Below are 72,089 nucleotides of genomic sequence, written 5' to 3' on the forward strand. Positions count from 1 at the left end.
TACAGCTACAAACGCCCCTTGAAGCAGTGGCGGTTCGAGCTGTTCTTCTAAACAAACTCATCACAATTTGCTCACTTTACGTACCCACACACCACAAATTAAACAAATTTCAGTCATTTATAGACGAATTGCCAGAACCTTTTGTTGGCGATTTCAATGCGCACAGCTCCCTGTGGGGCGACTCTCGTATTGATGCGCGAGGTCGTTTTGTTGAAAAGTTCCTTTTTACTTGTGGTGGGTGCCTTCTGAACAAGAAGGAACCCACATATTACTCTAGCAAACAGAACCTTTTCTTCAATCGATCTCAGCATAGTTTCTCCTTCTATTCTGCCTGAACTTGAATGGGAAGTTACAAAGAACCCTTACGGAAGCGATCACTTCCCCATACTACTACGAGCACCTAAAGAAAACGAATATGCACCACAGGCACCTCGGTGGAAGATTGAGACAGCTGATTGGGACAAATTTCGAACTCTTACTGGCATCTCATGGCATGACATCTCGTTAGAAATTGATGCTGCTGTGGAGTATTTTACAGCCTTTATAATGGATGCCGCATCTAAATGCATATTACAAGTAAATGGCCTGTCGTGCTAGCGGCGTGTCCCGTGGTGGACCGACGATTGTAGGATCGCACGTAAAAAACAGAACAAAGCGTGGGGTTTGCTACGCGCTTCTCGCACTGCAGAAAATCTTATCAACTTTAAAAAAGTAAAATCCGAAGGCAGGCGAACCCGCCGACAGGCCAGAAGAGAAAGCTGGCAGATGTTTTTATCGGGCATCAACTCGTACACAGATGAGGCCAAAGTCTGGAACAGGGTTATTAGGATAATAGGGCGACAAGCACAATCACTCCCTCTGGTAAACACAAGGCGATACCCTGCAAGAATCAGGCGGACTCACTTGGGGAGCACTTTGAGATCGTCTCGAGCTCAACCCATTATTCTCAGTCCTTTCTCAAAATATAAACAAACAGAAGAATGTGAGCCAATAATTACAAAATCCAGACAGAATGAACCCTATAACCGGCCTTTCAGTATTGCCGAGTTGAGAGCTGCCTTGAATACATGCAAAAGCACTGCACCGGGACCTGACAGAGTCATGTATGACATGATCAGAAATTTACATACTGACACGCAATTTACACTACTTACACTTTTCAACACTGTGGGCTGCGGGATACCTCCCATCTACATGGAAAGAGGCGATTGTGGTTCCTGTCCTGAAGCAGGGAAAAGACCCCTCCTTGGCAGCAAGTTATCGTCCGATAGCTCTTACCAATTGTCTGTGTAAGCTCTTTGAAAAAATGATTAATCGCAGACTCGTACATTTCCTTGAACTCAACAATATACTCGATCCCTATCAGTGTGGCTTCAGACAAGGGCGGTCAACAACCGATCACCTTGTGCGCATTGAAGGAAATATCCGCGATGCATTTATACATAAACAGTATTTCCTATCGATATTCCTTGACATAGAAAAAGCTTATGACACGGCATGGCGTTACGGGATTTTGCGAGACCTATCGGAAATGGGCATCCGTGGAAATATGCTGAACATAATCGAAAGCTATCTGTCAAATCGTACCTTCCGTGTAAAAGTCGGTAATGCACTGTCACGTCCTTTTACGCAGGAAACTGGTGTACCCCAGGGAGGCGTGCTTAGCTGCACTCTCTTTATCGTTAAGATGAATACACTTCGTTCTTCACTGCCCCCAGCCATTTTTTATTCCGTCTACGTAGACAATATACAGATAGGCTTCAAATCCTGCAACCTTACAGTATGTGAAAGACTGGTACAGCAGGGCTTAAACAAAGTGTCCAAATGGGCAGACCAAAACGGATTTAAGGTCAACCCCCACAAAAGTTCTTGTGTTATCTTCACAAGAAAGAGGCCTGGTACCTGATCCCTGTGTAGAACTGGGTGGACAACAAATTCCTGTTAACAAAGAACACAAATTTCTAGGTGTTATCCTTGACTCCAGGCTTACGTTCATTTCACACATAAGATGTCTTAAAGCAAAATGTCTAAAAACCATGAACTTACCTAAAGTTCTATCCCACACTACATGGGGTAGCGACAGGAGGTGCCTGTTGAATCTTTACAGGAGCCTGGTTAGATCACGGTTAGATTATGGTGCCGTAGTATATCACTCTGCTGCACCGAGTGCGCTAAAAATGTTAGACCCCGTTCACCATCAGGATATCCGCCTCGCCACTGGCGCATTTAGAACAAGCCCCGTCGAAAGTCTACATGCAGAGTCACACAAGTGCTCACTACATATTCAGAGAACATATATCAGCTTCACCTACTTTCTTAAAGTGCGCTCTAATAAGGAACATCCGTGTTTCACGACAATAGACGACTTAACGTGTGAAACACTTTTCCGTAACAGACCCTCCATGAGACTTTCTTTGTCGCTGCGTGTAAGAGAACTTAGTGAAGAAATGGATGTCGCAATCCACGAACATCGCCTAATGGCTCCTGCTAATCTATTACCGCCCTGGGAGTGGAAGGTGATAGAATGTGACACATCCTTTGTAGAGGTCTCGAAGCACGCTCCTGAGCTTGAAAATGCTAGCATTTCCGAGAGCTTCAATCGAAGTACTCCTGCTACGAATTTTACACAGACGCGTCCAAATCCCATGCTGGCGTATCCTACGCTGCTGTTGGTCACTCTCTTTCTGAATCTGACGTGTTGAACCCCCTAACAAGTATCTTCACTGCAGAAGCCTATGCAGTACTGTCTGCATTAAAACATATAAAGACACTGAAACTTGACAGAGCGATAATATTCACAGACTCGTTAGGTCTTATAAACGCACTCATTTCTTTACGAAAGCATGCAAATCCTGTCTTCAATGAACTCTACACACACTTATGTAACATCTACTCATCACACAGACATGTTGTAATATGCTGGGTTCCTGGCCATAGAGGAATCCAGGGAAATGTGCCTGCTGACGAGATGGCCAAATCAATGGCATCGCAGGGTACTCGTTCTGCTGCAGTCCCTGCCACAGACATGCAGCCTTTCCTCAGAAACAAACTGCGAAGCCACTGGCAAGGCTTGTGGGACGCAAAACGAGCAATAAGCTTCACGTAATTAAGCCTAAGTTAGGTCTCTGGCAGCCAACAACGAAAACACGAAGAACAGACGTCCTATTCACTAGACTGAGAATAGGACACACATTTGGCACTCATAATTTTCTCTTGACCGGTAACGAGCCTCCAACCTGTGGTAGATGTGGCGACCGGCTGACCGTCCTCCATGTCTTCGTGGAGTGCCGGGAAGCCGAAAAAGACCGGAGAAAACATTTTCCGTTTGCATACAGCCATCACGTCCCTCTGCATCCTGCCATGTTTCTTGGTGTAGAACCGCTTTTTGATACCAAAGCAGTCCTCGCTTTCTTGAAAGATGTTGTACTACATGTTACAAGCCCATTCATTTCTTAGCGCATCCTCTTTCCAGAGGATATCGCTAGGATAGATTCTCTGTATAGCACATGCCTCTAGGCCCTTGCGTTTCAAGGGCCCCGGTGAGGCAGTAGTGCTCTAGACAATATTATACATCTAGACAATCACATATTTTATATATTGCATCATCCTTTCTCAATCCATTTTTATGTTCATAGTACACGCCAATAGTCATTCCCATAATTTTATTACTCGTACATTTTATGGAATTTGCATCAACTCTTTTAGGCCCCTTTACAGCCACGGCGCATTAAGACCAGAAACCCATCAGGCACTGCGAACCCATTAATCATTAGCATGGCGCTCTGTGGCCACATCTGGCCCTTGCGCCATTAAACATCAAATATTAATTCATTCATTTTATCTAGATCGGTAAACGCTGGATTGGCTGCCTTGTTACAGGGAAGATAGGTCATCGTACGTGCGTCGATTGACAATACTAATGGCGTGGAGAGGAATATCAGCCTTATGTAGAAGGCTTCTGGATAAAGTGATTTGAATATTTAAGAGCTTCAAGCATGTGCTTCGCGATGTTCCGTGTCCTAAGGCGCCAGGAATTATATTTACTCGAATAATAGCGCACTTAAGCCCGTGGTGAAGAAGACATGATCGAAAGATAGGACATATACACAGCGCCTGTACACATTATTGATTCGGGGTAGGTTGAACGAAACACAAGACAAAGAAAATAACACTAAGTGCACATAATTGCCCAGTTGTGATGTCACGAGAATTTAATGCACGGCCCAAAAATCGTTCCTAAGCAGATCGCAGTGCTAGCTCAGCAATGTTCGAAACTCGACCACATTACTCGCACCTGCTTGTCATAAAAAGCACACGTTAATATAGTTCATGTGAGATATTCTTTTCTGGTTCATCACAAGATGATTCCACGCACTTTCATGGAGAAAGTGGTTGGTGATTAAAGTGTGGCACGGCGCTTCGTGTACTGACACACAACAAATGCACTACAATGTTAATACTTTTTTCGACAGGGGCTTTTTCTCAAGAAACTTGACAGCATTCGTGTCGTTTTTGCTTGCGCATAGTTTGCAAAAAGTGGTTTAATGAGCTTTCTTCCGATGAGTTCCCCCCGCAGGGGCGTCTGCGTGAGCAGGCGTTTCGTGTGTTGCGACACCACGGACCCGAGCACATGAGGGTCGGACCCTCCCGCGTGTAGCCGTGCGCGGCTTAGCCGTGTCCGGGGAAAAGGGGATCCTGGGGGTTGAGCCAATGCCGGGTGTTTGGACCTTTACGGCCCCTCGGCGGCGGCAACACACCCCTTTGGCCTCGGCTTCACGTAGACGGCACCCCCGGACTGACCCACCCGGGGAAATCGGTAGTTGCCTTTTCCTGTCTCTCTCTTCCTCTAATCTTCGTCTTTCTCTCACTTTTTATCTTTCCTGTCTTCTCCTAGCTTCCACTTACTTCCAATTTTTCCAGGCAGCAAGGGTTAACCTTGTGTGAATAGCCAACCTAGGTTATTTCGTATCTGGTTATAGTGGTAACGTACTGCTGGCGTTTGCAGGCCGTGTTTTACGGATCCTGCAGCGTCCCCTTGTAGGACTCCACGGTGGGTGGCTGGCGTTACTGCCGAAATTATAATCTCTTATGGCTTCTTCTTTCCCCCCATTACCTGATCGCTCCCTCAAGAGGGGGCGCACCGATGATGTCTTTGAATTTTTTGTCCGCCAAAAAGAAACCTTTCCTCGTTTCCATGTAGTGCACTCTGAAACACCAGGCAAACCCGTGCGAACAATCTCTCCATTCCTCGTGTCCAAGTCTCTTACCCAAGTTTTTGGTACAGGTTATAAAGCGTCCAGGATGGCAAGCGGCGATCTCCTCTTGGAGCTCCGCAACCAGAAACAATATGAAAATCTACCCCATCTAGTTTCATTTGGTGACGCCAAAGTAACAGTAACTCCTCATCGTACCATGAATACCACCCGTGGCGTAGTCTCCGATGATGATTTATTGGAGCTGACTGAGGCTGAGCTCTTGGAGGGCTTCAGCGAACAGAATGTCATAAATGTCAGAAGAATCAAGATGAGGCGAGACGGAAAAGAAATTGCGACCGAACACCTAATACTCACCTTTAACTCCAGTGTCCTGCCCGAGTCAATCGAGGCCGGGTACATCAAGCTTCGTATAAGACCGTATGTGCCGAATCCCTTGAGATGTTTCAAATGCCAACGTTTTGGCCACAGCTCGCAGAGCTGCCGAGGCCGCCAAACATGCGCCAAATGCAGTGCCCTTGAACACGCCACTGAAGCATGTAAGAACTCTCTACACTGTGTAAACTGTGACGGGGACCACGCCGCGTACTCGCGGTCGTGCCCCTCCTGGAAGAAGGAAAAAGAAATTGTGACTATAAAAGTAAAAGAGAATATATCGTTCAAAGAGGCACGAAGGCGGGTAGCATACCTGCCAAAGAAAACCTTTGCCGATGTGGCGCGTCAGGGGGCAGCGTCAACACGGCCTCCGGCGGCTGTCCGACCCACAGTCAGTGAGTCGGCAGTCACGCCATCTGCCCCCCGGTGGTTGCAGCTAGCGCTGCTCCGCCAACCGAGCAGACGGAGCCATCGACCCCGAAGGTGGGCGCAGCCGAGGCTGCCCCAACCTCCGAGGCCCCCTCCAGCGCTGGCAACGGCCAGCGCAGCCAAATCCCTCAGGGAGCCCCATCGACCTCCGGGCTGGTGGGCGCAGGGGTCTTGCCCTCCAAGGCAGGACTCTCTCTTGTGACTTCTCGCTCGCAAGAGCACGTGTCCGGCGCCTCACAAGAGGCAATGGACACTACTCCGGTCCTCAAGGCGCACCAAACGCCTAAGGAGCGGCGAGGCTCCCTCGAACGCTCCAGAAAGGCCAGAACCCCCGTTACAGGGCCTCGAAAGAGCTCTGTAACCTAAATCATCACCTCCCTTTCCGTACACACAGCACTTATTTACTTTCAACATGGATACACAAATCATTCAATGGAATGTCAGAGGTCTTCTTAGGAACCTTGATGATGTGCAAGAGATTATACACAAACACAATCCAAAAGTGCTGTGTCTACAGGAAACACACCTAAAAACACAACACACAAACTTTCTCCGACAGCATGTTACTTTTCGCAAAGATCGCGATGACGCAATCGCATCATCGGGAGGTGTTGCAATTGTAATCCAAAAGAGCATAGCATGTCAACATTTACAGCTACGAACGGCCCTTGAAGCAGTGGCGGTTCGAATAGTTTTGCTAAACAAACTTATCACTATTTGCTCGATTTATATACCCCCACACTACAAACTAAGCAAACATGAATTTCAGTCATTAATAGATGAATTGCCAGAACCCTATGCTGTTCTTGGCGATTTCAATGCACACAGCACCTTGTGGGGAGACTCTCGTATCGATGCGCGAGGGCGTCTCGTTGAACAGTTCCTTTACTCTTCTGGAGCGTGCCTTCTAAATAAGAAAGAACCCACATATTACTCTCTTGCGAACAGAACCTTTTCGTCAATAGATCTTAGTATAGTTTCCGCCTCTCTACTGCTCGAACTCGAATGGGAAGTTACGAGCAATCCTTACGGGAGCGATCACTTCCCCGTATTGCTAAGAACATCTAAAGAAAATGAATTTCCCCCGCAAGCTCCTAGGTGGAAGATTGATACAGCAGACTGGGAGAAATTCCGAACTCTCAGTAATATTTCATGGGATGAGATGTCCTCGTTAGGAATTGATGCTGCCGTGGAATACTTTACAGCCTTCATAATAGATGCCGCAACTAAATGTATATCACAAGTAAATGGCTTGGCATGCAAACGGCGTGTCCCGTGGTGGAACGAGGACTGTAGGATCGCTCGTAAGAAACAGAACAAAGCGTGGGGGTTGCTACGCGCCTCTCCCACTGCGGAGAATCTGTTTAACTTTAAGAAAGTGAAATCGCAAGGCAGGCGAACACGCCGACAGGCTAGAACAGAGAGTTGGCAGACGTTTTTATCCGGTATCAACTCGTATACAGATGAGGCCAAAGTCTGGAACCGGGTTAATAGGATAAAAGGGCGACAAACATATTCACTTCCTTTGGTAAACATACAAGGTGAAACACTAAAAGATCAGGCAGATTCACTTGGGGAACACTTCGAGAGCGTGTCGAGTTCAAACCATTATTCGCAAACATTTTTGAAATACAAACAAATAGAAGAATGTAAGCCCATAATACGAAAATCCAGGCAGAATGAACCTTATAACCGGCCTTTTAATATTGCTGAGTTGAGAGCTGCCTTGACCACATGCACGGGCTCTGCGCCGGGGCCTGATAGGGTCATGTACGAAATGATCAGAAACTTACACGCTGACACCAAACTTACACTACTCACGCTTTTCAACGCTATTTGGGCTGCGGGAAACCTCCCATCCACATGGAAAGAAGCGATTGTGGTCCCTGTTCTTAAACAGGGCAAGGACCCTTCCTTGGCGGCAAGTTACCGTCCGATAGCTCTTACAAATTGTCTTTGTAAGCTTTTTGAAAAAATGGTTAACCGCAGACTTGTACATTACCTTGAACTCAACAATATCCTCGATCCCTTTCAGTGTGGCTTCAGAGAAGGGCGGTCCACAACCGATCACCTTGTGCGCATTGAGGGAAACATTCGCGACGCCTTTCTACATAAACAATATTTCCTATCCGTATTCCTCGATATGGAGAAGGCGTACGACACTACGTGGCGCTATGGAATATTGAGAGACTTGTCGGGAATTGGCATCCGTGGCAATATGCTCGTGCTAATAGAAAGCTATTTGTCCAACCGTACATTTCGCGTGAAAGTCGGCAATGTATTGTCGCGACCTTTTATACAGGAAACTGGTGTACCTCAAGGAGGTGTACTTAGCTGCACGCTCTTCATCGTGAAAATGAACACCCTTCGTGCCTCGTTACCGCCAGCCATTTTTTATTCTGTTTACGTAGACGACATACAGATAGGATTCAAATCCTGCAACCTTACAGTATGTGAGAGGCAAGTTCAACAGGGCTTGAACAAAGTGTCCAAATGGGCAGAAGAAAACGGATTTAAAGTCAACCCCAACAAAAGTTCTTGTGTGCTTTTCACAAGAAAGAGAGGGCTCATTGCAGAACCCAGTATCGAAATGTATGGTCAGCGAATTCCTATAAACAAAGAACACAAGTTCTTAGGCATCATACTTGATTCGAAATTAACTTTCATTCCACACATAAAGTACCTCAAGGTCAAATGCTTAAGAACAATGAACTTACTTAAAGTGTTATCCTACACAGCATGGGGCAGCGACAGGAAATGTTTAATGAATCTGTACAAGAGCCTCATCCGATCGCGGTTGGACTACGGTGCCGTGATCTATCATTCTGCAGCCCCGAGCGCGCTAAAGATGCTAGATCCGGTCCACCATCTAGGAATCCGACTGGCCACTGGAGCTTTCAGAACAAGTCCCATAGAAAGTTTATATGCAGAATCAAATGAGTGGTCACTACATCTGCAGAGAATATACATCAGCCAAACATATTTCCTGAAAGTCCACTCTAATCCTCAACATCCATGTTTTAATACCATTAACGATATGACATATGCTACGCTCTTTCATAATCGTCCTTCCGTAAGACGGCCTTTTTCGATGCGTGTGAGGGAGCTTAGTGAGGAAATGCATGTCCCACTCCTCGAGCTCCGCCTAATGCAGCCAGCCAAGCTGCTACCTCCTTGGGAGTGGCAGCACATAGAATGCGACATATCTTTCATGCAAGTTACAAAACACGCTCCAGAGATTGAAATACAAATGCATTTCCGGGAACTCCAATACAAACACTCCTGCACGGAGTTCTACACAGACGCATCGAAGTCACGCGAGGGGGTGTCCTATGCAGCCGTCGGTCCATCCTTCTTGGAATCCGACGTACTGCATCCGGAAACTAGTATCTTTACGGCTGAGGCCTACGCACTATTGTCGGCTGTGAAGCATATCAGGAAATCAAAACTCCAGAAAGCAGTCATATATACGGATTCCCTTAGTGTTGTGAAGGCCTTGATGGCATTCTCTAACCACAAAAATCCGGTAATTAACGAACTCTATTCTGCTCTCTGTAAAGCGTATGTAAGTAATCAGCATGTCATCATATGCTGGGTGCCAGGTCATAGGGGCATCGAAGGTAACGTTCTGGCGGACCAGATGGCCACGTCAGTTGCATCATTTTCTGCTAATCCCACCGCTGCAGTTCCTGTCACAGACCTGAAGCCCTTCTTACGGAGGATACTACGGAACCAGTGGCAACGCCTATGGGACGCGGAAACAAATAATAAGCTCCACGTGATAAAGCCACAGTTAGGATTCTGGCCTTCCGTAACAAAATCACGCCGGACAGATGTCCTATTCTGTCGTCTAAGAATAGGACACACATTTGGCACACACAACTATTTACTCACCGGAAACGAGCCTCCAACCTGCGGTAGATGCGGAGAGAGGCTCACCGTCCTCCACGTCCTTCTGGAGTGTCGGGCAGCCGAATCTGAAAGAAAGAAACATTTTCCCTTAGCATACCGCCAGCACATCCCCCTTCATCCAGTAATGTTACTCGGCCCAGAACCGCTGTTTGACTCCAGCGCAGTCCTGGGCTTCCTGAAAGATGTTGTCTTGCATGTTCTTAGCCCCACATGTTCGTAGCGGGTCCTCTCTTCAGAGGATACCGCTGTGATAGCTCTTTCGTGTAGCACGCGCCTCTAGGCCCTTGTGTTTCAAGGGCTCTGGCGAGGCAGCAGTGCTCCAAGTAATTTTACTATCTTATACATTTTCCATTTTGCATCATTCTCCTACGATGGATTTTAATGGTCATAGTTTTCTTCATTAATCATCGCCGTAATTTTATAGCACGTAGATTTTACGCACTTTACAGCGACTATTTTTAGGCCACTTTACAGCTAAGTCACATCTTCCATAGTACATCAACATTAACACTTGTCATGGCGCTCTTTGGCCAAACCTGGCCCTTGCGCCACTAAACACAACACATCATCATCATCATCATCCGATGAGTTCCAACAGGCCCTTGCGGTGGTCTGAATCGGTGTTTGCCGCAGGTCAAGACGGGCAGACTCATGAGCTCTTGCACTGTCCTCTGCACGCATACTTGGAGAGGCTTCTCGACTGACCGTCGCTGAGACAGTATGCAGCCAGCAAATCTGCGAAGACCTATAAGAACTTTGACGAGCTCCTCCGTCGGGTAGAAAAGGCCGCCGCGGTCCTAGTGAGTGATGAGGCCATGAGCGGGAGCACTGCTCTTTGGTGCCTGAAGCATTGCAACGCAGTCAGCACAGGGAATGCGCTCGCTTACAGCTCGAACAATGAACCCTCCCATCATGGCCACGCTGGCAATGTCGGGGTTCGAGATAAGTGGTCTGTCTGACAAACAGTGCTCTCTTAGACTCATTGCTGCTATGTTCAACATGCGCTCGGCTGTGCCTGCGGTCGTATGGCGCTCGTGCTGAATTGAAAGAAGCTGCTTTGATGTGAAACTTGCCGAACTCTGCACATTGCTGCCACTGGAACCGGCTATGATGCCTGTTTTCAACATGTTTTCGAGACCGCATATTGTGCTCCGGACGTCTAGGGCATCATCACATCCAGCACTACGCCGCAAGAATCCAAACATTGCCTCGATAGGATCACTCGACATTTTGCGGGTAAGAACAAAGCTAAATTGCTTCTTAGTCAGCAGATGGCGGATGCAAGCAACATTTGATTGCGTTGTGAATATCACAGCATGACACGTCTCCTTGCTGAAAAAGTTCAGTCTTGCTGGCATCCCTCAGATCTTCGATGTACGCGACGAAAGCCTGTTCCAGCCAGTCGAGCCTCGGATCATCCACATCACTGAATGGACGGCAATCATCGTTCTTACAAATGTACTGCTGGCAATTGCTTATGTCCATTAGAGTAAACCATTTCTGCATCGCTTCCAGAAAGTGGATTGTAGGCCCTGCCGATGCAAACTCAATGTCCGCAGTGTGCCCTGCTTGGTCTTTCAAATATTTGATGGCCCCAATTACTGCGGTCGACAGCAACTGCACGGCCAGTTTCACGCTCATCTTTTCAATATTGGACGGGTAGAGGTGCTTTCGCGTGAGGAACCTGATTGGCTTTACTGTTAAGTTCTTCTGCATTTTGTGCACCATCTTTAGGTACTTCGATGATATCTCTTTTTCTCCGCCGATGTCTTTCGCCAGAAATTGCGATCTCATTTTTAATTATATGGCTCTGATCAAAAGCCAGAAAGATATGCTTAGTGAGATCTGCAGGGTGCGGAGCGCGTATACGCAGGACTCCATCACACAAACTTTGCATGGCTGTCGCATTTATCTTGTGATTTTCTGTGACAACGCGGACGACATCGAAGCCGATCTCCGACGTTTTCTCGATAACATGGCGCACGACTTCTGCTAGTTGCTCCCCTGTGCACCCTTTTGTGAAGAAATACCCGACAGGTATTTTGTATCGACCGTGGAGCCCGCAGAGCAAAAAGCAGAGGACAGAGTTTGCCAGGCACTCATTCTGAGAGTTTGGGACAAGGTGTTGCAGCTCCGTGCCCATGTTGACGTCGCCAATGAACGCGTCCCTTTGTTTGTGATATTGTAGTTTCTGGCGAATTCTCATTTCGTCTATGATAAGTGAACAAACTTTTGACTGTGGCGTTTCAAGCGCTAATATTTCTGTTTCCAGGCGGCAACGAACTAGCTGAGTAAAGCCAACTTCTCCGGAAACCGCGCCGATGTATTTTTGGAGGGTCTTGTTGCAAGTCAACCTCAGCAGGTCTTCGGAGCGCAAGTACTCGTACGCCTTCGCTGACAAATTTCGGGGTACGATGCTATGTCACAGCGTTGTTCCTGACCATTGCGGTTTTTTCTTTCTGTAGTTCTTTACCTGGTCAACGATTAGGAGTGCCTTTAAATTTCCTTTATCGGCATCGGACGTCACTTCTAGGAATGTACTAACGTGCGCTGCTTCTTTCAGCTTGAGTAGTTCCTGTTTGTACGATTCTAAAGTCCTACTCAGCCTCTCATTTTTCGCTTTGTGCGCTCGTTCTTTCTCGCGCCACCGCTTGCGCTGGACAAAATACGTCGAGGAATACAACTTCAATGGTGTCTGTGTCTTGTACGAGCGTTTAGCATGCACCATCCCTGTACGTGGCGCATTCAAGCTACCGGAATTCTCGGCTGTTAGATCATTCATCGTGGTTTCCTCTCGCTGAAGTTAAATGGCATGGCGCGTTGGCTCGGTTCCTTCAGTGTTGCTCTCGTTACTTTCGTGCCCTGGAGGCGCGGCTGGTCCTTGATTTCCTTCATTTGCGCATCCCGGTGGTTCGCAAGGCAACGAAGCACTCGAAGGGGCACGCTTACGTTTTCGCGTCCTGCCTTGAGGTTCCGTCCCGCTCTCGCTTTGTGCGAGGCACCGTGTCCGTTCGCCGAACACACCGGACACTGTCGTGCTCTGTTTGTGCAAGGCACGGTGTCCGTTCAGCGAACACACCGGGTTTCAGAAGTCGCTTCGTGAAGTTCTCCTTGAAATCCGTAGGACGGAAGTGGAGGCTACACACAACAGAAGCAGTCCGAGATAGTAATGATCGGCAAAGCGTCTCTTGATATAGCTCTCAGCCACTCTGTACGCAAAGCGTTTTCCGCTGGCACCTCGTGGAAGGACACCCCCGGTTGCGTCCGTCCCCAACTTGACGGGCAGCCTGGTACGCAACAGCAACGCATCGTTGCGCGTGTAAATCACTAAAAGTTAGTAAGGCGGACACACACATACAGTAAACACCCACCGGCTCTGTAACATAATTTTAGGCCCTGGTGGTACTGAAATAAAAATACCGGCTCTGCAGTAACAGACGGCGAGCAAGCATCACGCGAACGAAGGCAAAGCTGACAGGCTTAGCAGACGAACTTACCACCATTAGCCTGTGGCTCAGTTTCCAATAAAAAAAAGAGTTTCAAGAAAGTAAAGTTTACTTTATTCAGCAATTTTTCATCTCGTCGCAGCGATAAAAAACGTCACATGTGTGTCGTCGTATGCATGCAGCAACGGTGAAAACGCACGATGTCGTGTGCTCACGACGCGCCAGCCGCTTGGCTGCCGACGTCGCTCCCGGTAGCCGCGCCACCGGCGTGTTTACAAGGGCTGGCCGCGAGAGGCGCTCGCCACCGTGCGAAAAGGAGGAGAGTACAGGCGAGGGAAGGGCAGCGCGTTTGCGGCTCACGTTCCAGGCATAGTATATTATAGGAGGCGTTGGTGAAACTTACGCCGGTTTCCCGACAATCTGTGCTCAATCTTGCGCTCGCAACGGATTAAAGCGGGAAGGAAGCGCGCCGTCCTCCGTCCTGTGCGGGGCGCCGAGGGGGTGCGTTCTACTCCGTGGCTGCAGCGTACGGCGCGGCTCGCTGGCGCCCTATCTTTCGTTAAGAAAATGTGAGACGAGTTTCACATGAAAGTCTCATGAATTTTGACATCCCAGCCATTTGACTTTCTCATGTTTCTTTGCAATTTTCTAATGTATTCGTAATGTCATTGTAAAACATATTGCCGCCGTCGTGCTGATGCATACTTGAGTGTTCTTCTTAGAAGCGTGAAATGTCTTCCTGATGTGTGCTCCAGAGTGGCTTTCTTATGACAGTAATAGCTTCATAATGAACCTCTAATGAACGTATGCACTGGATTGCTGACATTCATAACATTCCTATAAAAAATTAGGCACCACGTGTGGTAACGTTTTCTGATGTATCCCGATGCAATCAGGTATTACTTAAAGATTTTAACTGTGCCTGAGTGCCTTTGGTGATTGATATATGCAGCATATGTATATATATGAGCGAAGGGGCAGTACATCATATAGCATGTACACCCGTGAGCAAAAGTATACGGACAGGGGATTGCGCGATCAAATTGATTTTCTCCTTTGCCTGTGAGTGTAACTTGAAATTGAAGACTGCAATTCACACTTGGCATTGCTGATTTTCTAGTGTACTCGTCAGTTTCCGTTTATGCCTGTTAATTACGAAGAAATTCTGTTTTTTCGGTGACCCTGTCCGTATACTTTTGCTCACGGGTGTACGTGCAGATATGCTATACATCAAACAATTCTCAACGTAATGACTTTGACGAAAATATTTACTAGGCATATACTATGCTTCCTGGCATGCAGAGGGAGGTTCAATGAAAGTAAAATGTAGAATAATTCTGCTTATGGCTGATATTTTTCTTTCATTTGATCTCCCCACTAATCATCGATGAGAGGCTGTTAATGATGTGGAGTTTCGATGTGTGGAAGTGCGTGCACGTGTATCCTGCGTAACAGAAAGGAAAAAAATTAACAAAACTTTGGAATAGGCCCCAGAAACACACTGTATGTACCTAGTTCTCAGACCACAAATAGCCTGTGTGTATCGTGTAGAATACCAAATTGCCCCCACAGCTTTCGCAACAGCCCACTTTCAGAGCTAGTGTCATCATCACAAGGGGCGAGAGAACACTTTTCACTTACGGTAGCGATACTAATGTGCCGGATCTAGCTACTAACGCAAATTCAAAAATATTTTATGTGCTAAGTTATAGCAGCAGCTACACCAGAAGACCAACTGGTCAAGTAATTAGTTGACGCATGCGTAATCATCCTGCTCATGGCTTTCACAGTCCATTATCAAATGCAATGGAATCCATGGGAGCAGTATGCTGCGGTACACAGAAAGCGATAAAAAGGTGCCTGATAGTGTGTGAATAAATTTCCATCCTGTGACAGTATAATTCGCATTTTTCGATTGTAAAATGCGATTCTTGCACTTAAATTCTGTCGGCATTATGGTGGCTTTTGCCACGCCATAGGCTTAATTTTGATCCCCCGGGATTTTAACATGCTCTCAAAGTACGGCATATGAGTATTTTTACAGCGAAGCTGTATATGGCTAGGTTCTGGAAAAAAGTGCGTGCTTCTATCGAGCCGTGTAGATCGAGAATTTCTCCCCAGTGGGCCGACCCCGAAGATAGTGTACTACAGAGCCGACTCGAGGCGGAGGTGAAGCAGGCTCTAAGCACTCCGCCAGCTTGCAAAAATTACTTTAACATCTTAGGTTCAAATACAACCCGTATCAGATATTAAGCTAAGAGCAGATATTACACATTGACCCGTGTAGGACACGTCTACGTTCGCACCGCCCTCTCTTTGTCGGCGTTCCAAGCGCTTGCGTATCTTCGTCCCTTTCCTTCCGCTATCCCGTGGTGGCGATCCCGTAAAGGTGCATTCACACGACCGGACGGAGCAGGAATTTTCGCAGTGGATTGCGCGTCACGTGACGCGCGCGTCATCAAAATGTGCCGCCCTCGCTTTGTCCGGCCTCCTCCGCTCGCGGTCCGGATTGAAAATGCTCGCAGGTATTTCCATCCGTCCGTTTGGCAGTCGTCTGCCCCCAATTTAGCGTAGTCAGCGTCAAATCTGTCAACATTGGACGGATCGCCGTGGCTACGATGGCGGGTTGTCGGCGTGAAGCCACGTGCGTTTTTGTTGTGCAGGAGTGAGCGCATGTGCTTTTCTTGTGGTGCAGCGGGAAAGGCGAGTCGTGGTTGCGCTCGCATTTCTATTTAGACCGCGCAGCCTGTATGACCTCAACATGAGTGAGGTGCAGAAGAAAACGCTAAGCGACGAGGCAACCGTCACTTTTTTGGCCCTTGTTGAGGGATTCCCAGCCCTATGGAATATAGAGCCCGCCGATTATGCAAACGCGGAGCTGCGTAACAGGCTATGGCAAGAGATCGCTCTCGAAATGACTCAGCGGCATGCAGAATCAGCGCCTTACTCTGTCGGTATGTATAACTTGCTAGCACTTCATTTTGGGGATAATGACGTGCTGTGCAACTAAAGAATAAAGAGAGGGCAGGGCGATTTGTCCTTTCTGCGCTCAGCCCTGTCTCTCTCTTTTTTTTTGTGGTTAGCAGCATGTCACTAGTTCAATATGAACCATGTAGCCGAAACTTTTGCTTCATTTTTGGGAATGCTCTTGTAGATTTGACCCATTATGTTCATCTGATTGAACTTTTGCAGAGTTCCGAAAAGCGGTGTTGGCGAACAAACGCCGCACCTTCAGGAGGGAAAAAAAGAACAAAGACAACTAAAAGTGGCCAAGGCACCGAGGAGGTCTATGCTGGGAAGTGGCGCTTCTACTCGTGCCTCACTTTTCTTGACACTAAAAAGTGACGACGCAAGACTCGTCACCGAGGAGTTTGTGGAAAAGCAAAGTGTGAATCGCATTTGTGTCAATCACATTCTTTCTGCTACGGTCCACTTTACTGGTGTTGTTAGACATTTTAGGGGCTCATTTTATGGCTGGAAATAATTTAAGAATTATAATAGGGTATTGTTGGTCAAGTCACATTGACACGTATACTTGCGTATCTTTCACCGATGACCGCTTTTCCCCGGCTAACAAATGTTAAACGTTATCGCTCGGCGCAGGACGCGCCTGCACGTATCGGCAGTTTCTCGAACGTCATCGATGCTTCTATCTGCTGTCACCGGCGCTTATGTATGCTGATTGTATGAGCGACGAGAATTGTCTAGTACTTTGGGTGCGATCGCGCAAACAGCTCGCTTTTCCGTTCTCTCGCTTGCCCTCTCGTGATTCGTTGGCGCCCGCGCGTTTCGTCACGGCGGCCATTGCGCCGGGGCGGGACCACAAAATGCGCTTACGTCACACTCCTGTCAATCATTCCAAAAGCGAGGGGAAACGGCCGCTTTCGTGGAACGGTCGACAAGGGCATTCGTTTCGAAGAATGAATGGCTGTTGCCATAGCAGCGCTAGTAGCAGACGATGCGCCTGTCGTCTGCTCATAATGTCGTCGCTCGCCGAACGTGGCTGGCCCTGACGGGGGTCGAGTTTTTCGAGATTAAAACGCGATCCGCCATCGCCGAACGTTAGCGATGTTAATTATTGAAAACAACTGTGATCACAGTGAAATTAAATGTTGCGCCTGCGCTGTGATAAATATAAATAGTGCTGTTTTAATTTTGATTGATCCGAGTGCATTTGTCGAGAATGCTCGCCGTTTCACGTTGTGCTCAGTGAATCGCGTTCATTGTTCGGCGGTTTGTTTGGCGCTCACGAGTCGCGATGGCCGCTCCTATCGTCGCGCTTTTGGAGTCTCTCGGGCAGCCTCGGCAACGCATCTTTCGGGACGCATTTGACGAGCTTACCGAGGAAGAGTTCCGCGACCACTTAAGGCTCTCGAAGCGCACTGTGCGCTGGCTCTGCGAGCAACTGGAAGACGCCATCGGTGGCCTTCGGACCGGTGGCATCACGACGCAAGACAGGGTGCTTTGTGCTCTCCGTTTCTTCGCGACGGGGAGCTTCCAAAGATCCATCGGCAGCGAAGAATTCGTATCCATGGGGCAAGCTTCCGTGAGCGAAAGCATTCACGCAGTTGCGGAAGCAATAACCGTGGTGGGCCGGCAACAGGGCTGGGTGAGCTTCCCGTTGACAACGGCCGGCAAGGCTAGTGCAAAGGCGGCCTTTGCGGATCGGGGCCGCATTCCCGGTGTAGTGGCCTGTGTCGACGGGACGCTCATAGCGATCAAACAGCCCGAAGGACTCAGCCCGGGCGAGACCGCGGGCTTCATGTCAAGAAAAGGCTTCTACGCCTTGAATACCATGATCGTAAGTACTCACGATCTGACGTTTTTTTTGCACGCTGTCATCTTTTATTAAGTTATCGGTTTTATGTAATGCCGTCGTAGTGTGTACAATACGGGTACCACGTAAAGCAATATCGATCGTGATCGAGCCCGTTCGGAATTTAATTTCTCGGTCCAGATTGACTCATTTGCTTAAGCTGCGGGAGGCAGGTAATCGCGGTTGATAATTTCAAACCGAATCAAATCGATCGATAGTGCCCTTGCGGTACGGGTATAAGAGTACGCATTGAACAACCAAGGCGGCTATGATGAGCGTTAATTCACAAATGTCTCGTGAATGTAGCTTTTTGCACATTTCTTGCAATAATGAAAGAAGACTATTTCGGAGATTGCTTTTTACTAATGTGAGAAAGAATGCAGCTGTGTCTGGGAAAGAATTATGAAATCATGTTGGTGCAAAAACATTTCATTCAGACTATTTATCTGTCAGCATGACGTGAAATACGAAAATATTCCAGCTCAAATTGATTATTCTGAACCATTTTCCGCCCGTTTGTTCTGCCCTCCAGGTGTGTGATGCCCACATGCGCATCGTGGACATCGATCCCCGTTTCCCCGGATCCTGCCACGACTCCTACGTGTGGAGGCACTCACCACTGTTAGGCCGCCTCACACGTAACCTGCGACGTGGAGAATGGGTGCTCGGTGAGTGCTGCAGACATGTTGCAATCAGTGAAGTATATTACACAGTTATGTTTCCAACATGCAGGAGACTCAGGCTACCCTCTTGAGCCATGGCTGCTGACACCTGTGCCAGGCCATCCAGGCATTGACACTCCGGAGGGGCGCTACAACCAGGCCCATGCCTCCATGAGGAACGTTGTGGAGAGGGGTATTGGCGTCTTGAAGGCAAGGTTCCGGTGCCTTCAAAGGTACCGGACACTACTTTGAGCCCAAGGATGCAGCCACAATCGTAGCAGCCTGCGCCGCTCTCCACAACATTGCTTTGAAGGCAGGGGAGCCGGAGCTGCAGGACAGTGATGAGGAGGCCGATGACAACCAGCCACCGCTGCAACAGGGCTTGCCTGTGTCTGACGGGCACCACACCTGCCGTCAAGAAACGCCCAGAGAGCTGCTCATGAGGGCAAAGCAGATGAGGAGCCAGGTTGTCAACCTGTTTTCTGCGGCCCCTACCTGGCGTACCGCTCATCTGCGTGCGCTGCATCATCAGCTGAGGCAGCAACAGCAGGCTCGTCGCGCGGCTCAACCGTAAAGTCAGGTGAGTTCTCCAACATAGGCGTGAAAAGGCAAACCTCATGATGCTATTGAAAAATTGAAATGGCCACCCTTGATCAGAAGGATGCAAGGCATTTTCAAAAGTATTTGTTTTGATTAATACTGTAATCTCCATTGCGGATTTTCACAGGGTGTGTCACAGTAACAAAAGCTTTAGAAACAGTGCAAGAGAGACGTTAAAAAAGTGTTGCTGGGCAACTTGGTTCCTGATGGGAACGCAAATTCAAGAAGAATACAAAAAACGGCACAAGCACCTGAGCGGGTGTGCTGCTGCGTCTCTTTTCCGGGTTCTTTTTTCTTTTGTAATTTTATTCTTAAATAACTAGAAACACAAAATACAAAATGACACTGTTATAACAGGGAATTTTGAAAACAAAACAGACAGAGGTAGGTTTTGCACGGAGACATGTCGTGCCATTTCGACATTTTTGTCCACCCCTGTAGCCAGCTGGGTAGCTAGATTGAAACGTCACAAGAACATTTCATTTCACACTGCAACGGGCACATTGTTCATGTACTATATTCAGCCAGCATGGAGTAAAGCCAAGAAATGGTGTAGCTCAAGGAAATGGTATTTCTTTAATGTACTCCATGGTTTCAACTTTGTAAACATCCTCGTGTCACAAAAAAATACAGATAAATGTCAGCCGCTACATGTTCTGCATTCAGGTACACCCCATATAATACAACATATCTGAAGTAGTAACAGTGTCGAAATATGTCACAATGAGCTGGACTAACGTGCTGCTGTAGCAGCAAGCCTGCAGGACGTGTGTATGTCACATATCACAGCACCTTGAACTACTCTTCAGTATCAGGTACAGTAATGCACTCCATAGCTGTAGCTTAGCATATATAAAGTTACATGGAAGTAGTAGCAAAAAAATATCACAGCAGGAGCCTATGTGGCTAGCCAGAAGTGCTTCATGTAACACTTATTACCCTCTCATTATAAAAGGGGTAAGCATACAAATGAAAAGCATCATGCAAGCCTGACTAGCATTCTGTACTTCGATATAAATGGCAGGAATAACATGACCTAGTTGAAAACAATATGACTAATACTGTTTTTCTCCGTGTACAAGGCATCAGCTGTTAGCTGGAGAATCCCCATCAGGCGCCAAATCAAGAGTTAGCTTCACTATATGTAATGTGTAACACAATTCTAAAGCAGCCATCTAGTGATTTCAGGTAGACACTGGATATGGAACCTTGCAGGAAAAAAAAATTGGACCTCAGTGCAACAACACAGAGTACAGAAAGAGCAACGCTAGCATGACTGCCACCTAACTCATATGACTGAAACACCCTAAACATATTAATGATACTTGCTAAAAAATACTAAAACATACTAACGATAAAGTTAGAAAAATAGTATGCAATTTCTTGTGCACATAACGGAAATAAGGTAACTATTTAATTTCTGCTACCTCCGAGTAACATCTCAAAGTTTAGAGATCACTAAAAAAATACTTAAATGTACAAAACAAGATCAAAGTTATAATGAACGAATAATAATGAATAATAGAAAAAATACAAGTAATAAATAATAAAACTTCAAATTTTCTATTGCCTCCTTGCAGCCACTGCCTCCTGCATTAGCTGGCCCAAGAGCTGCGAAAGCTGCCCTACTGGCCGCAGTGCCTCCGCTACTTGGTCAGCCTGCCGCTCCACAGCAGCCACGACCCGCTAAGTAGCTGCAGCCAGCCGGTCTACGCCCTGGCGGATACCACGAAGGTGCTAGAAAGAAATCATTACATCAGCATCCATTCTCGCACAATCGGTCAAGCACCTCTACAGCAAAGTGACCTGCATAACGAAAGAGTAATTATGTTCGGTCGGTTCCTAGTGTGAGGCGTGCTGTGCACAATGTTTACAAAGTGAGCTGTAAAACGGATGATTTTGGTGGTCCCAAGACCTTTAGGTATAAAGGCGCTCAACTGCATGTATGCTCATTCAGATTACCATATGCTCATCAGTTATGGGGACAAGGACAAACACTTTCTATGTTGTTGTCTGTCTGCACCATTGTATCTGTTTTTTGTTGTTGCTTTTCATGTAGTTGTGCAAAGAAATATCAATACCATATGTACTTTTATGCTGTCGAGCCGCCGGAAAGTTAACAGATGGCATAGCAATAAGTTTGGGATTGCAAATGAGCAAGCGACCATGACATGTATCACTGAAGCAAAGAATGCTAGGCCCTATGTTGCATTTTGTTGCAAAAGCATGTATTGGACCCTGTATATAAATTGTTATTCAAGCATTGCAAGCTGTCGCACTGCCATTATATGTGATGTTTCCAGCCTTCCAGAACAAGTTAGCAACTTCAAACTTTGTGGAAATAGCCACAGTTCTGAGTGTATTGTGAGGCAAAGTTTTCCTCTTACTGCCTTAATTACAACCATTGCAACTCATTAATCAACAGTGTTCTCCTTTTTTATGTTTCAATAGTTTATTGAGGTTTGTGTTCTCCATCGTCGTCAATGAACTATGCAAGCTGTAGTGTTTCTAAGTGCGGCAAAATAAAGGAAACTTTACGGCGATGTGCAGGCTAAATTTGAACTGTGAGTTAGCTACCGCCTTTGCAAATAATTATGAAGATGAAGGGCCCAGAGCATTTTAGGTCTTTTGCATATGCCACTCAATTTACCCCGCTGCCTTGGGAAAAATGTTTCAGACATGAATATTTTTGTGTGATGGGGGAGAACTATCACAATCAGCATGCGCAATCCGATGTGTGTGGTGCAATTACAGCATATGCGGAAAAATTCATTAGCTAATACTTGAAAGTGGGCGGCCAAGGTTTGAAACGAGTAAGTCATATGAGGCAGTGTTTTAAAACGAGTGATTTAATTACAGGCAACTTGCCATGTTTAGGAAACTGCTCAAAAGAAAGAGCTTTAGTGGAAATAGGAATGTATGAAGCTGTTATTTTGTGATTGATCGCAAGTGTCCCTGTTGTCTAGTCCACCCAGTTATTGCCTGTTGCAGAAATGCTAATGGCAGTGATTACTGTGTTTGAAGCTGTTACATTGTGTTAATGATTGCAAGTGACCGTGTTTATGACCATGTACGTAATGTATGATGATGTTCTCGTCCGTCTCCCTTAGTCTTTTTTTTTTTCAGTTCAGCTATTAAAACACGTGTTAGCCATGTATGTGAGTTAGTGACCTGTGCAGCTCATCAAATTGCTAAAAAAATGTTACACCTGTCTACTGTCATTCTATTACACTCCACCATATAAAGCAGGCAAGGGCACACGCACTTCGTTTGTCTCGTCGTTCTGTGCGACGGTTCTGGCGTAGTCGTCCGCGAGCCGTTCAACCAAGGCCTCCCGGTGGGATACCCGACGAGGGCCTCGAGACCGGCGCTGCACCCGGGGTTGGTAGCCTGGAAAAAGTACCACTTTTTAATGAACTAAACGCACACCTACGTTACGTCCAGTGCATTCAAGCTGTGACATTGCAGGATATTTCCTTTTCACTTACTGGTTCTCACTCCGCCAGGGCCAGCTGCAGGCTGTGCAGTGGCTGGAGGGCTTCGGGGCAGTGGCTCAACAGGGACCACTCCTGGCTGCTGCAGTGCTCCTATATTGGTTATAGAGGGTACATTCACTCAACGGTTAGAGTAGAAATAGTTTGCGTTCCTTATATACGAAACAGATTCCACAAACGGGAAGGCAACAGGGAAGAGCAAAAGCTTACCTTCACGTGAAAGGCCGCTTGTTCCAGCGGTGGTGCCCACAGATTGCGTTTTCACGGTCACCTCCATGGCGGGCTGCATTATGTATAAGATGCGAAGAAGCAGTTTTGTCAAGTTTGCGTAATCTGCTCCTCCCAATATGCAACTAACGTAGGGTTATTACAGCAGAAAAAAATCTCTTGAAATCCCAGTAGTAAACCATCTTGTGCATGCCAGCAGCAAACACATGCCCATAAAGGAAGAAAAACTATCTGTTATACCAGTGTAACGCAGGCACTTTTGATCTGAATCGATCCCGATCGGGGCAAAATTTCTCTATTTCTATTGCCTCCCTTCGCGGAATGAAGAAAGGAGCCAGTGGCTGTCGAGAAATTCTATCTAAACTGGGCGCGATCGCGAATGAAGCGGCCTGCGTGACTGGGGTATAACGCTGCTTACGCGATGCAGTATACACGGCGCAACTACTGTAAATTACTGCCGCGTCCTCCCGTTGTTTGGTGCGTTTGTCAATGGCTTACCTCGTCGAGCGGTTGGTAGAAGGGCTCGCACACTCCGGTCACCGTGGAGGTGCCCACTAAGGCGATGACACGGCCACGAAGGCCGGGCAGACGGCCTCCACCCGTGCCGCTGCAATTACGGACACCATTGTAAATATCGCGAGCAACAGAACCGCTCCTCGCACTCACCTTTGACTTGCGGAAGCTGCGGCGGCATCTCGGCGGGAAAGAAATACTTCCTTCCGCCAAAACACTTGCCACTGTTCGGCTGTCTTGGCGGCCGGGCCCTGTGTTCAGCAGGGCGGCGAGCTCACTCCAAAGCTGCCACCTCCGCTCCACCGTGCACTCCTGTGTGAGTGCGCAAGATGTCCGCACAAGGTACGGATGGCCCTCCATGAACGCCACCAACAGTTCACGTTGGTGTGGCGACACGTGAGGGCCAAGCCTGACGTTCTTGTGAGACGACATTTTGCAACCGACGAAGAGCGATTTTGCAATTGAACTGCGCGCTCCCGCCAATTTGTTTTGGCGTGCGCGATACCACCTAGCGGACTAAACCAAAATATATGCCGCTTAAATTAGTTTTCTGCTCTCGCATGAGATTTCCGAGGCAGATTATATGTTGCAACAGTAAGAATTTTTTTCTTATATTACGCGTTTAATTATTAAAGCATCACAAACATTCTGCACTTAATGTATCGTCCCCGATCGAAGCTCAAACTGGTGACGCAAACTTCCGGGGCTGGGCTCGCTCGTTTATTGGCTGTGCTCTCCCTCCCGTTCTCACAAATCTTGCGGACGGCCTACTTTGTGACGTCGCAGCCAGACCGAACGAACGGAAAAGCGAGCTGTTTGCGCGATCGCACCCCTGGAAGACGCGGGCACCAGGGATTACTCTGGAACCTTCGATGACTCGTGTAAAAGCCGACGCGTTTCGCCGCTGATCAGATTTCGACGACCGCCGACAGTGTTCGCCGCTATCTTTGTGCTTCGAGTGCAACTTGCTTTTGTGGGCACAGGTTCGCCCAATAAGAAGTCCGTTTCGTAATTCACAGTTTTGCGACTGTTTTCTTCACCGTCACTACTACGTGACAATGTTGAATTCACGATTTTTTTATCAGCTTAAAGCCAGCTGAAGTGGAACAGCTCCGTGAACAGACCGTGCCTTTGCTTTTCTTATTTCTGGATGCTAAGATTGCACAGACAAGAGCTCTGTTTTACGTCAGGATATTTTATTTTCCTTTATAACATTGTTTCTTTTCTCTATTTTTATTGTAGCCATAGCGACTTTTAAAGCCAGTATAACGTGTCGCATTTCTTCATTTCTGTGAATACAGGCACCTGGCCTGGCAACGGACACTACAATTCAAGGCATTGTCCATACAGAGGAGACATCTGCTTTGCAATCTCCACCATGCCATGAACAACCAGTTGTGTTCTCTCAAGAAAGAGCTGCTCCTGGGAGAAAATGAAAGAATGCCGACATGATGCTTCAGCGCACTGCAGCGCTGAAAAAAGTGGCTGATGCGCTTTCTAAGAACGCTAGAGGACTGCGTCGTTATTTGGAAAGTTGGTTGCCTCATACATGCGCCAGTTAAGTCCCACTGCCATCCTGAGGTGTCAGAAAGATGCAATTAACGCCATTCTACTATATCTCAGTGAGACGTAAGAGTCATACACTGCCAAGTTGCTGCACGTGTTACTATCGTATTAATTTGCAAAGACCACATGTGCAGAGGAAAGTGCAATTCAGTTAAGCTTTATTTAATATATTTCTTGTTCTGTGAGCGTGCCAGAGCCGTGGCCGTAGTTTACAATAAAAGAGAGTGGCATCGCAGGGAAAAAGAACTTTTATTGCATGTGCAGCGCCGTCCACTGTTTACTCTATTTGAAATAACGTCTAGTTAGTCTTGGTTTTCTCGCTTCTTTATAGTAAAACTTGTACATGTTTATTTCTAGTTACAAAGCAACGAGCACGAAATACCTATGAGGGCACATCACACGGTCAACATCCGACCTTCAAGAAAATATCGTGAAAAGCATAAGCGCACGCTTGGCGATATGAAGGACAGTTCACTTGATGGAGTGGCTCACTATGAAACTAACTTTTAATAGTGAGTCTGATGTAGGCAAGAGTCCCACACAACACAAGTTATTCACTGGGATAGAGCCCTGTGCGTCGATACGTTCACATATGCCATGTCATTCTGCCATGGCACTGCACCTAATCCAGTGAAAAAATCACACGTCTTCTCGCAACGAGCATGCTGTTGCCCTGAGCCGGCCGCAGCATGGTTGAACTGAGAAGAAAGCCCTTTCGTGCTCCACTGGAGTCTCAGCTGGCGGCGGAAGTTCAGTCGCCAAGAAATTGTGCAAAAAACAAGCTGCTTCAACGTAGTACCTTGCTATTGGCGTAGCTGCTATGGTGGTGTGAAAACACCTAAATCGATTGGGGAGGATCCCGAATGCATTTTCAGCAACTCTGCGGGCTCTCAATAACCTGCAGAAAAAAAAAGAAAAACAGTTGACGGATTGAATGCAGACGGTGGAATTTGTGTGAAGCGAAGGATCTCTGAAACGCTCGAATAAATATCAAGTGTAATATCAATCAATGTGTTAACGTACAATAGTAGTACTAATATTGTCGTGCAGTGTTTACGTCCTACTTCAAAATGCAAACTAGACTTCATGGGTGTGCTAGACGTGACACTTCAGTGCAGCAATGTCAAGTGGACCAATATGATAAACGATGTTTGAGCAAGGATGAAAGATGAGGAGAGGTGTTTGCAGAAATATGGCTGAAAGATCTGTAAGTACATAACATGCGAGATCCTAACTGATAGGCTTGGCAAAGAAAGCTGCAATTTGATACAAACATACATGTGCAGTTACGAAGCAGTTGAGCGACTGCTGCTCACCTGTAGTTGAAGATGCGCTGCCTTGGCGTCAAGGTATCCCCTCCAAACGGCTTCATCAAGTTTTCACCCAGAGGAAAAGCATCATCTACAATAACCGGGGGCATGTGAAGATCCGGCGAACTTGCCACTTTCACGGTTTTGGGCAGTCCCGCATTTTTTTCATCAGTTGCTTTTCGCAGAGACGTTGACTGCCAAATTCCTCCATCACCTTGTGAACTAGGGGCGCCAATGTCCAAATATAGAAGCCTATAGTTTGCATCAACGAGCGCAAATATCACTATGCTGAAGGTTTCCTTGTAGTTGAAATACAAAGAGCCTCAGTCTTGGCTTGATGATGCACACATGCTTTCCATCTATCGCACCTACACAATTTGGGATCTGCCACTTTGAAGTCTTGCATGACGGCAGACCACTCTCCACCAGTCTTGAGAGTCTTCAAGAATTCGTCTTTCAGCTCCAGGTAGATTGCCACACGTCTCTTCTATGAACTGGTTGACAGTTAAGTGTCCTACCCTGAACTGTCGGCTTAAGGAATAGTGCGTTTCTCCTATTAAAAAAAAGAAAAACAAAAAATGGTTCGCTACACTAAAAATTAACAAAGAAAGACAGAACTCTGCATTCGAATAAAATATGCACATTTGACATTCATACTGGATCCTGTGTGAAGCGAATCTTTTATGAAGCGGCTATTTTCATGTTATGAAACAACTCGATACACACAGCTGTCTTTATTTCACCATATTTCCACCATTTTTATGCAACAAGCTTATACGATGTTTATGCGCCGTGCCGGTCAAAACGATTTACTCCGTTCGCTATATCTACGCCGAAATACACGAACTGTTCTTTGAGAGAGGTAAGGACAGCCATGTCACAAGGAAGATGTGTTTGTCATTGTACACACTGCACAGAGATGTAGGATCCTAAAGGCTGGTTTCGTTCTTACCCCCGTATGTTTGGTCTGGCATTGGGAGGGTGCTCACTTTCACCAAAGTGATTGGCGTTGATTTTCTGGACCTCCGTGAGCTTTGTCAGATCCAAGCAAAGGAAAGACCAGCGGATGAAAGGATGGCAAAGATATTTCCTTGGCCCCATCAAGGACGCCACCCAATCGACTTCTGGATGTATTATGTGGCGGCGGGGTGCTGTTGTGCCATACTACGAGCACCACGAGGCGACGGGAGCTCCCATACTACATGCACGACGAGGCGACGAGAGCTCCCACTTCTCCGCGACGAATCAAGAATTCGACATGGGAGGCGACTTCAAACAATGCCCAGCCATCCCCATGGGGCCCTGCCGTCTCCATGGCGAATCAAGAATTCGACGCGTGCGTGGTCATCACCCTGCCCGGCCTGGTTCCTGCCGACGAGGGGTCGCCTAAGAGATTTAAGGGAGAACCGGCCCATTGTCGCTTGCAGCCGCCCAGTCGGTCTGACGCGCTCCTAGTGCTACCTGTCTATCATCCACTATCTGTAAAGATTGTATAAAATATTTCGTTTCTTCGTCTACGGAACAAGTCAGTCTTTCGTCCTCCACCCCGAAGTCGCAACAGTATCTATGTTTCCTAGTAGAACCCTGGGAGTGTTACAGTGCCACCACTCACAGACCTTGGCGGCGGATTTTTATTTTATTTTATTTTATTTACATGTACCATACAGGCTTTCGAGAAGGCATTGTGTAAGGGGGGAAATGCAGTAACATATTAGTATGGAATCGGGAAAAATAAACATCAGAGAATGAAAGGAATATGCACACAACATGGAAAATAATACATAAGCAAATACATATTTTGAACAATAACAATGAACGGTAAACAATAGCATAACAACAAAAGTTTTTGCATGTATACAGTAGTGAAAAAATCAGGATCACTGAAATTCTTTTATTAACATGTAGAAAAATGCAGGAAAGAAATTAAGACAAGACGTGTTAGATGGTTGAAACGGCAGATTGATCGATTAGAAGATTGCGAAATGCACTGTGTTCAGATTGGCAAGCGACGCTATCTGGTAGAGTTCCATAAACGGACCGCACGGGGCAAAGCTGAAAAATTAAAAGCGTGTGTGTTGCCATAAATACGAGTGTAGCTGAACTGATTGTTCAGTCTTTGTGACGTTGAGGACGCTTTTTTTAGGTTTGGTAAGGTTAGGCCATCTGTGTGAATGAATCTATGAAATAATAATAGAAGGGCAATATCACGGCGAGTTGTTAGTGGTTGCAACGACAGATCGACTTTTATTTGGGTTACACTTGACTGGTTACTATAATTTTCTGAAATGAAACGGCTCGCTCTTTTCTGGATGCTCTCTAGGAGTTCGATGAGGTATTTTCGATGAGGAGACCATGTACATGAGGCGTACTAAAATGTGTGGCCGTACAATAGTTATGTAAGCTAGTTTTCTTAGTGGTGGAAGGCGCAGTTCTTAAGTTGGGGCGGAGAAATGCTAATGTAGAAGGGAGAACCGAAAGGATGTGGAACATCCTTTCTGCCGCAGGCGTCACGAGAACGTGATCTTTTTGTGTGAAGGCAACCGGTCAATCAACCCACACATGCTACCGGAAGGCATCAATGTTGCCGGATTCGAGACCATCGTTATGTATCAAACGAGAAGAAAGGGGATTTAACCGAGGGGTCCAATTTTTGTTAGTCATATCATGAAAAGCCAAGAAACACTGATACCAAGGACAACATAGGTGAAATTACGTGTGCTTAATAAATGAAATAAAGAAACGATAAATGAATGTGGACGAAGAGACAGCTTGCCGCAGGTGGGGAACGATCCTACAACCTTCGATTTCGCGTGCGATGGGCTACCAATACATGGCTTCCACCGACGCCACATCCGGTCACCGTGAGATGCCCGTCGGCCGTGCTGACAAACCGCTGCCGGACCACTCCTTGCTAACCGCCGCCTCTGTCAGCTCGTATTGTGTTCGCAACCACTCGCAGCTTCAATATGGTTTTGTGCGCAGTCGTTGGCTGCTCCAACCGTAGCGACAGCTCCACGCGAAAGAAGAGCCGTACTAACACGAACTTCCGAATTCCGAAGCTCGTCGGAGACAGGTCCGAGCGCTCTAAGACGATCAGCACAAATCGGTGCACGTCGTGGCTGGCTCGCATTAATCGAGCCGATCTGGACCCCCAGAACCCCAATTTACGTGTGTGCGGAGCGCACTTCGTGACAGGTAAGAGGCTTGTACCGTGAACTAAATGTTCACGGTACAATGTTCGTGAAAACGGGGGAAGCAAGGACTACACTCTGAAGGAAATGTTTTTCATTCGCTGGGGCGCCATCCGATTTGTTCGATAGCACGCACACAAACCCAGCCACGAGCGCAGCGAGAACGACGGCAGAGAAAGCGGCGTGCCGAGGAAGCCGAGTCGGCCGCGCCGGAACAGCCGTGTGGCGTTGCCGCGACCGTGCCTGATCCCCATCACCACAGCAAGCCGAGGAGGTTGACGCTAGAGAAGAAAATGGTGAGTCAGCCTTGTACCATGCCTTCATAGCCTTAACTAGCTGCAGTCTTACATTCCGGCCCGTCGCCGGCTCCGTATTTACACGCACCTAAATGAGGAACATTCTCTTGCAGGTGTTCATGTGCAGACCGGCGTGGCCACGAGCGACATCAGGACGTTGAAAGAAGAATGCATCAGACTAAATGACTGCTTGTACACTGCACGTTCAGAAAACAAATGAGTACCTTGCAATGTCAGAGGAATCATTCAGAACTTCGGAGCCTACACAGGGATGGCAAGTTTCACGATGCTGCTCGCGGTTTTCAAACCGCTGGAGCCATTTGTAGCCCATGGTGTCAACAACAGCTTGGCAAAATTTCAAGCGTTCGTCCTTTTCCTGACGAAGATAAGGTTATGTCTTCAAAATGCTGACCGCGCCTTCAGATTCAATGTGTCCGAATCAACTGTGTCCAGGATTTTCGACAAGTGGCTTCATGTTGCATACTGCCGATCGAAGTCCCAAATTACGTTACCTGAACGAAGTGGTCTCCAGCGTACCATGCCGCAAGCTTTCTACGATTGATTTCGCAGCGATGTGGCATTCATCATTGACTGCTTTAAGGTTAAGATCGAACGGCTGTCTTCATATTTGCCGAGGAGTGAAACTTGGTTGACATACTAGGCAAGCAGCAGTGCAAAGTATTTTATAGGAATTGCGCCATAGGGTGTTGTCACGTTTATCTCTGAAGGCTGGGGTGATCGTGCAAGCGACAAACACATGACGGAGCACTGCGGGCTACTGGACAACTTGCTTACTGGCGACGTTGTCCTTGCTGATCGAGGTTTTAACATTGCTGACAGCGTGGCTTTCTACTGTGCTCGCCTACATCTGCCAGCATACACTAAAGGCAAAAAGCAGCTATCGGCAGAAGTAGAAAGTACAAGGAGGCTCGCAAATGTGAGGATTCACGTGTCGAGGGTAATTGGACTTATTAGAAACAAATTTTTGCTGCTTAAGTGTGATATGTGACATGCCGACAAGGTGATAACGTCACTCCACTGAACAAAATAGTGACTCTGCTGTGCGCTGTCAAATTTTGCCCTTCCATTGTCGCAGCGTTGGAGTCAAGCACAAAGCACGCGCCGTTATGTGTTCACGAGTGCCCATGATAGCTTGTGATTTATGCACAAGGTCAAGAATGGGGAGATGGACAAGAGTTAACGCGGTGCAGATTCGTCGAAAATAATTCATATCTGCCTTCTCTCACAACTCATTCAATTGATATTTGTTCAGGGGATGTGGCGTGCATGTCCCCTCATGCTTCATTTCTGGTGGTGTATATGGTTGTTCCGTGCCCTTTCTCAATGTTTATTTTTCATCAGCCGCAAATCAGGTACTTGCGGATTAATTTCAGAAGTTGCCGTGGCTGACATGTTTTCGTTTCGTGTCTACTTTTTTTTTGTATTTGTAATAAACCACTTCATCCTCAAGCAGTCATGTGTAGTTCATACGTGAAAACTTCGATTTCAACAAGTTGCACTCGTACAGGTAGCCACGCAAGGTGGTGAAAGACCTCGAGCTTTATTGTACAGACTTCGGGTGAACTGAAAAATTTGGTGGCAGCAGTTGCCATTGGCATGGTTTCAACCCTTTGGCATGCTACATTTAACTTTTGAACAGTATTTACAAGTTTTAAAGTTAATAACCTTTTTTGCAGTTAAGAGCAAGCATCATTGTTCGTCTGTTACATACTTGCAGTGCTTGACACTACCTGCAGCTGCAGAATCAATGGCCAGCTATTTGATGGCAGGAAATGAAAGGCTGCCAACCCACATATTTGCTTGTTTAAGCTGCAAGGTGATACAGTTCGTAGAATTAAGTTTTGATCTACCAGTACGGTTAGCCTTGCAAAAGTCTGCCATCAGTAGCTGCAGCGCAGCGAAATACAAAACACTTGGAAGTCTCCATGACTACAACTACTCATACAAAGAATTCAAATTTAAGCACATTTCCTCTCTCTCCCCTGCATTGTGGGTAGCACCACTGCTTTGTTTTAGGCGCTCGTGTCAGCCCGACAGGCAAAACAAAAAAAAAAAACGGAACCATCTGTACGCGCAGACGTCATTGTCACAGGCGACCATTTTGCCTTTCTCGGGTCCATTACAAAAACAGCATGCCCTTTGACATAATGCAGTTGTGTCAACACTGTTCTGCCTGCTGAAATATTTGGCTTAAGCTCGGGGAGCACTGCACTCACAAGGAACCTTCTCGAAATTGAGATGTTTGCACAGAAGTCTTCATCTCACTTATGCGTTCTATGTGACGAAGGCTTGGTGCCCAAACCACAGTCACAGTACTTTACTTGGCACATAGCCATTTGTGTCTGCACCTGGTAATAATAGGCATGGCTTCTCTGAAGCTGTATGGTCCCATTTACTTCCATTAGGCAAGTATTTTCCTCACTGAATGCAGTTGCATTTTTAAACATGTATGGGCATTTGACTTCTGCCACACCTCTCCCGCAGCAACTGCATCAGACCAGACCGTTTGGTGTAGCCCCAGCAAAAGGGTAACTGGTGCTGAGGTGGAGACCTGACTTAGACAATTTGAAATTGTCATGTTTCGTGGTTTCACTTTGTGCATAAGCATCGAAGGCGTCCTTCTCATGGTTCATACCCCACATGATAGCTAGTGCTCTCACAGATTGTACCTCTGGGTACCAAATCTCTTTATTTATGGAACACTAGGATGTGCTACTTTTGTGCGACACACTGTCTTCATAGCAAAAACAGTTATTCGTCCTGCTCTTTGTTCACGAGAACCTCATAGCTATCGCCTCATGCATCATCCCTGAAGAGGTTTATCAGGTGTGCTGCTGGCTTTTGAACTGGCTCTTGAATTGCGTCACATCTATCCTTATGCGCAGAGAATAGTGCTGGTACTATGTCATCTTTTGCAATGTCGTCACAAAGTTCTTTCAGCTCCTGTGGTGAAGGACTTGGAATTTCCAACATCTTTTGCTGTCCTTCAGCACATGTGCCATCAATTTGCTGCTTCCGGCTTCTCGATGAAGTGAAATCGATGTCTCTGAGTCGTTTAAATTGCACTTTTTCAACATAGGCAGGCAGCCAGATGTTTTTCTGGGTGCATGAAAGAGTTCCTGGTGCGCACGCCAGTTTCCATCGCAAAGAGGCAAGCTCCAACGTGGGACGATGTCTCGCCTGTACCTGCCATACAGGTGAAATAGGCAACACGCACACTGTATTCTGCCTTGCACAATATCCAGGCTTTAAGTGGGTGGTTGTTGAGCCTTTGGGAACGGTTAACCTGCAAAAACAGATGATCGGGTTGTACACAAACGTGCACTTTTTACAAAACGTATGCACACCAGATACCCTGGCCGCGAACAGAAAATGTTTTAATTGTTCAAGCAGGGTAAAAGAACAGGCATTGTTTATCTTCATTACTGTATTTTTACAGTGGAAATCAGACTAATCGGGGCGGAATATGAACCTCGAAGCGTTTCCTGACATGCTCCGTAAATTTCGGTGGGCGGACGTCGTTGAAGTTTGCCGGTCATGTAAAAACGTTGCCACCACATCCAGACGCACGGTTTAATTTTCACTCCAAATCACAATGGCATGCTATTTTTCCAGAAACGTGCCAGAAAAGGTTCTTGAGCTCATCTTTCCGTGGAGAAGCAGCTTTTCCTCTCGTAGATGCATTGCAGACAGGCTTCTCACCCACCCGCTGGTGAAATAGTTGTGTCCTCCCATTGATTTGAAGGCTTTCATTTCTTCCAACGTCACAAAGCTGAAGGAGTAAACTAGATAGTTTACAATATACCCGTGGGTCACTTCAGGGAACACATTCACATCCACTGTCGTGTCGACGCCCGGTCGCCGCGTGTACGGGTCCGTAGCGTCGCACATTTGCGCGCCGATCCCGCAAGTTCAGAGCAATAGCCTGCACTGAATGGCTCACTCCTCTGGGGAGGAGGCATTGTGCCCGAAAGGATAAGAAAATAATCCACAGCGTATCGGGAGCGGTCAGGCGTCACAGGCAAAGCACTTTACGGTACGGACCGCACGGACGGACAGCTGCGGAACCAGCGAAATGAAGAATGGTTCGCTAGCATGGACGCCAGCGCTTGATTGCGGCCGAAGTGACGTCACATGCAAGCCATGTATTGAGCTGCCGCGGCGCCGTTTCCCCATCCACTTTCTTGGGTATTTATGTTTCCGAGTACACTCTTAGGCAAAGTTACACCCTTTGGCTTGCCCCTTCTGCCACACAACAATAATCGTTATCTGCCTTGATGCGTTTCCTTTCTTTAACGCTGTGAGCCCGGTACTTTCCAGTAACGAACGGCACGCGCGTTATCAGCATAGAACAGTTTACACCCTTTGGAGTGCCCCGTCTGATAACGCGCGTGCCGTTCGCTCTCAAAATTGAGAACTCTTAATGAAAATAATGACAACGCGATAATGAAGATGTGTCCTCGAAAAGAAGCATGAATCTCAAATATTCCAATTACACTGATGAAGTCAGTTTGTGCTACAGCACATAAACAGAATATTCAACCTTCTAAGATATATTGCCAGCTCATTTTTATTGAGTTAGCCCGCAAAGCAACTTTAACTTAATTTTAGCCAAACAAACTTGGAACTGGATTTATGTGTGCTTATTAAACCTACCTGCCCCGGTGGTCTGGCTACTTTATCATTTGTTATACAACTGTTGCTTAATTTACTGTAGACAAGGCACTGATTCAGTATAATTAGCAATAATCCTAGCAACAAAATGCTTCAAACCGTCCTGCATCTACAAAGGGAAGCTGGAGAGAGTCAGATTCAATAAGACGCTCATATATGGATGCGGGATCCTTATAAACCACGTAGGTAAAATTTGGGGGTGGGGGGACATTTCACTTAGGAGCGACGCAATCGTCAGTTAAAATTGCGCTGTCAGTCAGCCCCCCATCGAACGCCGCGCGCTGCTGCTGCTGCCGCTGACGATGCGAGCGTAAACCGGAAAGCGCGGCGTAGTGACGTCAACACTGGCGTTCCGTTCCTTTGCAGTCTCCACGATCGTGCCTGACCGTGCTTATTTGTGCGGGGGTGCCGTTATAACCTGCTTCGCTCGACCCTGCATTTCACAAACTAACCTGGGGAAGGAACATAAATGTTTTGGTTAGCGGCATGATCCTTTCGGTTTCGCCGTGCCCACTGACGAAGAAAAGGTGCGGACTATCTTTTATATCCCGATCCGATGTGGTCACAGGCGGTGAGTTGGCGTGCGCAGTATGGAACATGCGCACATGTAGATCGGCAGGTGATAGGAAGTGAGGCAACGGGGAGCGGCCGTCGTCCACGTCACGCACTGGGAGCACTGTCGACGAACTTGCTGTAGTCGATGAAACGGCGCTGACAAACAGCAAAACCTGTGGAAGGAACATAAATCTTTTGGTGAGCGGCATAATCCCTTCGGTTTCGCGGTGCCCACATTTTGACTTGCAAGCCAGCGCTTGTGTGTCGTATAGTACTTCTTCAGTCTTGTCTGTATAATTTTATTTCACCTGGAATGAAAAGCAGTTGTGTACTGGTAGGGCACTTGTTTAAGAGTTTTGCTAGTGTGCAGATGTGCTTAGTAGACTAAAAAACGAAGGATGAGACACGCACAGCTAGTGTGCTGCGCGTCTCGTCATCTCTTTTGTAATGTTTGGTAAACGTGAACACGCACGATCGCAATGCTCAACTCGCCCAACTAGCTGTGTTGACCTGCTTGGCAGTCATCAGGTTCTTTGTTCGAACCAACGAAAATTCATGAACCTTTTCTTCTTCTTCACTTCTCACACTTCAACTTTGATGTTACCAGAGGCCATGATGTTAAAGGGATACACTCATAACTGCTTAGCACATTAAAAATGTTCAACACTGTTACCAACAAGTGATTTATGGAAGAATTTCAGAGCAAAATCCATCATATCATTAATGAACGTTAGGCTCTCTAAGCTTTTCCATGTTGAACCCATGCGATGGAAGCTTGTGCATACTGCATCTGCATCTTTTTCTAAGGTACTGCTATGGAACCAACAGCAAGGGCAGCATTCGAGAAAAAATTGGCGCTAAAGTAACGCCGGTGTGTAGCTACGTTCGTCATCATCATCAGCCTATATTGTGTTCAATGCAGGACGGAGGCCTCTCCCTGCGATCTCCACTTACCGCTGTCCTGCACCAACCGATTCCAACTAGCGCCCGCAAATTTCCTAATTTCGTCGCGCCACGTAGTCTTGCCGACCTCTACTGCGCTTCCCTTTTTCTTGGTACCCATTCTGTCATCCTAATGGTGCAACGGTTATCTAATCTGCGCATTACATGACCTGCCCAGCGCCATTTTTTTTCTCTTTATGTCCATTAGAATATCGTCTACACCCGTTTCCTCTCTTATCCAAACCGGTCTCTTTCAGTTTCTTAAAGTTACGCCTAGCAATCTTCGTTCCATCACTCTTTGCGCAGGCCTTAACTTGTTCTCAAGTTTCTTTGTCAGTCTCCAAGTCTCTGCCCTATATGTCAACACTGGTAAAATGCACTGATTGTGCACCTTCCTTTTCATAGTGGTAAGCTTGCATTGAGGAGCTGACAATGTCTGCCGTATGCGCTCCAATACATTCTTATTCTGTGAATTTCCTTCTCATGGTCTGGCTTCCCTGTGATTAGTTGACCTAGGTAAACGTACTCCTTCACAGATTCTAGAGGCTGACTTGCGATCTTGAACTCTTGTTCCCTTGCCCGGTTATTTCTCATTATCTTTGTCTTCTGCATATTAATCTTCAACTCACTCTTACACTCTTTGTTAAGGCCCTCAATCATTTGTTGTAACTTGTCCACAGTGTTGCTGAATAGAGCAATGTCATCGGCAAACCAAAGGTTGCTGAGGTATTCACCGTCGATCTTTACTGTTAAACCTTCCCAGTTTAATAGTTTGAATACTTCCAAGCACACAGTGAATAGCATTGGAGAGATTGTGTCTGCTTGCCTCATTTCTAGTGATAGGAGTTTCTGTATCTTGTTTATTATTGTTTCGAATAGAGTACTCCTGAGTCTTCTGGGTACTGTACAGGTGAGTATAGAATTCTTTCTCTGCTTTTATACCTTCGCGATTGCTGATGATACTACGCTGCTTATCTTTCAGTGCATACATCTTGGTTTGTCCTATGCCAAGTTTTCTTTTCACTGATTTCAGGTTGCATCCATTTTTTACGGCCTCTTCAGTCTTTCTCACGTTATAATTTCGAATATCACTTATTCTCTCTTTGTTGATCAGTTTTGACAGTTCCGCGAATTCTATCTTATATATTGAGTTGGGCACTTTCATTCTTTGTCGTTTATTAGGTCCTTTGTTACTTGGGAGAGCTTGTCTACTGGTTGCCTTGGTGCCTTGCCTCCCAGATCAATTGCCTGTTCACCCGCGTGCTTTTCCCCCACTTTTGCATTGAAGTCACCCATTGCTACTATATACCGAGTTTGCACTTTTCTCATCGCCAATTCAAACATCTTCCTAAAACTGATCTACTTCCTCATCGTCGTGACTGGACGTTGGTGCATAGGCTTGTACTACGTTTAATCTATACTTCTTAATAAGTTTGATTACTACTGCTACGCCCTCGTTAATGCTTTAGAATTCGTGAATGTTGCCCGCTATGTCCATATGAATTAGGAATCCTACCCTGTATTCCTTGTTATCAGGGAGACCTCTATAGCAAAGGACGTGGTCGCTATTTAGCAATGTGTAAGCCTCACTTGTTCTAATTTCACTAAGGCCGATAATATCCCAAACAACGTATGATAGTTCCTCAAAGAGACCTGGTAAGCTAGCCTGACTCGATAGAGTTCGGCCAGTAAAGGTGACAGGGTCAGTTTCCATTGGCAGCCTTTCCGGGCCCAGAGATTCTTAGCACCCTCTGCTGCGTTAAGCCTAGACCACGCGTACGCTTGCGGACGCGCGCAAGCTCGCTTCCGCGCTCCTAGTGCCTGCCGCGCCTCGCGAGTAATGGCACTTTGCATCCACAAAGACGCGCGCCAGCGCGCGCTCACTCGGCTCCCTCACAGACGCCTTGGCAGGCGCCGCTTCATACGTTGTTATCGACAGTATTTCAAAATACTTCAGTATCTATAAACGTAATTGTTATATTTTTATAGCTGTTAGGATCAACGCAAGAAGGAAAGAAGCACTTTCTTGCATGATATAAACCTGCTTCACTGAGAGTTGAACGTTCCGCGCCGTAGCTGCGTAGCCAGGCGCGCCGACGCGAGGCAACCCAAGCGCGTGACACGAGAGGAACTGTTCCCCAAGATCACTCTGCGTTTGGACGCGTACGATCCATGCCGCACCGTCTGCTCATGCGTGGGCGCGTGAACGCGAGCTTGCGCGCGTCCGCAAGCGTACGTGTGGTCTAGGCTTTTCAGGTCTTACCGCCGCCTTGCCCTGGTGCTCGGCAGTTGCTGGCGACTGAGAGTCATTGGTTAATTGTAGACATCAGCGAGGTTGTGGCTGAATACTGCACCAGGGAGGCCAATTCCTGTTCTGGTGGTAACTACGTTGCCGCATAACAATGCATTTGAAAATTGGAACTAACTAGTCTATCAGTTTAATAATACAGGCTTCAAGTTGTTTTTTCTAGTGCTTTTATAGGAACTGCTAAGTGAGTTCACAACGGATAACGGCAAATTTAAATTTCATGAACAAGTGTAATCAGTATAGCTGAAAGAATACCTAGACTTCAAGAGTGCGTCATCAGTAGAGCTTGGCAGCATTAGCCTTCTCTCTCTATTCCGCTCTCCACTACTCATTATTGAAATAAAAGTAAAACCAAATATTTTCGCCCTGAGCACTGTTATAGAGCAGAATAATGCATTTTTATTGAAGTGCTGTTATACTGAGGCTGGCTCACGCATACTGAAATGTCACAGCCACTGCTGCACACACAGTGATTGCTACTGCTACATGAAAGCATGACTATTGGGCAAACCATATTGAATATGGTGTTCGGGCATGTTGTACATATTATTCGCCAAATTTACAGAATATGCTTTGCAGGTTGGCGTTTTGATTCATGCCTATCAGCCATGACTTCGCACAAGTCCCGATAGGCTTTTCTAAATAACCAGTGGTGTAATGTTGCGTGAAATCAAGTGACCCGACAGTAGGAAAGATGACATAATCATAGACTATGCTCTGTGCGAAAGCTACGTTAGTTATGAGACATGATGGAATGCTTCAGTTGCTTCGCAGCCACCCATATTATTCACAGGTTCAGGTTGCCTAGTATGTCACTAACACTACAGTATGTTTCTTTTTTGTTTATACAGGCAAGTGAGATATTGCTATAGTTGTGGACAGACGTGAAGACTTCGTTGCTCGAAACATTCCTCGGTTGGAGGCTTTTTATTATTCATATTTCATTAAGCAGCTCATGCCTTAAACCAGATTTCTGCTTGCAGGGAGTAAGTTTGCTGTTAAAGGGACATACAACGGCTCAGCACGTGAAGTGAGATAACTGCGCTTATGGAATGATTCCCTATCGTAGTGGCTAAAACTAGCCATGTTTTCCGCATTAAACTTGGATATTTGTTTTTAATCTATCACTAAAAGTTGCGAAACATGACCTTTCGCGCACCACGTGGCACACACATAAAGCTGCATAAGAGGTCTGCCACGTGACCTTCTAGTGTGCGCGGTTACTGGTCTTTTTATTAGTACTGAAATGCAGTATGCTTTCTATTATGCGTTTTTCCTGACTTACAATGTGCAGATAAGCCTTCGTTTATAGTGTGCAGAAAAGTAGCTCTGCCTTCATTTTCAATGAGTTGGTCGATTTGCGGCATAGTTTATATCATATTGTATATCACAGAGGGACAACAGAACTTGGGTTTCTTGCGTGCAAATTTGCATGTGTGTAATAGCATCCTTGTGTACCACCGTGCATGCTTCTTTACCTTGTAATACTCGCACATTAAAACACTTGTGATTTTAAAGCAGGTAAAGCACAAATAAAACACAGCGGAAAGAATGAGAAAATCCATTGTAATTGCCGTACCATGCCTTACCAAACAACTTGTCTCAATCTTCCACTGTACCAACTAGCCTGGATACAGACCCTAGGCCTTTGTAATATAAAGGCTGATTTATAAATTATGCTGAACTTAACAGCTCAATTACCTGCAGTATGTTAGTATCAAGGTTTCACCTCCAGTGAGAGTGACAAACTCTTCGATTTCTGTGCCAACTTAAAATTATAATTGCTACTTAAAACATGTACAGCGTGCTTGTTTCTATCGATATAAATCACGGTCTTTTCCTTTCCACCATTTCATGACACATTCTTTGCACTTGTTGGTCCCTTAAGGAAGTTGCTAGTGTTAAACAGTGTTATTACACATGGTGTGACTGGGGTATCTGGCTGATTCTAGTCGAGCTACCTGATGGCGAAAGCTAGTTTTAAGGTGCATCTTCCTCTGAAATTGCCTGACCTCCAGGAACTTGCAAGTGAACAGAAATGCTTTATTACCACCAATTTCTTCCCTTATTGTTGCTTCATAACTGGAACATCGAGGTCTGCCTCAAAAGGATTCTGAACGTGTACCATGGCTTTGACAGGTCCATTCTGTCACTGAAGGAGTTGCAGTGTTTTTTTCAGTTCTATCTAAGCTTGCAGACTGTATTTCCTTAGTGACAGGCTTTTCTGGTGCACAGTTAAGGCTAGTTCACAGTTGCAGTCCTTAAGCCATTTTTGATGCCTGTAGGGAATGAAGCCTTGAGGCCCACCCATAACGAGGTCTAAACAGACTAGAGGTCTGCTCACCATCGATCTGATAATGTCTTGTTTAATATTAATTGATGTCTGCCATTTTTCGTCGATGATGGTTAAGAGCCACACCACATCTTTTTAGGTATATTTGTAAATTTGTTCAGCCTAGTGCTGTCCCCTTGCTTTACAATTTCTCATCCAAATTTACAATTTTAGTCACAGATGAAGCTGCTAGCATTCCTGGTTACCTGGGCACTACTATGTTAACTGGCTAAAACATCACTGCTACGAGTAGTTTCTTCATTATCATACTGCGCTCAATGTTCTAAAAAGAATTCTAAAAATAGTTCTTAAAAAAGTTCTAAAATAGTTCTAAAAAAATCTAAGTAATTTGTTTCTGTATTGAGCTTGCCTGCAATACAGCAGTATTGTTTGCAAGCTAGGCACATAGGTCTACACATGTTTACACGAATGGATTGGTCCGCTTTTTTATTATGGTCATAAGTGATGAAAAACATACATGACTGGGATATTTTGCGAAATCTCGGTGGGAGCAGTGCTTATGTCAAAATATGTTTGTTACTCTCTGTTTATATATTAGTAAAAATAAAGCATCTTACTTTCTGTTGCTTGGAATTATTGGACTTTACAGGTTTGCCAAAATGCAGCACATGCGAAAATCACATGGCAGGAATCAAAGTGGCAGCAATACGGTGCTCCAAAACTCCATGCGTTTGTATGCGCTGTATCACTCTCTCTACAGGGACGCGCACTTTGGCAACATTGTACGTTCCTTGCAGTTCTGCACGTGAGAAGGGCTGGTTGCCAGTCGGGAATGGTGGCACAATCAGTACCGCACTTTTACTATATACACCTAGTATTCCAGGAAAACCCTTATCTGCAAGAATAACATCACGTTGACCAATTATTTCAAGGAATCCCCATTCCAGCACGATTTGTGTGTCTGAGCAACGCCCACTATAGGATTTGGACTTGAAAACAATGAGGTCAGAGGGGCCAATCGCAAATAAAAATTTGAACGTAAAGCCACTTTTGCACATGGAGGAATGGAAATGCTGTTGCGTCACTTCTTCTGGTGTTTCTGTGCGCACCTCAGTGCAATCGACAATGAGTGTGCAGTCAGGATGACCTTAAGGCTCTCTGGACGTGTATCCTGTATCACTTGCATGTATGGTTTGTATATACACTTTCTCGTAGCACCCACAAGCGTGCCCAGAACTGCATCAAACGTTCGTGTTACTGTTTTATGAGTGCCAAAACTTACTGCAGTTGCACTAAAAGGCACTCCATGCTTCATTTTGAATAGAAATATTAAAAGTTTGTTTGGAAGGCTGACGTCAGTACTCTTATCTCTTGTGTGAGGCAGGAAACTTAACAGGAGCAAGAAAACATTGTCAGCAACGCCACAGAGGTCTCAACACTGTGTCGAATCCCCCAAAAAGCACACCCTAGTGTATGATCCTGCAGTACGGTGCAATATGCATGGCAAGTTCCCTAGTGGTGTTGTGGAACACGGTGTGGCCGATTCTTCCCACTGGCACACCTTTTGCACTGTAAGGTATAATGCCTCAATGTGCTTCTCTTCAAGATTGTATTAAACCTGAAAGTCGGGAATGAGAGAAAATATGAATCGAGCTCCAGCAAAAGGTGAACGCACCAGCTCCAGGCTAGTTTCATTTGGTGGTTTAAGGCATGACTGCTGCTGATTGGAGCCTTCAACCAAACTGTGAGTGTCCTTGTCCTGTGTAAATGTACAAAGTAAATTTTTCTATGATTTCTGAACCAAAATGCACCATTGTTTTCCACTTGCCCTGTTTTCACTTTGTTGTGATGGCACCTGGCAATTCGTGGGCCATTCCTTACGTGCTCGAGCTCTGCACTGCCCATCTGGGAAGAAAGAAAAAAATCAGTGCACTTGTATGTATGGCTTTAACAACATTCCGCTTGCGTCAACGCGACATTAATGTGATAGGTTGACGGAGGAGACGTATAAGATAAGTCGAAAGACGACACTCTTGGACTTTGCAAGCTAACTACCACCTCGTCAGCCGCTATAGCCTTAGCGTTGAAACTAATAAAGTGTCAAATGCAGTTTGGTGTCGCGATAGCCCGGAAACATAACCGTCGGCTGTGTAGAATTAAGCGACTGGGGTATAAGAACGTACGAAGCAGCAGCGGTGTAATGAGATGTCAATGCGTACATGAAGGCTTTTGCTATAAATCAACAGTTCGCATCGTTTGTACTGCAATGCAGAAAATAGCCCCGGAAATAATAAAGCCGGCCGCGATCGTTCGTGGCCAGGGCGACGTTCAATCGTCCGCGTTATCAACAGGATCAGCCGGCCATGAACGGTGGATGACGAGTTGCATAAAATGAACAGTTCGGCCTTTAGGGTTGCCGAAAACCAGTTCACTGGCACAGTAGCCGAACACTACAAATTTCCAACCGCCTGACGGGCCCTTACGCGCGTGGCGTGCAAGCTGCGCTCCTCTCCGCAACAAGGTGACGGAGCGGCTTTCGCGAGACGCGATCGCTCGATGCCTAACCGGTCCGGTGGAAACGCTCTCTTGGTGCCGAAAGGTTGCAAGGAACCGTGCGGCGGTATGCTGTAGTAAAAATTGTTGGCACGTATGCGGGATGGTGCATGCAATACTCCTTGTATTTCCGAAGTGCCGGCTGCATATTCTGGCGTTTCCATTCGGCTCGCATGGTTTGCCGTCAGGCCTCTCGAATGAATGAAGCATATAAGTTCAAGCGTAGTCCCGCCTGTTTTAAGTGCCACGCTTTAAAATTCAGCACACTCACCAAGCACGTCGAACTGCTTATATCCAACGCTGCCGCCGCTCTAACTCGTATAGCTTTGAAGGGTACGTGTAAAAAGGCACGCTGCTATCAAAGCCTTCTTTGTTGTGGCACGTAAAAACAAAGCAGTCCGCCGGCCTCGAAGTTTGTTTTTCCTCGTTTCACCGTCATGCACCGCGGTGTGGTGACGTTAGCTGCTATTTGTATTTGTTTGTATTACTGAAAACTTGCGGCCGTGTCAACAGAGCGGCGCTGCATGTTTGTCGAAACTCCAACGCTGGTTCACCATACCCATGGTTACGTATGGGTGTCTTGCGCTGTAGTTTGAGGTATAGTAGCGGCCCCTGGTGGCGGCAGAAACGTTATCTGGGTAGTATCAGCTTGGGTATTATTGAGCCCTGGCTGTGGCGAAGCACGTTTCTAGCTCGAGCTTTGCGTCGATTCGCACTTTTTTCTGCCCTGTTGCGAGTGCGAAAAGGCTCGTCACTTCTCGCAGACCACGCCGCGAGCTGGCCGCAGCCCATAGTTTAACGAAAGCGGACTCTCCGTGTGCCGTGAGACGTAATGATGGAAGCAGAAGTCGGCGACGCCCATACGGAGAGACCTAGATCAGCCTCGAAAAGCATCATTACTGCTGCGTCGTGGGCTGCCATGAACAAGGCCTGAATCCCAACATCAGATTGCATCGTTTTCCTTCAAGGCTTCACGAAGGGAAGCGTCGAGCGCGCTGGATAACTGCAATTCGTCGCGCTGTGTAAGCGAAACTTCGCGTCATACTGACTGCTTCGCCTGTCTTGAAGCTTGCTTGATTATCTGCGTTGCTGCGGGCAGGACAGGTTATCTGCGAGCAGCACAGGTTACAGAGTTAAATGTGCTCATCATTGACCTAAAGCCAGCACGTTAAGACATCGCGGCAAGGTAGTATTGATTACAGCACATCGATGTTCGAGCGCTGTCTTTAAAAGCTGCATCAAGCGAGCGGCGCACGAGCTCGCGCTGCAGCGCGATTCGCACGTACGTTACGGCGATCTCATATGCATTGCATCAGTTATTTATCAGTTACTAAAGGGACAGATGGCCGCTACTACAGCACAGGCATAACTACTTGTCTAGCGGCATGCAGTGAACAACGATTGCAGGAGGCCCGCCGTTTCGCGGCATGTAGACCCCTGCCGTCGCGGCGCGTAAGATCGTGCGCTCGAGCTGTTCGTACATCGCGGCATGCTGAAAGACCGCTGCCGTCGCGGCGCGTACCGTCATGCGCTCGAGCAGTTCCGTACACATGTCTGCTTATCGCTGCTTGACTTCATTTATAGCATGCATTTCCTCGCGTTTCTGCGCCTGAATCTAGCAGCGTGCAAACCTTCCTGGAGTTCAACTTAGTAAGCGACTCGCTTCACTTGCGATTGACACCGCGCTAAAACTTCGCCGCTTGTTTCTTGAACGGCGTACACGTATTCGGCGTTGCATAATTTCTTGCCTTTATGTAGCGTGCCACCCCTGAAAAATCTTCGGCGCCCGATAATCGCGCCAAGCCGTGGTACAACACAGCCGAAAGTGGCGGGTCCATATTCTAAACGTGCTTTCCGAAGCAGACGACCGAGCTTGGTACCACGCAGTTTAGGACAGAGGACGCTTTTTAGCACCATTTTCGCAGCGCCCCCTGGGCAAAGCAGGAGCCTCATAGCCACTCCACTGACTTCCACTTTGATGACAGCGTATTTTCAATTTTTGCTTCACTTTTACTAGCGAGGCAGCATGTTCAAAATGATGCTCTTGTTGTTATGCTTTCTTTGGCAGAAGCTTCCTGTAATTTTCTGATCAAATGCGGTATTACAGCAGAATGGCACAGAGGACTGTTCTTAGCATAATTTGGCACAAGTGTAGCACCATTGACATGTCTTTCTCACAACTGAACACGTAGGCATAACATGTAGCCCCTCACGGAGGTGAGCTAATCATTTATTTGACAAGTGGGATAGATGATGCATTCCTACAACTATCACCTTCTCTCTGAGCACCCTATGCTTGATTTTATCAATAGAAGATGAAAAGAGCTATTTAACTAGTCCGCAACGCAACCGAAGCTCACTGTAACAGTTCATTTGTCTTGCGTGCATGCGTGCTTGCCAGGATAAAGGTCTAAAGTGCCTGTGAATGATCCACATTAAAACATACCGACTAGCGGCTCGCAGGTAAAGTGCAGTACAAGAGGAGTAAGCTTTCTACAAGATATTGCTGCCTCCGTTTTCGCCTCAATAAAGTAAAGCGCAGTGGTTGAACTAACAGTAGCACTTCCACTGGGGCAGATGAGTCCAGTTATACTGTCTTATGTGCTCTAAATTTCCTATGAAAACAGCTGCAGAATGTGCTCTGTTGTATTTCAGTGCCGAATAACCAGGCACGCACGTGTTGAGCGGTGTATAAAAGAAAAAATTGCTGTCAGTGCAAGAAAGCCACTGCACAATTTGTAATATGCAGAACACAAATAGTTTACGGTACAGCTGTTGTACAACTATTGCAGTGTTGGTCAGACAGGACACTGCGTTGGCGAAATAAAAAAAAATTATATGGTTTTACGTGTCAAAACCACTTTCTGATTATGAGGCACGCCGTAGTGGAGGACTCCGGAAATTTAGACCACCTGGGGTTCTTTAACGTGCACCTAAATCTAAGTACACGGGTGTTTTCGCATTTCGCCCCCATCGAAATGCGGCCGCCGTGGCGGGGATTCGATCCCGCAACCTCGTGCGCAGCAGCCCAACACCATAGCCACTGAGCAACCACGGCGGGTGTTGACGAAATAAGTAGTCCCGTCTGCATGGGCAAGCCCTAGTGTGGCTGGGATCCCTTGGAAATCATATTTACAGGTATGCACATTTTTTTTAAAGTCCACATGTTCTGGTGAAGTACGAACACGCCAAAGGAAGACAAGATGAAGCATGGTGCGTAAAAGAAAAAAGTGGTAGTTCCATGAGCAGCGTTTTGATCCCACTGTCGAACAAAACATCATTTAACCTCTGTCGGGGCTACGGGATATGGGGCGGTATAACGTAAAACTATTCCAAACTTTTCTATTCCATTTCTGCAATCAGCCCTCCGCCATTGGTCAAAAATTGTTTTGGACCACCCCCATTTCACTTGTGTGTCACGCGACGTGACGAAAACCGCGATAGCTGTCCGTCTGATATGAGGTGTACATACTGATTATACATGATTTACTGAACAAAAGAAATCTAGTTTTTATGAGTCGACGCCTTTTTGCCGTTAGACCTCGGCTATTGCTGAAAAGTTTTCGGGTTGCACAGAACCAAAACAAAACCGCCATTGTGGCCCGAAAGGCGTGGCCGCTACGGCAAAGAAATAAAAAATCAGCAAAAAAGAGAACCCACTATGTCATTTCCTCCACACGTTTCTCCTAGCGCGCGGAGGGGGTAGGGCCTCCTCAGTTTCCTTCCTCCATGGTGCAATCCCATAGGATGTGCGTCAGGGTGGCCCTCTCCCGCTGGCACACGCGGCACACATCACACATATAATTTCGGGTACAGATGATTCATTAACACTGGGGTGGGTAAGGAACCAGTTTGCAATTGTCAGAAAAGCACCGCCTCCGCTCGGCTCAACCCCGGGTGCGGGGGTGGGAAAGTCCTTCGAGCTAGGCGGTGGAACTGTGTAAGTTCGTTGAACGTCGTGATGCGGTCCTTGGCACTACACCACGTTGGACGGTCAGTTGCAGCGGCGCGGTTGGTTAGCGTTCGCGCCACTGCGTGTGCCGTCTCGTTGTGGTTATCGTGCTTCTCCGACGCATCGTTTCCCGCGTGCGCCGGGAACCACTCGATTCTAACATACCTATTGTCTCGTTGCAGGTCAGCCGAGCACAGATAGCGAACAGCCTCACCACACACTTTCCCTTGGCATAATTCCGCACTGCACTTCGCGAGTCACAACATCGTCTGGCACCCGGGGTCGGCAATAGCCAGGGCAATGGCCACCTCCTCCGCCTGACACGCCTCGCGGACCCGTAAGCTCGCCGCTGCCTTCGTCGCGCCGGACGACGCCTCGATGACGGTAGCTACGAACGCTGCGCTGTCTCCCTGGTATTCTGCCGCATCCACGAACCTTGCGTGCTCGTCCTTGGCGTGAAAGTCGATGAGGACCTTGGCCCTCACCGCTCTTCTCCCCTTGTTAAACTCCGGGTTCATGTTTCTCGGGATGGGGTCTACCCGAATCCGGCGCCGGGTCCCGTCTGGGACAGAAATGTCGCTACTCGCCTTTTTCGCCCCGGCCGTGAAGCCCAAGTTCAACTCGCACTATAGGGACGGCAGGAGGCCTTTTCCTCCCCCTATCAGAAGTTCAACCAAGTTCAGGCAGTCACATTAAGAATGATTCAAACTAAAGCTTATCCCACATCTTTCATGCTTAACAAGATTGACCAGGATTTTCCAGCGGAATGTGAAAGTTGTGGACACACTCCGTGTCTATTTGATCATATGTTCTGGCTGTGCCCCAACCAAAGGGCTTCGGATTTCAATAGTGAGGAGGACTGGAGCCGGTCCATATCCACGGAAGTCCTTCAAGATTAACTCCTGGCCGTACGGAGAGCTCATGACATTGGGAAAGCCTTTAGCCTACCGGTGCCTGCGTGGGCGGAGCCCCAGAGTTAGCCTGGGGGCTTGTGCCCTCGGGCCATAGTTTCTCTGGACCAAAATAAAGTTCTTGCCATGCCATGTCATGCACCCACTGCACCTGCTTGTCACGTGACGTCACAAAACCGCAAAAACTCACCGGGTCAAAGTGACGTGTACGTGTTAAAGATGCATTAATATGTCGAACAAAACTGAATTTTCTTCTGAATAGCCGCTGGCTGCCCCGTTCCGAAAGGAATGAGAGATGGCTGCCGCCGATCGCTCGGGCACTCGCTACTCGCACCTGCTGGAGAGCATGGTTCTATTTTCATATAATAAAACTTTTGCATGGCTGTGCAACGTTTTCGAACACTTTCGGTACGTTTAGTACCTCGCTCTGCCAACTCTTTGCTAAGGATCACTTTTAGCGGCATTCTTGACCTTCCGCCGCATGCCGCTGCGATTTTCGACCAGCCACCTGAAGCTAGGTAAGGGAAAGCGGACCAATCGCAGAAGCTGGCACCACCCTCCTCATCCGGTTATCGATTTGCAGTGCACTGGCTCGGCCCCATAGAATCTCGCTCCACTTCAGGGTGCTCCTCGCCTCTTGTCAGCCAACTAGAAAGGAGAAGCCGCTCAGTATAGGTCATTTTATTCGTTTTTAAAGCAAGCAAAAGTGATCTATGAACGACGTGAGCGTTTGATTGGTCTGTTCAGACAACTCTGCAGGTCACCGTCCGATGTTTGCGTCGGCTGTTACGCAAATTTTACGTCAGTAGATTGGAACAAAAACATATTGCAATAGTTTTAAGTTACAGGGCCCATGTACGCGTATTGACAAGCCGATGTTGTGAAAGTGCCTTTCACTGCAGTCAACATGATCTGCAATGGAACGCATTTTTTCCAACTAAAGTCAGCTGCATACCGACATCATTGCAGTATTGTGTCTGTTATTTGTGTATTGTGTATCATTGCAGTATTGTGTCTGCAGTATTGTGTCTGTTATTGTGTCTGTCTGGGGAAAAGGGGATCCTGGGGGTTGAGCCGATGCTGAGTGTTTGGACCTTTAAGGCCCCCCGCCGGAGGCAACACACCTCTTCCGCCTCGGCTTCACATAGACGGCACCTCCAGACTGACCTACCTGGACGAAATCGGCAGTCGCCTTTTCCTGCCTCTCTTCCTACAACCTTCGTCTTTCCCTTACTTCCCATCTTTCCTGTCTCTCTTCTATTTCCTTCTCCTTGGCGGCAAGGGCTAACCCTGTGTGGCTATCCAAACTTGGGTACACCATATTTGGTTATAGTGGCGGCGTACGAGTGGCGTCGTGCAGACTCGTGTGTAAGCTCTGCCGCGTCCCCTCGTTGGGCTCCCTGGTGGGCGGTCGGCGCTGTTGCTGAATGTTTATATATTTACATGGAAACTTCTTTCCCCCACTTTCCTGATCGTCCTCAGAAACGAGGGCGCACCGAAGATGTCTTCAAGTTTTTCGGACACCAAATCCAGAATTTTCCCTGCTTCCATGTTATTCACTCTGGAAAGTCAAGCAAAGCAGTGCGAACCATTTTGCCATTCCTTGTTTCAAAGTGTTTGATGTCTTGGTCCAGGTTACAAGGTGTCGAGGATGGCAAGCGGTGACCTTCTCTTGGAGCTCCGCGATCTGAAAGAATGTGAGAAACTACCGAAACTAGTGTCATTTGGGAAGACCTACATAACAGTAACCCCGCAACGTACAATGAACACCACCCGTGGTGTTGTGTCGGATGATGATTTGCTTGAGCTGACTGAAGCGGAACTCCTGGAGGGCTTCAGTGAGCAAAATGTGATCAATGTCAAAAGAATTAAGATGAGGCGAGATACGAAGCACGTAATAATTGCGTTTGGTTCAAGGGTCTTGCCCGAGTCAATCGAGGCCGGGTACATCAAGCTCCGTGTTAGGCCGTACGTGCCAAATCCACTCTGTTTCTAATGCCAGCGCTTCGGCCACAGCTCGCAGAGCTGCCGAGGCCGCCAAACTTGTGCGAAATGCAGTGCCCAAGAACACACCTCTGAAGCTTGTGAGAACGCTCTCCACTGTGTAAAGTGTGACGGGGATCACGCCGCGTACTCGCGGTCGTGCCCCTACTGGAAGAAGGAAAAAGAAATTGTAACGATCAAAGTAAAAGAGAATGTATGGTTCAAAGAGGCTCAAGGGGGGTAGCATACCTGCCCAAGAGAAGCTTTGCCGAAGTGACGCGTCAGGGGGCAGCGTCACAACGGCCTCCGGCGGCTGTCCGACCCACAAGCAGTGAGTCGACAGTTACGCCATCTGCCCCCACGGTGGTTGCCGCTAGCGCTGCTGCTCCGACAACCGAGCAGAAGGGACCATCGACCCCGAAGGTGGGCGTAGCCGAGGCTGCCCCAACCTTCCCGGCCCCTTCCAGCGCTGGCAACAGCCGGCGCAGCCAAATCCCTCAGGGAGCCCCATCGACCTCCGGGCTGGTGGGCGCAGTGGTCTTGCCCTCCAAGGCGCGACTCTCTCTGGTAACTTCTCGCTCGCAAGAGCACGTGTGTGGAGCCTCACTAGAGGCAATGGACACTACACCTGTCCTCAAGGCGCACCAAACGCCTAAGGAGCGGCGAGGCTCCCTCGAATGCTTGAGAAAGGGCAATACCGCGGTTACAGGGCCTCGAAAGAGCCCTGTAATCTAAGGCAACACTTCCGTTTCCGTACACACAGCACCTATTTACTTCCAATATGGATACACAAATTATTCAATGGAACGTCAGAGGTCTCCTTAGAAACCTTGATGATGTGCAAGAACTCATCCACAAACACAATCCAAAAGTGCTGTGTTTACAGGAAACACACTTAAAACCCAAATGCACAAACTTTCTTTGACAGTATGTTACTTTTCGCAAAGATCGCGATGATGACATCGCATCATCGGGCGGTGTTGCAATTGTAATTCAAAAAAGCATAGCGTGTCAACGTTTACAGCTACGAACGGCCCTTGAGGCAGTGGCGGTTCGAGTTGTTCTGCTGCACAAACTTATCACTATTTGCTCGCTTTATATACCCCCACATTACAAACTAAGCAAACATGAATTTCAGTCCTTTATAGATGAATTGCCAAAACCCTATGTTGTTCTTTGCGATTTCAATGCACACAACTACCTGTAGGGCGACCCTCGTATAGATGCGCCTGGAGGTCTTGTTGAACAGTTCCTTTTTTCTTCTGGTGCGTGCCTGTTGAATAAGAAGGAACCCACATATTACTCTCTTACAAACAGAACCTGTTCTTCAATAGATCTTAGCATAGTTTCCCCGTCTATACTGCCTGAACTTGAATAGGAAGTTACCAACAACCCTTACGGCAGCGACCACTTCCCTATACTGCTAAGAACATATAAAGAAAACGAATATCCACCACAGGCTCCTAGGTGCAACATCGATACAGCCGACTGGGAGAAATTCCGAACTCTTACTAGTATCTCATGGGCTGACATGTTTTTTTTAGGAATTGATGCTGCTCTGGAATATTTTACAGTCTTCATAATAGATGCCGCATCTAAATGCATATCTGAAGTGGCTTGGCATGCAAACGGCGCGTGCCGTGGTGGAACGACGAATGTAGGATCGCTCGTAAGAAACAAAGCAAAGCGTGGGGGTTGCTACGCGCCTCCCCCACTTCGGAGAATCTTATTAACTTTAAAGAAGCAAAATCTGAAGGCAGGACAACGCGCCGACAGGCCAGAAGAGAGAGTTGGCAGAAGTATTTATCGGGTATCAACTCGTATACAGATGAGGCCAAAGTCTGGAACAGGGTTAATAGGATAAGAGGGCGACAAACAATTCCCTCCCTTTGGTAAACACACAAGGCGATACCCTGCACGACCAGGCAGATTCATTTGGGGAACATATTGAGAGCGTGTCAAGTTCAACCAATTATTCACTATCTTTTCTCAAATATAAACAAACAGAAGAACGTAAGCCATTCACAAGAAAAAGTCGAGAGAATGAGCCTTACAACCGTCATTTTAGTATTGCCGGGTTGAGAGCTGCCTTGAGCGCATGCAAGACCTCTGCACCGGGGTCTGACAGAATCATGTATGAAACGATCAAAAACTTACACAATGACGCCCAAGTTACACAACTCGCACTTTTCAACACCATTTGGGTTGTAGGATACCTTCCGAGTGCATGGAAAGAAGCCATTGTGGTCCCTGTTTTGAAACAAGGCAAAGATCCTTCCTCAGTGGGAAGGAACCGCCCGATAGCCCTCACAAGTTGCCTTTGTAAGGTATTTGAAAAAATCATTCAACGGCGACTCGTTCACTTCCTTGAACTGAGCAAAATGCTTGTTCCCTGTCGGTGTGGCTTCAGAGAAGGCCGCTCCACAACTGATCACCTTGTACGTATTGAAGGAAATATCCGGGACGCATTCGTATACAAACAATTTTTCTTATACAACGTGGCGTTACGGAATCTTAGAAGACTTGTCAGAAATGGGCATCCATGGTAACAGGCTAAACCTAATAGGAAGCTATCTCTCCAATCGTACCTTCCGGGTAAAAGTCGGCGATATACTTTCACGTCTTACGCAAGAAACGGATGTACCCCAAGGAGGCGTGCTCAGCTGCACGCTCTTCATCGTGAAGATGAACACGCTTCGTGCTTCATTACCACCGGCCATCTTTTATTCTGTTTACGTGGACGACATTCAAATAGCTTTGAAATCCTGTAACCTCGCAGTGTGTGAGAGACAGGTACAGTATGGCCTGAACAAAGTGTCAATGTCAGCAGACAAAAATGGATTTAAGATCAATCCGAACAAAAGTTCTTGTGTTCTTTTTACAAGAAAGAGAGGCCTGATCCCAGATCCTTGCTTAGAACTGTTTGGACAACTGATACCTGTAAACAAAAAGCACAAATTTCTAGGTGTTATACTTGACTACAGACTCACTTTCGTCCCACACATAAAGCTTCTGAAAGACTAATGTCTAAAAACAATGAACGTAATGAAACTTCTATCTCAGATTACGTGGGGTAGTGACAGGAAGTGCTTAATGAATCTCTATAAGAGCCTCATTCGTTCACGATTGGACTATGGTGCCGTGATTTATCACTCTGCCGCCCGGAACGCGCTAAAGGTGCTAGACCCAGTCCACCATCTAGGAATCCGACTGGCCACTGGCGCTTTCAGAACAAGTCCCATACAAAGTTTATATGTAGAATCAAATGAGTGGTCCCTTCATCTGCAGAGAACATACACCAGCCAAACATATTTTCTGGAAGTCCACTCTAATCCTCAACATCCGTGTTTTAATGCCGTTAACGATATGACATATGCTACACTCTTTCGTAATCGTCCCTCCGTAAGACAGCCTCTCTCGCTGCGTGTGAGGGTGCTTAGTCATGAAATGCATGTCCCACTCCTCGAGCTTCGCCTAATGCATCCAGCCAAGGTGCTACCTCCTTGGGAATGGCAGCTGATACAATGCGATATATCTTCATACTGATATTACTGATATTACAGACAGCAAGGGTTATAGGAAGCTTCCTCTTTCTGCAAATGATATTAGTTTGACATTCAATGCAGGTGGTGTTTCACTGTTTCAGAGCAGTGCCTATGGAATTTGGCCACTTCTTTCCCAAGTAAATGAATTGCAAATTAAAGAAAGGACTAATAATCTTATTTTAGCTAGTTTGTCGTTCGACAACCAGGAACCTTCTATGAACACTTGTGCCTTTTGTGCTCAAGATGAATGAGCTTTCCTGTACTCGTGTAAGTGCAGGACTCTGAAGATGGAGAGAGAACAACGAACGTGTATCCTGGCCTTTGCACGGTTGATAGTTTATCCAGGAGTGATCTTTTGGGCTTGACCCAATTTAATAGGAAACATGGCTGCGGTTGTTACGAAGCCCCGCAGCAAGTGGTTGCCTGAGGCAATGGCCACTGCCGTGTTTACCCAGCACCGAAATCTGTGCCAAGCTGCGCACAAATTACTCTTTCATTGAACATGCCTATGAAGCTACAGCACAGACAGAAAGCGAGTTGTGGAGTGAAAGGCACAAACGTTCACACTTCTGGCTTCATTCACATTTTGTTCTGGCTTCGTTGTTCATTTTATGCATACAGTGTGCTCCGGTTTTGTTAAAGCGACAACTGTACTATTGCTGAAGTCAAGACCATCCCAGGGCTATAACTTTCGTGATCGTTTTGAGTAGATTGATGGAAGGTTCTGGGCATGCGTTCTGTCTGGAAGATGCCTACGGTGCCAAGGTCCCTTAAGGAAGTCAAATATTGGAAATCTGCTGAATGGCGAAACTTATTACTGTTATAGTCGCCTGGTTGTCCTCTCTGGGTAAATCGAAAAGTTTCGTTTGATGCAGACCCTGCCATTGTTAAGACAGCATGTAACAAAAAGGAGAGCTGATGTAGACGACATTTTCGGAATGGTAGTAAATGGCTAAAAGCTGAGAAAAAAGTGTATACAAAATGGGGAGATGGTGTTGGAAAGCTGTAGACCGGACTGATGACATTTAGTATAGGAAGATGACAATAGGCTCCTTCACATTTTGCTCTGCGGAAGTTGACAAATCAAAGAGAGTAAATGTTTTTGCTCTTGTTGGCATTCACTTTTGCCGTCTAAGTGATATCATTGCAGTTTATTCTGAGGGGCATGCGAAATGCACGTGTGTCAGGCCAATTGTCCTGCGCGTCAAAGTATTCAGGGTGTGCAGCAAAGTGTTGCGAACATTTTGCAGGAACAGTTCCTCCCAGTTTGTCGTCGCCAAATGCACTGCATAACACATCACAGTGCCAATGGTTGCTGTACCAAAGTGTGTTGCTGTAGTTTGCAATCACAACACATATTCGTGCACCATGAAATATAAAGTTAGTCTTGAAGCCAGTTAAAGAGATACTAAATTTTTTTTTTCAGCAGCGTTTAGTACATTGCCCTTCCCCAGTACCAATATATCCACTCTTACGGTGAGAAGATTCTTGGTAAGCCAGAAAAGATGAAAATACTAAAGGCTGGTGGCGACAATGCCTTGAAGTTCCTGCACCAACTCACCGTGACTGCATTGATTCCGACTGGGTCCCCTCAGGCTTAGTTGAATTTTCATCGGTCAAAATGAATTACATTGAATTCTAAAGGAGCGAAATTCTCAAATTAGGAAGTTTGAAGAACATTACCTGAACCACAACGGCTGATACCCAAGAATAATACTGTGGCATTCGTGATGTCACACTGACGTACCGACCCTGGGGTATCAGCATGAATTTCACAAATGAAAGTTTTAGCGTATTTGTTTTCTACTAATATATCAACCTACTGCATGGAAATCAATGAAACTAGCGTTTTACCAGAGCACCTTATCAGTGTAAACTGATTCAGTGTTTTCCTTTAGTAACCTTTTGAATACCCCTCAAACCAAGCTGTGAAAGAAATTAGACTTTTAATACAACCGCCGTCCCTAATAGACCAATTTATTTTCTTCCATAGAAGTGATTCCCCAAAACTCATGTGTTGGTGCATGTGTGTAGTACTACAGTGTTTTGACACTAAGCTGTAGTGTATGGTGTTAGCCTAGAGTTCCCGGACTGGTATCATTATGTGGGATAAAAGAAAAGCACGTGCTCCACGCGAGTAAATATGGCGGGGTCATAGGAGAGTGCTCCTAGACTGGCGAACGCACTGGCACAGATGCAATCGATCCCACGGCGACTACTTCGAAGGGCACTAAGCTTAAACCGACGTATGACAACAATAAACCATCCTGTACACCCAGTCCGAGAACTTTCAATACCACGTCATATTTGTCCGCATTTGCACAAATTGTGGCAGCTGCTAGTGGCATTACATGGTGGAAAGATTTGTTGCCGCTAGTTTTTGGCACATTATACTGTGAGTAACTATCGAGAGATGAATGTTCATTCTGAACAGTGTGTTAAGATAAAACTATGTGAACCTTGGAAAAACAGCCAGAAAGACATAGGAGCTTGTCTCTGACACATATTACTATGAACAATAATTGCGGTTGCAAGTATTTGAGCAGCAAAGGAGGTTTGTCTCTGGGAGAACATTGGCGGAAGTTAACAAGGCAAGGGCAGCCTTCAACGTCACGGAATGGCCACAACGTGGCTTCAATCAGGAAAATCATTCAGCAAATTAGCAGCATTACAGTTCACATGCAATCAGATGCCATCGACATCAGTAAGACTATATGCCACCAGATTTTGTGTGAGAACTTAAACGAAGCTAAATTTCAGACCAGTGCCGCACTCACGTAAGACCTCGCATAAGACGAAAATGACATACAGGCGTCAATTTGTGTTGGTTTGCTCTCTGCGGCACAGAATCATGCTGCATTTGTTTACAGCATAATTTCTCAAAACGAAAGATGGGGCTTTCAGGACGAGCCCAGTATCTCAGTCATCAAGGTGCAGTGGCAGAAAGACACTGTTGATAGGGTTTTTGTGACAGAGGTGTCATGCAACAGATGTTATTCGCGCAAGGGCTGACGGTGAATCGAGAGTTTTATGCCAAAGTGCTCGAACGCATGCACGATGTACTGCGGCCAAATCGCGCTGGCCTATGGACATCTTGACAATGGAGTGTTTTGCACGATAATAGGGTTTAGTATGGAGTAAAATGCTTGCGCTAGCGAAAGCTTTGCGGGACGCTATTCGATGGAACATTAGTATAGCGTAATACAACGATGCGCCTGAAAGCGCCAAACTTCACCGCGCCATCTAGGTGCGAGTAGTCAAAGCTCCAAAGTTGACAGGCTGGACATCTAGTTAAGAGCAGTCAAAGCAGCAAGCAGCGTTGCGACAACACTAGTCATTTTGAGCCGCGCCTAGCCTTGGAAAGAGCCTGCGTATTCGCGCGCAGCGTTGACAGCTGCTGCTTGTAAGTATTCGTCCTGGTGTTTACATTGTGTGATAGATGATGCCATCCTTTGTGTTGTGGGACACGCAATATCTTTCAACTCTTGGGTGGTACATCGAGGCGCTTATGATAAGCGCATCAAAAGTGCAGCCCAGGATTTGCGTCTAGCAACATGGCTTATTAAAGACTGAGGCAATGCCACTCAATGTTTTTCAGCGGCACTTTCGCTTTGAAAAAGCTGACTTTTCTCTTCTTCAGCGGACGCTGAAAATTCCAGGAATAGTAACGAGCACTCAAGGTATGCAGCTTCGTGGTTTCGAAGCGTTGTGCATTTGAAGCGGCTGGCGTACCCGAACCGACTGTCTGACGTGCAGCATTTCTTCCGCCGTCATTACACTCTATTTTGCAGTATAAGCAACAAAGTGGTTGATCACAAGTCTACGTTCGGCCACGTTTTGGATGAGCTTACCAAGCACGAGTGCGGCTCACTTGACCACGTGGACCGGCTTTCTCAGGTGTAAGCCAACTGAAACCAGGGAAATATTTTGTATGGTGGCGAAAAACATATTGAAAAAGAGAAGTATAACATCGGCATGTCCTTTTATCGGCGCTGTGGTGAATGGAATGACTAGCTGGAAGGAGCTTCTAACAGACCGATGCATAACTCAAAGTACGAGCTCATTCTAGTGTTACGAAAATAGAAACACGTGCACTCAAGTCATGCGATGATGATAGTATTACGGAACAGATCTTACACAAAATTGTGCAAGTGTAACTGTTGAGAGGTTGCATGAACGTGATTATTACGACTTGGAAATGAGGACGGAATATGTAGAAAAAATACACGAAAACAAATATGCCTGCTTTGTTTTTTCTATATTTCAGGTGACTGTCATTCACTTGCACTGCTATATCAGTGATCAGAATCACCATCATATGTGATGCCATGTCAAAAACTTGCTTTGCTGAGTGTCGTAAAGCCTAGACGACTCCTCTGACACCATGAATATATGAACGCCAGGGAGGTCTATTTAGTACCAGTTATTTAAGCTCACCGAGAAGCTCCTTAACGTATAAATAAATGCGATCTAAAAGTACTGTACTTGACAGAAAGCAGAATAATATATGACATGTCAGGCCTTTAAGCACTGTTACGTTTTCATTAATTAATGACACTGCGTTTTGCCTTTTAGGCAGTGTACAGCAAAGGAGCTGCTTTGCCAAACCGTTGGGCATTTATTGATTGCACTGCACGACCACTCTGCAGACTCGAAGCACCAACGACAACATTTTCTGGACACAAGCGTTTGCATGTCCTAAGTATCAAGCCGGGTCTCGTTCGTGTGCTCGATGGCCCGTATCCAGGAAAGAGACATGATGGTGGTGCGACCACGTGTAACTAAATTGTTTTTATGCTAATCACATTAAAGCTGTATTAGTGCAATAGCAAGAGACACTCTTGCCATGATAAGAGATTTGACGCTGTAGAAGGTATGCAAGAACGAAGAAAAATTTAGTTCAGATTTTGTATAATATAGGCAATCGGCATGTACTTATTCTTTACCAATCCTCCAGAATGGCTACACTGGACTCTGACACAAGAGGTACAGCAGCCTTGTATGTAACTATATGTGTAATACTGCACTGTGCACGTACCCGCCATTGCCTTTTTCTGGACATGCATAGAGTCTCACCGTTTGTGACATTGCTGCGTGGACGTCTCACACTACGCGTCCACCTTATTTGGTGTATAGATCTCGCTGAAGCTTGCAAGTGGTGTAGTAAATAAACATTGCATCGGGTTGCCTATCATGCTGTGGAATTTCATTATGCATCTTGTCAATCTGCCAGGACCTCATCAAGATGGCAGCAAGGATGACATTAATGCAATCTGACTATAAGATTTTATTAACACTTAAATGAAGCGTTGCCTCACATAGACTAATATGTGCATGTGATCTGCATAATTGTTTACATAGTTCGAATAAGATGTTCTGTAGCACTTACGCAGTACCAAACAAGAGGAAAGGGGGTTAACCGAGGGGCCCGATTTTTATTAGTCATATCATAAGAAGCCAACAAACACTGACACCAAGGACAACATAGGGGAAATTACTTGTGCTTAATAAATGGAATGTAAAAACGATAAGTTAAAGTGGATGAAAAAACAACTTGCCGCAGGTGGGAGCCGAACCCACAACCTTCGCATTTCGCGTGCGATGCTTTACCAATTGAGCTACCGCGGCACCTGTCACCTGACCTAACCTTCTTGAGACCATTTTTCAGCGTCCGCACGGCGCGTTCAGCAAGCCCGTTCGATTGGGGGTGATATGGTGCCGTACTAAAGTGCTTTATGTTATTTCCTGCCAGAAACTGCGTGAAAGTCTCTGGCGTCAACTGAGTTCCGTTGCCTGCCACAATGATTCTTGGTATGCCCAGTCTGCTGAAGATTTCACGCAAGGATGTAACTGTCGATTGTGCTGTGGCATGACGCACTGGAATTGCTTCGATCCATTTTGAATGTGAATCTATGGCCACTAGGATCATGGTGTTGTTCACTGGACCAGCATAACCCAAATGGACACGTGAGCAATTCTCATGCGTTAGCGGCCACTTTACTGGTATTTTTGCCGGTGGCATTGCGCTTGCCTGTATGCATGTAGTACATTTCTTACTGATTTGTTCGATAGCTCCGTCAATGCCGGGCCACCACATGAAAGTACGGGCCAATGACTTCATTGCTGACATTCCCTGGTGCGTCTCGTGCAGGAATTGCAGCATGTCACCACGAGCAGCCTCGGGAATCACGACTCTGTGACCCCAGTAAATGAGACCTTTTTAAAGGGTTAGCTCACTTTTTCGTGCGAAGTATGGGTCCAACTACGGATCGGGTGCTACATACTTCTTTGGACAACCATGAAGTATATAGGAATTGACATTTCCAAGTACTTGACCTTTCTCGGTCAACTGTCTCAATGCTTGCGACGAAAGGGGCATGTCATCTAGCTGCTGCAGCGAGTGCACGAACTCGTGTAGCTCCTCTGATGTGTCGTCAGTGGTTTCTAGAGGAGGCCGACTGAGTGCGTGAGCATTCAGATTGTCCGAGCCAGGTTTGTACTCTATCCTGTACTGGTATGCTCCCAGCAGCAAGGACAAATGCTGAATTCTTGCGGCAGCCATGATGGGCGTGGGACGATCTTCGCGAAATAGACCCACCAGCGGCTTGTGAGATGTGATGAAGGTGAATGTTCTTCCCAGACGGTAGTCCCGAAACTTTCATACCCCGAACACTAGGGGCAACGTTTCGCGCTCCAGTTGGGAATAATTCTATTCCCCTTTGCTAAGTCTTAGTCTTTGAGAACAAAAGCCTGTAAGCTTGTCAACGTTGCCAGTGCGATGGGACAGTACCGCTCCGATACCGTTGGGTGACGCATCCCACTCCAAGCGCAGCGGCAGTGAGGGATCGAAGTGAGTGAGCATTTTGGCATTGCATAAAGAGTTTTTTTTTACTTCTGAAACGCTTCCCGTTGTTGACAGCCGCAATTCCAGCGACGTTCTTTGGTGAGCAAATTGTAGAGCGGTGATAGCAGACTGGCCATATTGGGAACGAACTTGCTGTAATACGTGAGAAGACCCAAGTATGAACGCAGCTCGCTCACGTGCCTGGGTGTTCGCGCCCTCATGACAGCATCCATGTTCTTCTCCAGAGGTTGCAGCCCTCCAGTACTGATCTTGTGGTCGTGATACGAAACCTCAGGCATCCTGAAGGTGCACTTGTCCTTCCTTAGCTTGATGTCGTACTGTCGAAAGCGCGGGAGAACTGCCTTGAGGTTCTTTCTGCCGTTGTTCCCCTTCTCGGCAACCAGAACGTCGTCAAAGTACGCCTGGACTCCCGGCAAACCGTTCAGGACGCTGTCCATTATTCGCTGAAAGATAGCTGGGGCAGAACACCAAATGGCAGGAGATTAAAGCAAAATAATCCCCGATGTGTGTTAATGACCGTCAGCTTCCTTGTTCATCCAGGGGAACCTGGTTGTAGGCGTCTCGAAGGTTCAATGTGCTGTAATCGCCACCCTCGTGCAGTGCAGCAAAAAGGTCATTGATTACCGGGAGTGGGTACTGCTCCGTCACACAGCTGGCATTTACCGTTAGCTTGTAATCGCCACACAATCGAACTGTTCCGTCTTCATTACCGGAACTATCGGCGTCGCCCACTCTAAGTGAGCCACCGGGGACAGGACTCTGAATTTAACAAGCTTGTCCAGCTCGTATGAAACGTTTTGTCGCTATGCATATGGAAGTGTTGCCATTTGTTGGGCGTGTTGGTAAATTGAAAGCATATTTAGCGCCAGCAAACAAGGACGTAAGGGAGACGACAACACAATGCGCTATATAGCGCATTGTGTTGTCGTCTCCCTTACGTCCTTGTTTGCTGGCGCTAAATATGCTTTCAATATGGAAGTGGCCTGGCTTTGAAGAACTTTGGAACTGCATCCTCCTTTATGTATAGATGAGTGGGCGGAACCTTGAACAGACCCAGTTCAGGTGTAATCACGTCCTAGTACTCACACAGGATCGCTTGCAAGTTGAGCCCTTGCTCCTTATTGCTGGACACGCTCAAAACCGCGGCCCCTTCGTTGTTCAGCGCCTGGGTAAGATCACGGCCACACAGGCTCAGTCCGGAAACGCGAACAACGGTCAGTGACGCCGTGACAGTCGTACCGCAGAATTAAACTGGGAGCGTTAGCTTCCCGGCTATAGGCAACGCACCCAAGCAGCATGACAACCTCAAGGTGGATTTTTCAATGCGCGGCTAGCTTGTATGATGTTGGCGGTAGACGTCCCAGGGCACCACGTGCACGAGTGAGCCAGTGTCAATTTCCATCACGATGTCGGCTCCACCCCAGCAAATATTGCATCGTACCGAGCTGACGATTCCGTTGTCTGCGATTGGTTGCGGCTTTAGTGTATACAAATGTGCGGAGAGCTCGGCTTCGGCATTTTCCATTGAGCTGCTGCTCAGCGCTAAGCTCTGGTGCGGTCGCTTTTCCTTAGATCGACACACGGCAGCTAGGTGCCCATTTTTCCTACAGTTGAAATGTTAGACATGTTTAAAGGCACAAGTCGCCTCACCATGCTAGCGGATTCAACACCGATGACAACTTTCAGACGATCCACTCGCCTGACTACAGGTTTTTCCTGCCTGTCGCTGCGGTCGATCGCCCGCTAGTCTGTGAAGCTCAGACTCTTGCTTCGGTTCCGTCTGCTTCATAAGCTGAACACCCTGTCGTGCTGCCTCTGCTGCAAGCACAATGTTTTGTGCCTCCTGCAATGTCAGTTTCTGGTGAGAAAGCAGTGCCTTCTGCACGTCGCTGCTGCTAATTCCACACACGATCCTGTCTCGCAGCAGGCGGTTCAACATGGTCCCGAATTAGCGTTTATCAGCCAGGCGTCAAAGCTCCACGATAACCTGTTGAGCTGATTTCGCTTCCCTTTGAATGCGGGTGAAGAAATTGAAGCTTGCGGCTATCTCATTTGGCGGGGGTGCGTAAAATTCTTCGAGAATGGTAACCGCTTCCGCGTAGTTAACTCTCTCACCTTTCGCGGGGCACAACGTCCACTGTGTACGTCGATAGGCTTCGAGCTCAGTGCGGAGATGAGAAGCGCCCCTTTTTTTAGCGTCATCGACGATGCCGTCACCCTCGAAGTACGACTCGACTCTGATGTAGTACGACGACCACTTGTCCTTGGCGTCGTCGAAATGTGGAACTTGGTACGCCATGGCAGGAGTGTTCGCCGTCATCAGGGTTCTGGTTCGTTTCTCGTCGCCACTGTTATAAATCAACTGTTACGACTGCTACCAGGCGAGAACAGCATCCGGCCGGACGGCCAGGAGCATAATAAAGGCCACACAAGCACGGGAACACTGCGCCCGTTTATTCAGTGACAGCCCTTTGTTCAGATGTTCTCAAGCTGCTCCGGCACGTGCGATGACGCCAGTCTCGCGCCACGGCAAACACGGTTTTCTCTGTCTTCGTTGTCGTTTTCACTTTGCAGCAGTTGTGAACACTGCATTGTCGTCACACAAGTGTGCCTGTTGCAATAATGCAACTGTGATCATACCATTCTGGTTGCTCTAATGGTGATGTCGTTTCAATATCCTTGTAAATGCAGCATCGGTGCGCCTTCGACATGTTTGCATTCGTGGCTGCAAGCCTGTCGCATGTGTGTTACTGTTGTTCTTTAGCCTTTCTGATGTTACGGCAGTGGCAGCGTTCCATCATTAACATTACGTTGGTGTCATACGGTGACATTCATAGTGTTGCTGTCATTGTGATGTCTTTCGATCTTCTCTTTTCATCACGGCGCCCGGCTACTGAACGACGATGATAGTGTATGCTAGAGAAAATTAGCCCAACTAGGACATGTCATGTGCACTTGCGAATGCTTGATGGGCGGCAATAGTGTTCCCGGTGAAATGCCGTTAAAAGTGTGATTACGCGTACTTTTTTAAGCACGTGAGCATCATATTTTTCACAGCACTCTACCTCCCGATGCTCCTATGCCATGAAACCGGCTCTCTCATCCTTGTGCGTTGCGGATGCATGTGCTGTTGTGGGACTTGTTCAGCCATACGCCTATTGTGTGTCATTGACCGATGTCATCTTGACCAAGCAAGGACAATCAAGCAGATCCTAAGGGGACGAGAAGCATTGAGCTCCTACGTGAAGACAGGACAATGGTAACATTGCTTTAGGTGTTGCATTGTGCAACATTGTTGAAACTGCTCGCAACATGTGGATAGTCAGTGCTATAGCATCGTGCTTCAGAATACGAGCACGAAATTAATGCAGCTGTGCATCCGTATGAGATATCTGCGCATGAAGGAATTCAACTAAGTGGAATCGCATGTATTGCCAAGCATACAACACGTGCACTGTAAACAAGGCACAGTCTCCATTTGCCAATCGCTGTTGAGCCTTTCCTCGTGTGGAAGCTGTTTGCGACAGTGTGACAGTCTCCATTTGCCAATCGCTGTTGAGCCTTTCCTCGTGTGGAAGCTGTTTGCGACAGTGTGACTGGTCGTGAAGGTCTGTTTGCAAAAGCAAACATGGCTGTATAGCACCATGGTAGTGACAAATATTTTTGAAGCTCCCGTAGCAATCGAATAATCATTACTGCCATCCAGCGCCATACTGGTGAAGTGCCTCAGCCGCAAAGACAGAACTTCCGCATAGTCTGCAGCGACACCATGCCATGGAATGATTCTGGAAACGTAGACGCTTATTATACCAATTTCAGTACCTCACCCCCAGAGCGGTGCCAATGACACGCAGAAATTGACTCGTGTTTGCTTTTTCCTACAATGGGGTGTTGCAACAGATGTCGAGCGTCTTCTGTGGCCCCACAGTTGATACAAGAATGCAGTCGAGTTCTACAGCTTTTGCAATGGTGTTCAAGCTCAACGCTCGTTTGGCGAATGACATAGCGTCAGATGATTTCTTTTCACCATCGCCGCCTCATTACCAGGGGCCTGTGTAGACCGCGTTCCTAGCATTGTTATCATACATGATGCATTACGTTGCGCTACAGCTGTTACCGTTAGCAGCAGTGAAGGTGCACCAGTGCGCATTGCAAGTTGCACGTGACGCAAGGGAGCACTTTTTCCCAGCAGCACTAAAGGGATTTTGCACAATGCGTGGGGACACACATTCCGCGTTTCTGAGGATGTGAAGGCAAAAATACATTGTTTGCAATAGAATTTGATGCATCGTTGGCGCTACAGACCTCCTCCGTGTGTGCTGCACACCTCCTTGGCACTTGAATAAAACGTGAAACTATGCCTTTCCCTTGTTCAGTTAAAGCAGGGCAAGCCTTGGCCCCAAGGCGGTTAGGAATGCAACTGTCCAGCTATAGAAGCAGCTATCATTACACAACCGTTCGCAAGTGGGATAGTGTAGCGGACATGATGTTTCCCTTGACACATTATGTTTGAGGTGGTGTAGGAGTGTGCGCGACACAATGCTATGTGAAGGAAACGTAACTAAACGTGTACGTTGCCTTGCTGAGGTGCTGACATGGGAAGGTAGAGCATGAATCTTTTGCGGTTCTGCGGACGTTACTTGGACAAATGTGCCACTCTACGATATGTGTCTGACATCATGAAGGCACAGCACGCATGCGACGTTTTGTGGCAGCTGAGGAAACAGAACCGAGGTGGGATCTAATGCAACAGCATCCAAGAGCGTTACATGCATATTTTGCAATGCGCCTACAAATTCCACGCTTGCTCATATCCTATTTCATAATAAGTTTTGACACACAAACAGTGCAAATGCATGTGTTTCCACCGATTGTTCTATTCAGCAGGTGCGTAGAACATGCGAGACAGACATTTCCTGGCAAGCGTGTGTGAACCTCCTCGTACATTTGCTAATTGGAGGATACTGGAAGCTCATTTAAAGATCATTTCGGCACATTTCTTGTATGCGACATTCTTGTATGAACTCCTACACCACGCTATGGGGCTCTTGCATTGCCCAGGGGGCGCTGCGAAAAAGGTGCTAAAAAGCGCCCTCTGTTCTAAAATGGGTCGTACCAAGCTCGGTCGTCTGCTTCGGAAAGCACGTTTACAATATGGACCCGCCACTTTCGGTTGTGTTTTATCACGGCCTGCAGCGAATATCGGGCGCCGAAGATTTTTTCAGGGGTGGCACGCTGCGTAAAGGCAAGAAATGATGCAGTGCCGAACACGTGTATGCCGTTCAAGAATTAAGCGGCGAAGTTTTAGCGCGGTGTCGATCGCAAGTGAAGCGAGTCGCGTACGAAGTGGAACTTCAGGTAAGGTTTGCACGCTGCTAGATTCAGGCGCACAAACGCGAGGAAATGCTTGCTATAAATGAATCCACAGTAGCGATAAGCAGACATCATGTGTACGGAACTTCTCGAGCACATGACGGTACGCGCCGCGACGGCAGCGGTCTTTCACCATGCCGCGATGTACGAACTGCTCGAGCGCACGATCGTACGCACCGCGACGGCAGCGGTCTTTCGACACGCCGCGAAACGGCGGGTCTCCTGCAATCTTTGTTGACTGCATGCCGCTAAACAAGTAGTTTTAGTAACTCGTGCAATGCATGTGAGCTCGCACGTACTACGTGCGAATCGCGCTGCAGCGCGAGCTCGTGCGCTGCTCGCTTGATGTAGCTTTTAATGACAACGCTAGAACATCGATCTGCTGTAATCAATACTATCTTGCTGCGCTGCCTCAACATGCTGGCTTGAGGTCAAGTATGAGCACATTTAACTCTCTAACCTGTGCTACTCGTAGTGGGGTAGTGAATTGTCACCGAATCAGCCCGGCCATTTGTGGTCATTTGCGCACACCTGGGCACTTCACCACTTCGCACCGGTCGAATTGTTAATTGTCGCTGTGGCCGGGTTTCGAATCGTGAATCACCAGCCATGCCTGCTGCTATGTCGGTCTGCCGTCGGGACTGTAGGGGCAAAAGACCGAATTTTAGAACGTAGATCTATAATCAAGCAAGCTTCAAGACAGGTGAAGCAGTCAGCATGGCGCAAAGTTTCGCTTACCCAGCGCGACGAACTGCAGTTAATTATCCAGCGCGCCCGACGCTCCGCTTCGTGAAGCCTTGAAGGAAAACGATAGAATCGGATGTTGGGATTCAGGCCTTCTTGTTCATGGCAGCCCACGACGCTGCAGTATCGACGGTAACGCTTTTTCGATGCTGAGCTAGGTCCCTCCGGATCGGCATCGCCGATTCCTTCTGCTTCCAGAATTACGTCCCACGGCACACGGAGAGTCCGTTTTCGTTAAACTATAGGCTGCGACCAGCTCGCAGCGTGGTCGACGTGGTCTGTGAGAAGTGACGAGCCTTTTCTCACTCGCAACAGGGCAGAAAAAAGTGCGAATCGACGCAAAACTCCGCCTAGAAACGTGCTTCGCCACAGCCAGAGCTGAATACGACCCAAGCTGGTACGACCCAGATGTCGTTTCCCGCGCCGCCACCAGGCGCCGCTACTATACCTCAACCTCCAGCGCAAGACGCCCATGGGTACAGAAGCGTGACTGCAAGAAAGGTGCACAAGTGCTTGCGGCCCATTGAGGAAATTTTTGTTGCGAGGAAATGCCGCAGCATTTCTGACCACATAATACGAAGAGGAGTATGGCACACTTTAAGAGCGAGCGCCATTGCCCTGTGAAGGGGCCAATGCTTAGTGATGCACTCTCAGAATGGGGCCTTTCGGCTTTCTGAAAATAGGCTAGGCCCCACTGAGGCGCGCTTTCTTGTCTGTGGCGTAAACGCAAAAGTGAACTGTGCTTTAGATTACGAGCCACGTGGCATGAAGCAGTACACTACGAAATAATCGAGAGCTATTGATGTGCAGACAAAGAAGCACGCATTGCCCACTCGAAGTACGTATGGCCACCGTCATACAGTGGCGGATGACCCTTGCCAGTTAAGTTGGACAATTGTGTGAAGCAACAGGGGTCAAACCATTTTGCCATAGCTCCGATAGGGCAACACGTGTGGCATTACAAGCGGATCGCAACTTATACTGCAGACAATTCGCTACAGGTATCATACAGTGGTCATCTGAAGTGATCCACTTGGGAAGGTGGTGCAATGTAGAGCAAGGACGCTTGAAAAGAAATGTTTAACTCCGGCTACGCCTCCATGAGGAATGTTGCAACAAGCTCGATTGCAAGATACAAAGATGAAGAGCATGAAGCACAAGGAGAGCTGCAAATGTGATTCCAGCAAGGAATTTACATGCAATGCACTGTATTGTATGTTCCGCTTTACCCAGAAGGAATCATTGCTGCAGTAAGCATGTGCATGGTGAAGCGATACAGTTCGCATAGAGCAAAACTTCCTGTTTTGTGTTACGATGATGCTACATGTATTGCGACATCGTGAGGACCATCGCATTTTGCATGTCCCTTGGCAGCTAACTTAACGACTCTGAGTCGACGATGTGATGCACGTGCATATGACATGAAACGACCCAATCAGGTTCACTTTGTGCACCAATTCTCTAATGAGTATACAGAAGGGTACAGTGATACAAAGACGACTTCACGCCATGTATCACACAAATGTTGTGTGAAAGACGCTGCACATGTAGATCTCATGGTGTTTTGATGTGTAACAAATTATGTTGAATAGCTTTCCCACTGCAGCACTGCCACTTTGTCAGCATGCATCGAACAGTTCTCAGTTTGCATGTGTGACAGGACCTTCCCTGGGTTGTGATCACAATTTTCCAATAGGCACTCCGTGGTTCAGACGAATGTGTCACGCGAACAGATCAATGGTACTTAGCTTGCACGTTTGCAATTTAAGAAGATGCATGAAGTTGCGCGTTGCAGCCACACAAGGTGGCCACCACACCGAGCTGCACATTGCATACCTTACAGTAGGAGTCCAACATAACGTTGGGGCCGAGCACACATGGCAGCTCATGATCACAGTTCATATCGCAACTTGGCAATACATTCATTGTGCTGCAACGTGTTCGGGCCGTGTTCAAGGTCGTGTTAACTGCTACGTCACACGTGGTGGAGGTTGCTCCTAGGTTCCTGAACGTCTTCTCGCCTGCTCTACGTCCTGGAGCTTCGCTCAGGTAGCCGTTTGTGCCAGCTAATCACCCTCAAGCTGCAAGACGCTCCATCGCACACACCAACATTTACAGTCTCGGCTACGTCTGCCACATGCTCTCCTCGGATCATCTCTGGGCCCTTGCACGATCCCCCATCTGCTTGCTGGCCTTCACAGCGAGGATGTGCAGGATTGGCTTGACAACTACGCCCGGGTAAGTTCACGCAACCAGTGTCGCAAGGCGATTAGGCTACGCCGCATATACTTCTAACTCAAGGGAGTAGCGAAGGCTTCTTCATTCACCACAATATCGACTCCCCCGACTGGAATACTTTGAAGAAGGTTTTCGTCCTCCGGCAGCTTGTTGCGCACTCGAAAGCAGCAGCTAGGCAAGTCCCACACCTCGTATGTAGATGATGTCCTCTCATTTCGTCGACATGTCAACGCTTCGATGATGAAAACCGACAGAGTACGCCTTGTACTCAAAGGCATTGTGACTGCAGCCTTGAATGTGTTGGCCACCAAGGATCCGACCTGCATTGCTGATATTATATGTATTTGTCGGCGCCTTGCCGACCAGGAATTTCGGCGAATGGCGCCGGACGCCTTTGAAAGCGAACCCACTGCCGACCCCTCTTCACGCGCACTGGAGCGCGCAATCACACCGCCACAGCTGCAGTCTCTTGGCTTCTCGGCAGGTTCCATTCCTACCCACCATCTACACCGCGTGTGGAGGAGCACTTAAGGGAACCTAAAATGCGCCCCGAACATGTGGCGGTGCAATCACAGTACAGGCACAAAGCAATCTCATGATGGGTCTCCACATGCAATGAAGATTAAGAACCTGATGTGACCATAATGAGGTACACACGATGAGCACGTGCATAAGAAATGGCCATAGCACTTTGTTATCCATTTTCAGTCTGTCAGATCGGACAACACCAATTACAAGCAATGGGCAAATACTCTTTGTAGTGTTGCATGCTCTACACATTCACATTTGCTGCACGCACGTGATGCACAACATTGCAGTCTTCACAATTTGCTAATTTTACGAGCAGCAGCTGAAAACATGTGATTGTTATACTCTGAAAACATACTATTTTCCCCAATTGTCCCACCCTTGCGCGCATGCACGTCTTCAAGTATGCAACGTTTTCAACAGCATGTATATGTACCGGGTTCGCGAGGTATTTGAGAGCACACTGTTGCCTTCACGCACAGTAGAGCATCTATTGCAAAACACAGATTTTTGTAACCAAACTGTGGGCATTACTTCCGTAATGCTTTATTCCCACAATTGCTCAATGGATTCACTGTCGTCAGCAACGGCACATTCAACTGCACACGAGGCAGCGTGAAGGGGATAAGGGGCCATTACAAATGTTCGCATTCACGCAACTATGGCAGCCCTCAGCGAGTGTTTCGTATTATTTGGCTGTTTCTTGGCACCTCTCGCAATGCCGCCCCAGATGAGCTAGTCGGGTGGGTTTAAATGTGGAGAGGTGAAAGGTCTCAAGTTGGGAATGACAGGGTCATGGAAGCTGTCAGCAAACCACTCCTGTGTAATGCAGGCGGTGTGAGCGAGGGCTTGGTGTTGCTGACCGTCGTAACATTTTCCTCTAGAAACAGTCTCTGTCCAGGGCGTTGCAGTGATGAGCACCTCTGCGTACGCGGTGGCATTAACGCGGACACCTTCTGCAAATCAGCGTGCCGCCATGGTGTTACCGTTGTTGCTGACGATGGAAATTTCGTGTAGAACACTGCAGCTAAGTCATTGGAACTTGCACAAAGCGACCTGCCATTACGACAGGAAAGCTTTCGGTCGTGCTCAAAGTTCTTTTCATCGGAAAATAAATACCGCAGCATTTGCGGCTCCTCAGGCCTCTCCAGCTTGATCAGCAATCGCTAGGAACACAGCCTAGTAGGTGACCCTCCCGAGTTACCGGACGTATGTTGCCCCCTTGTCATCACATACAAATGGTACCGCATGCTGTCGTGCGCAGCGAGCCTGGCAGCCGACTGTGCCACCTGGAGTTCCTTTGCAGTGTCTTGGATCAACTTCCTTGGGTGGCCACTCGCGATCACTTGCAGCCGCCAGAGGAAATCCGGGGTTCTAGCAGGGTCTGACCACTCTGTGCTTTTCCTTTTAGCCACAAATGCCACGTCACTGCAATGACACACACTTCTGTCCGAACCTTCCAAGCGAGACTTCGCTCCGTTCAGGAAGGTAACAATTTCCAAGCTGCTGTGGTATGCAGTCATGGTGAGGAGGACTGCGTGGCGTTTCGTTTTCTGCGTCAAACTCTTCCATTTCTGAGCAGTGTCCGCCTTTTCCTTGATAGGTGGTCAACCAACGAATTGCCACATGCATACATAGTTTTCATGAGCATGCAGCGGTCTGCGGCTATAGGTGTAAGTGTTCTCAAATACCTAGCTTACCCGGCACATGGAAAGCCGAAAGGCATTCCTTTGATGTCACAGGTACACGCTGCCGTTACAGCACAGCCTGTAAACAGTCTCACATCATTCGGCACATTCGAGTGGCAATGATGCGGAATGTTAAACATTGATCCAGGTACATGCCTTCCCTTTACAAGTGTTCAGCAATGTAACACACTTCGCTTTTCGCCAGTGTGCAAGATTCCGCATTTCTCGAAACACCTTTGTCATTAATGTGGTTCGCACACTCCGAATGGGCACATTGCATTTCGTACCGTCTATGTTGCGTGCTGTCTCGCAGAATGTCACTTTCACCTTGATATAATTCAGTATCACACGTGCAGTGCCTCTCTGTGTTCACGTATATTTTGCTTGGGACTGTGGCATTTCTATTCATTATATTTCATTTAGTACGCTTCCAACAGTGGCGCACAATTCTATCTGTCGTGTGGTAAAGCCACGCAAGTAAGCTGAGGATCGATGCACTGCTTAGCAGTGTCAATTTCAGGATAATGCCAAGACATTGTATTTTTCTGATTTTGTTGTTTTGTGTGCTGTTTGCTGGAGTGCCGTGTGTTCTGCCCTTATACTCGTACGTGTGGCAAGTGTTGTCTGTTTGTGGTGCGACTTTTACGTTATTGCTTCTTTATTATGGCCTGTGCATGCGCGCATATGTAGAACTGTTACTCGTTCTGCTGATACCTACACGACCACAATAAATTACCCTTGCCTCCCGCACGTAATCATGTGCTGCAGTGTTCAAATGATGTAAGTTTAGTTGTGCTTGCAGCACCTCCTTCGGGCACGCGTGTTTACTCGAGTACAAATGCTTAATCAAATCGAGTCATGAGTT

General features: G+C 47.2%; 2 protein-coding genes and 2 pseudogenes across 2 annotated transcripts; 1 reads left to right on the forward strand and 3 right to left on the reverse strand.

The window, feature by feature from the left end:
* Positions 1-15,490: 15,490 nt before the first annotated feature.
* On the reverse strand, positions 15,491-15,669 carry LOC126516965 (U2 spliceosomal RNA; annotated as a pseudogene).
* A 1,964-nt stretch (positions 15,670-17,633) lies between these two features.
* LOC126516634 (putative nuclease HARBI1) lies at positions 17,634-19,427 on the forward strand. Its single transcript, XM_050166745.1, has 4 exons — positions 17,634-18,176; positions 18,724-18,859; positions 18,924-19,063; positions 19,167-19,427. The coding sequence occupies exons 1-4, from the start codon at positions 17,634-17,636 to the stop codon at positions 19,425-19,427; spliced, it is 1,080 nt and encodes a 359-aa protein (XP_050022702.1).
* A 2,532-nt stretch (positions 19,428-21,959) lies between these two features.
* Positions 21,960-23,921, reverse strand: LOC126516849 (uncharacterized). Its single transcript, XM_055063915.2, has 5 exons — positions 23,842-23,921; positions 23,674-23,782; positions 23,158-23,230; positions 22,942-23,040; positions 21,960-22,843 (listed from the first exon to the last, which is right to left on the reverse strand). The coding sequence occupies exons 3-5, from the start codon at positions 23,222-23,224 to the stop codon at positions 22,680-22,682; spliced, it is 330 nt and encodes a 109-aa protein (XP_054919890.1). The 5' UTR covers positions 23,225-23,230; positions 23,674-23,782; positions 23,842-23,921; the 3' UTR covers positions 21,960-22,679.
* Positions 23,922-25,697: 1,776 nt separating this feature from the next.
* Positions 25,698-27,464, reverse strand: LOC140215384 (uncharacterized; annotated as a pseudogene).
* Between the last annotated feature and the right edge of the window lie 44,625 nt (positions 27,465-72,089).

This window comes from Dermacentor andersoni, chromosome 1 (genome assembly GCF_023375885.2).
Source record: "Dermacentor andersoni chromosome 1, qqDerAnde1_hic_scaffold, whole genome shotgun sequence".
NCBI classification, from domain to species: Eukaryota; Metazoa; Arthropoda; class Arachnida; order Ixodida; family Ixodidae; genus Dermacentor; species Dermacentor andersoni.

Coding starts and splice junctions, on each gene's coding strand:
- LOC126516634 (XM_050166745.1), top strand. CDS start 17,634: ATGGCCGCTCCTATCGTCGCGCTTTTGGAGTCTCTCGGGCAGCCTCGG. Junction 18,177..18,723: donor ACGCCTTGAATACCATGATC/GTAAGTACTCAC, acceptor TCTGCCCTCCAG/GTGTGTGATGCCCACATGCG. Junction 19,064..19,166: donor GGGGTATTGGCGTCTTGAAG/GCAAGGTTCCGG, acceptor ATTGCTTTGAAG/GCAGGGGAGCCGGAGCTGCA.
- LOC126516849 (XM_055063915.2), bottom strand. CDS start 23,224: ATGGAGGTGACCGTGAAAACGCAATCTGTGGGCACCACCGCTGGAACA. Junction 23,041..23,157: donor AAGCGGCCTTTCACGTGAAG/GTAAGCTTTTGC, acceptor TAACCAATATAG/GAGCACTGCAGCAGCCAGGA. Junction 22,844..22,941: donor CCCTGGCGGAGTGAGAACCA/GTAAGTGAAAAG, acceptor TACTTTTTCCAG/GCTACCAACCCCGGGTGCAG.